The sequence below is a fragment of the Rhyacophila brunnea genome, unplaced genomic scaffold (assembly GCF_057557595.1).
Source record: "Rhyacophila brunnea isolate RB1 unplaced genomic scaffold, BYU_Rbru_1.0 scaffold_35, whole genome shotgun sequence".
In the NCBI taxonomy this organism is placed as follows: Eukaryota; Metazoa; Arthropoda; class Insecta; order Trichoptera; family Rhyacophilidae; genus Rhyacophila; species Rhyacophila brunnea.
The window spans coordinates 1,165,088-1,237,176 of record NW_028233017.1 but is presented as its reverse complement, the minus strand read 5'-3'; the positions used below and the strand labels follow the sequence as shown (position 1 = coordinate 1,237,176).

General features: G+C 24.7%; 2 protein-coding genes across 2 annotated transcripts; one reads left to right on the top strand and one right to left on the bottom strand.

Moving 5' to 3' along the window:
* The first annotated feature begins 12,085 nt into the window (after window positions 1–12,085).
* On the top strand, window positions 12,086–15,070 carry LOC147067653 (uncharacterized). Its single transcript, XM_085953468.1, has 3 exons — window positions 12,086–12,347; window positions 12,588–12,742; window positions 15,062–15,070. Exons 1-3 carry the CDS (start codon window positions 12,086–12,088, stop codon window positions 15,068–15,070), a joined length of 426 nt encoding a protein of 141 aa, XP_085809594.1.
* Window positions 15,071–27,668: 12,598 nt separating this feature from the next.
* On the bottom strand, window positions 27,669–47,627 carry LOC147067652 (uncharacterized). Its single transcript, XM_085953467.1, has 5 exons — window positions 47,622–47,627; window positions 45,240–45,342; window positions 43,238–43,423; window positions 42,554–42,811; window positions 27,669–27,685 (listed from the first exon to the last, which is right to left on the bottom strand). The coding sequence occupies exons 1-5, from the start codon at window positions 47,625–47,627 to the stop codon at window positions 27,669–27,671; spliced, it is 570 nt and encodes a 189-aa protein (XP_085809593.1).
* Window positions 47,628–72,089: the final 24,462 nt, after the last annotated feature.

Sequence of the window (72,089 nt, the reverse complement as noted above, 5' to 3'; positions counted from 1 at the left end):
ATTATACACATGAAAGTTTTGCCATGCTTATATTTTGTGGTTTTATTCCAGTTTGTAGCTTTTAATGATCAAAATTCTAAGTCTTATACTACGGTTATAAGTAAAATAACCAGATCGTATGGTTTAAACCCTTTAAAAGAGGATCACACGTCGTTAAATCATATATACCCCAAAATCATCGATGGCAGTTTATACGCGGTAAAAAAATTTCTGAGAGCTGTTATCATTCGTATTCCATATTTTATTAAATCTAATTGCGCATGGTGTCAAGAGGCTTTTTTAAACACAATATGTTTTTTGTATAGTAAAAGTATATGCAAATTCACAATATATCTGAAATATATTTGGTTCATAAGTGTATTCGATTTTATAGAGCTAAACAGGTTCTTCTACGATGTTTTATGAGATAGCTGTGTTGCCGCATTATTTTTTCTATCTTTATCTGGATCACATGATTATAGATACAGCTTCTTTAAAAACATAACTAGTCTCAGGAATTACTTACATTAAATATTTAGAACTTGTTAGCTTCTAAGATAATCTTGAATCCTTAGGTTAAAAAGAGATAATTTTACAATATTTCTTGAGGATTTTCGATATATGGTCTCTTGTGATTTTTTTTAAAACAAGTTAGCAGAGTTACCAACATATATGAGATAAAAACCAATCATGTGAAAAAACTGGTTTTTTTTAAAGAGAACTAAACGATTAAAAGATTAAAAAAATTATGCACGCATATTAAAGTTGTACGGATAAAAAAATGATCTGCGGTGAAAACCATCTTTTAAAAGCCCGATCAAACCATTTTTCTGTGAATCTATACTAAATTCAAGTATTTGAAAACAAATCTTAAAAAAAAGACATCAAGTATCTTTTTCCTGGCAGCGATTATAATGATACAATAAGGAATGATATAAAACATAATTTATTTATAAATCAAAAGCATTGAAGCTTTTTGAAGATTTTTTTAATAATATAAAGACGATTTTAGAGATATTTTTTGTTTTTTAATTTTATGAATATTATTTAGCCGGGTTTTATTTAAAAAAATGGACAACAATTTTTTAAGCTGAACAAGTAATATAAACGGGTAAAATAATAAGTCGAAACGAGTGTAAGATAAAATAAAATAATCTAAGTAAAATATTTAATGATCGAAATGATTTAATGTTAAAGGTATTTGCAGGATTTTACCGCAGATAATATTTCTAAAATAATATATATTTGAATCTTCATTAATTTACGAAAATTGATATGAATTAGTAAGAAAATAATAAACGTATTTATTCCGAAAAAAACCTTTATATTATAATTAATAATAAAAGAGATTTTATTTTTATGTTATTTTTAAAAATGTGGATATGGCATTGAAAAATATCCATGATTGACAAAGCAATTTTTATAAATATTATGGGTTTTCATTGATTTAAGAGATTTAAATTCCTAGATTTCATTACACATAGAATCCTGAATGATCGATTACTAATTAACTTGTATACTTTAAAAATACTACAATGAGTAAAATAAACTGAAATTTACAAAATTAAATTCTTAAAATATGCAAATATTATAATAAATCATTCCGATTCAGCCATTACCTTATTAATAAAATTATCAGATGCGTTCTTCACAGTCAAAGTACAAAGTAAAATCTCAAAGTAATTGAATAATAATTATGAATCATGCAATTATTAATTTTTTACCAATTAAAATAAGGTTAAGGATTCTTCCAAAGAATTTTCTTGGTCTTTCTTAAGTTCATTATTGATACGCAACCAATTATATTGAAACATACTTATTTAATAATACATAAATTTTCAAGATTGTAACTGATATTTTATGTAAATATATAAAAAGGTATTGCTGCAGTTCGTAATAAATTACTTATAGATTTTGGTTTTTAATTAGAAATAAAAAACAATAAAATTATTTAAGGCATTTAACACGATACGTCGCGTAAATTCAAAAAGCGTATATTTACAAAATAATTTCAAATCCTTATTAAAGTTAATAGTTGTAAACTCAAAGAATTAAAAAATTTTGATAAAGTATTAAAAGAGAAATTAAACGAGAACATGACCTCATGCAACAATAATGTTATATTATCATGGTTGTTACAATAAATCTTTTTAACAATTTTGACTCTTTTGGAAATAATATACTATATAATTTATAGAATGTAAAATATATAATAATATTAGATTTTAACCATATAATATTTGGATTTCAACCTACATGTAGTTTTTTAAATTCATGTTCTATCGGAAATCTTGATATATAAAATAATTATGAATTTCAATAATTTACTGGGCATTTTGTTAAATTAAGATAAAATAGAGTATTGTAATCAATACCTGGCAATCAGTATTGCCATCTATAAGGAATCTTTTCTTTTCAAAAGGCTATTTTAATATACCGATTCTAAAAAAGCTCAGCACAAAAAACAATGAAACATCATATAACATAAATACTTAAGTTTATCCCAATTTAAATTAGTTAAAATTGAAATATATAACTAAGTGGCATAAAAATAACATTGAAGTTAATATTTAAGAACAAGAATCTTATCTAAATGAAATAAATTTAATACAAGAAAAAAAAAATTTTAGAGTAAGAAATTAGGAAAGTTTTCTTAACCATACTTTATTGGACAAATCTTTTCTAGTTTTACTAGAAAATATTAAAAATTATAGTTAAAGCATATATTTTCGCAGCATAAGTTGGTTTTTCATATGGAGAACAGTTATTTTATTTTCGTTTTAAATTTATCTAAGTTAAAAAAAAATATATCCTTAATGTAATTTTCTGGTGAGAAAGACGACATTTTCTGGAATATTGCCAAAAATTTCATTAGTTTAAGGCTGTTTGAACATGTATATAAATGTTTTTTTGGTTCGTAAGAATAGTTCGAAAGTAAGATATCTAAAAAATTTATTAAATTATATATATAACAATAAAATCCTTTTCTTTTAAATAGATATGACAGAAACACTAATTACATTTTTTTAAAAATAGATAAGCTTCGTATTTCATCTTAAGATCAATAAACCCTGCATTTTTTTTAAATGACTGCCTGGAAATGCAATTTTCAAATAAAATCATCGTATAAAATAGAAAATCCCATGTTTAAACATATTTTTAATGGAATACCGTTTTATTATAGTACTTATTAATAAAGCCTATTTATGACATATATCATGTATATTTTTTGTTTTACCAAGTAAAAAGATATTCACACGTTTTTAGGCTACAAAAATCACATAAAAATGTAATATTAAAATGAAACTTTTATTCTGAAACTCGCATTGTTGATTCTGTTCTGCGTAAAATTCAATAAACTGTTATCGCGAGCATAAATCAATGATCAAAATCCTTTCAAAGAACGATAAGAAATCCTAAATTGATCAGAATATTTTACAAGTTACTTAGTTTTATATTTCAGTATTTTTTTTACAAAATTGACGATGCTTTAGGGCATTTCTACAAATTTTATTTTGAATTCATCTAACTTTTTGTAAATATCCTTTAAAATCGTAGTTTCGCCGCAAGCATTGTGGATATAATACAATCAAAGTAATTAAGATGGTAAGAATGTTTTAATTCTTTATCTTATTCCCATTCAACCCAACATATTTTTCGTCACATGCGGATTTTCTTCCTCACGCACAGTAACTGACATTAAAGGTTTATTCAAAATTTTCAAATTTATAATTGAAATCAGTTTATTCATCTTTTGCATTTCTTTTACCTTTAAGAGCCCTAAAGACGATAAACACCAGATAAATTTGAATTACTTTTGTAATAAACTGAATGAAATACAAAATTTGTGAAAATAAAATAACATAAATTAGTTCACCCACATGATTCGAATAAAGTGTTTTTTATCATATGAATTAGATGTAGCTGTTCTATAGAATACAAATCTATTCTCGCAGATTATCAGTTCTAGTTCTCCATGCAACAGGGAATCGCTTATTGAGTGGAATTCCATATAAAACCAAATGGTCATCCAATATTTCAGAACATATAGGTTTCTCTATATCCAGATGTAGTTATATTATTTGCTGGATACATAAATTTTTTGAAAATTGTATTTGACTATGCCTTCTCATGTTTATAATTTCTTGAAATATATATTTAATTTCTTCTTATAAATAAATTCTTGTTTTTATGTGTAGTATAATGCAGATATAACCAAAATCCTTTAATATTAATTAAGGTAGTATCAAAAAATAGAGAAAATGTTTTTTTTACTTGTTGGAAACACATGGTATTATAATTCACAGTTCTCTTAAAGTAATATATTTTACCCTTTAGCGATATCTTGGTTTTCCGTTACATTCTGTGTTATATCACAAAACGATTTACAGAAATAATTAAACTGTTTACAAAATCTAAACCATAAAGAGCATATATTAGCTTCAAAAAGTACTACTGAAGATTTTTAATATAAGAAATTTAGATTCAGGCTTAATAACAATCGAATTTAATTAACATAAAATAGTGAAAGCTCTTACTAGACGATATCACCCGTGTAAATAATTCTTCAAAGACAGATATTAGGACATTAATATACATTTCTATGTTAGACGTGTTAAAAACAAATGACAATAAATGGCTTAAATTACTCAGTTACCAGCGATTATTATTTAAATACACTACAAAGCCCAATTAATTTTTAATAATTACTTGTCACACACTGCAAGGTTTACATTCATAGATATTTAAACATATGAATAGAGCATCATATAAAAATAAATTAGTCACAAGGTCATTTTTCGCTAAATTTGCATTAAATTATACTTTAAAAAAAAATTATATTATTTTTTTGTTAAAAATATCGCCTTCATTTAATCTTAAGAAACGAAAAACTATATATAAAATAGTGAAATTCATTAAATAAAGAAGAAATACGAATATAAATAAGATTGTGCTGTTAATTTCGCCATATAAAACCGATAGGCCCTTCAGATCTCGTAGAATTGTCTTTCTACAAATATTAAAGTAGAGTTATAGGGCAAAAATTACTGATTAACACAAGCAATAAATTTTATACGTTTATAATATTTTTGACGATGTTCTACACTAATTATGGCCATAGATATTTAAAACCAAAGCAAATATTCTATAAAATACCCGATTATTTTTTTCATTTGAATTATTGATAATGACTAAGTTGAAGATGTTTGAGGGGTATAAACATTCAGATTAGAATCTTCGATATAGATGATTATAAGTTTTAACTTATCCCAATCAAGCGCCTTGATATATTATCACATTTGTAATTTATCCCACCTAGCTGCAAAGGTAACGCAAAAACGTTAAACCGAACTGAGTCGAAGTTTTATAAAAGCTTTTAACTTACACTTTATTGTGGCACGGGAAACAATTTGACTCAATTCCAGAATGCATATGCAAATAATCAAAACATGTAGTGATTATATGGAAATTTTATCTCATAAAGGTGACTGATTGTCATGGATAACATTTTTAATACGTTTTCCTTGCTTTATTTTCAAACTGTTTTACCAATAATTATCATATGAATTTTCTAGATTATAAATCTTATGCATATTTATTGATTAAATTCATAGGATTTTGAACTTCGTAATTACAAGATTCTGGTTATAAAATTGTTGTTGCAAGTGTGTTATTTCGATATTAACCAGTCAAAATAGTCCTGTTTCATACGAAGAATTTTAAAGTACATTTTCAGTCTTGTTGGATTTCTAATTTTAAGTCTACGGACATAATATAATTTCATACCTTTCTTTTTTAAGCCAAAAATTAAAAAAAACCCATAAATTTCCCTTTTTATTTACCTCAATTACCATAATTGACAAGAATGTATACTATGGGTCGTTTTTTACAGAATATATGGACATTTTATGTAATCTAACAAGTCTAAAAATCAACCTTAAGTTCAAGAATTATCATTTAAAGAAAAAACTTGCATACATCATATTTTTTATACGGAAAATATGGGCCATTTGTATATGGATTAGTGATTTAAGTGTAATGACATATATGCTTTTGTAACAAAAAATAATTTTTTCTTGTAGTAAATATTATATGGTGTAGATTATTAAACGTACAATGTAAAAATGCAACTTTCTTGTTAAATTTGAAGAATATTTTAAAGTTCTGAACATGATATCGCCCCTTTATTAAATAGATCTATTGAGAGATAGCCGCCAAAACATAATAATAAAATATTTGAATATATTTATTCTAAATTTACAATAATTATGAGCTAATCAATCCATTTCCGCTGAATTTTGGTTATCAAGGTACATTTAAAAACATTTTTTAGATAAAACAATGAGGGGAATATTGTGACCGTAAATTTTTATATATTGTAAGTTTCTTGATTATACTGCATAAAAATTTCGAAGATTTTATTACAAAGAACAGATAAAATACAACGGTTGGTGCAATTATTATAAAAAATTATTGTAATAAGGCCGATATTGGGCCATTTTCAGTATAATTAAGTATCCAAAGAATAAATATCTTATTTTTCAATAAATAACATTATATTTTATAGGTAAATTTCAGAATAACCATATTTGTTTTCACCCAATCTATAATTTATGGATCTAGAGTAAAAACTACCAAAATATCCAAGACAGAAGTAAATCTTTCAAATAATAGTGTTTTTATATTTAAAAATTTTAATTGATAAATTTTTTGTCTTTTCATATTTTTGACAAAAGTCGTATTTTAAAAGTACCTAGAACTCTTCTGTTTTTTATCTTATGTCATAAGAAAAGCCAACTTTTTTGACTTAGAAATGAACTTCTAACAAGTCTATATAAGTGGTCTCTTCGAATTATCTTTTTTTATTTATCGTAGATTCGACAAATTTAAATCAATATAAAAATAGCTATAAGCAACAAAAGAAGAACAGTAAACATTAGGCTAAGAATAAAAGAATGAGGAGAGAATCAGAAGATTTATATGCATAAGGTGTGGGAAGCATTGAATATATAATTTATTCTTGAAGATATTTTGATGGGCTAGCCAAATTGCGGTTGAAAATTTAAAAACCCCATATAATATCGATATAAAAAGTTAAAAAATAATGAGGATAGATTGTATCTTTATTCAGTCTACAGAATTATAAAATATGATTTAAAAATTTAACGAAACGTTTATATTATGAATAAACGACGAAGATATAATATATAATATCCATGAGGCGCATAAAAGTATAATAATTAATAAAGCACACGAAGATAGTAGGCATAATAAAAACCATACCAGTAAAGAATAAAAGCATGACAATAATCGATAAAGTGTGCCAATAATACAAAGTATTAATATTGATTTATCGTTATCTGTTCTTAACTTATACAGCACGATAACCAATAAAATATCTAAATAAGTATTGAATCATAGTAGTAATTTCAAAGCTTACTATATATATTAACGATCTAATCATGTAATAAATAATACCAATATATAGGAAACAAAATACATGATATTAAGGCATCGAAATAAGCAAATAATTAAAATTGTTATATAAAATAAAATTTATTTTGCGCTAAAACGATCATAAATTGCAAAAAAAAAAAATTAAAGTGAAGATTAGTTTAAAATTAAACGAAGAAATATAATTTATTGAAAGAAAAACCAGCAAATAGAAACACACATGTTAATTTATTTGTAATTACCAACATAATTTTTGTCTGTTGCTGATATTTTCAAGCACACTTACTTAATGCGGAGTATCCACTTAAATGACTCTTAACACATCTGGCAGTTTTCATTGTACAATTCATAGAGTTTTTCACATTAGATATATTAGATCATTTTATACCGACCTTAATGAAAATATATATCCAGTGAATGGTTTTTTTTTATTGATTCATGCTTAGAAAATTAATGTTATTTGGTTTACTTTTTATTATAAAGATCTATACTATCTTGAGATTTTACAATTTATTTGTAAAGACCATTTAATTGTATTGAAAAAAAATTTAGAATCAAATATGTGTAGTTCTATCTTCAATGGTTTTTGTATTTCATATGAAAAAACAAGCTTTTAATGTTGTTTGTGTAACAAAGTTGATCCAATATGAAAAATGATACTATCCCAACAGTAAAATTTGATTCTAAAAAGCAAGTGATCTTTTTCAAAATGAAATTGAGATACTCAGAATCAAATTTGAAATTAAAAAATTTAATTTTAAAAATTTTAAATAAAAAATTTATATCATGAATAACATACGTCATAAAATATAATAGTTTGGTCTATAAATATCATAATTCTAAGACTAAAGAGCTTGGAATGTCAAATAATGAAGAAGGATCTCACACAAAAAATAGGATTAAGGTGAAAAGTAGAATTTTTTTGTCTTTAAAAGAAAATACACATAATAAGATAGTAAAGATGGTGCGTTTGAAAGAAGTATTAAGAAATTTGATTCCATAGGGCAATCATAAGTTTTGCTTTAACAAATTGATGTAGATAAAAATCAAATTAATCAAATAATTAGAACGCAATTTTATTAAAAATAAGCAATGATAACTCTTCTTTGCATAATTTAGCATGACAAATTGATTAAAAAAATACGAAACCGTTTTTTGACGCCGTATTGGTAATTAAAAAAATGATTTTTTGTAGATTTTAAATTTTTAAAAGAAGTTACATATATTAGAAATTAAATTATTTTTTGGTCCTATATTCGCATTCATATCTTCTATGCAAAAAAAAATTATGATAGAAGCGGTATATAATCCAGTAAAAACCTTCACCTGCAAGAACGGCTCTATACAACTTAAAATTGGGGCAAATATTACAGTCTATACCCATTTTTATAATTTATATTAGCAAATTTGTATATGTATAACCTGGTACTTATCAAATTTTCTATCATTATGAACAGGTAGATATTTTGTTATTCTTAGGTTAGTTTAATTTTCAGCTTTTTAATCTTGTTCAGCAGAACTTCATAGCGCTCTTTAGAAAAATTTTGCTCATCCTTATCCAACCGCGTCATCTTTAAAACCTCTCCCAACACATCTTCTTATTTCCAGATAAGTTTAGTTAAAGTGTCTTATTCAATCCTATTTTTGTGCATTTTCTACGCTTTAGTTGAAATTTACAACACCTTGCTATACGACTTATGGTATCTTGTGATCATTTCATTTTATATTAGACGTATTTTTATACTCTTTTTCCGTCGTAGTAAATTATGAAAATAAAAATGTAAATGATTTAACCAATAAATGTGATATTTTGTGTTAGAAGCAATAATATATAGCATATCGTCTTATAAAAAAGTGCTAAAACAAGGAGAAGTCAAAATTGCTGAACGTAGAAGCGAACTGAAATATCTTCAATTTTAACTCATCTTAATATTAATTATTTTACTTGGTAATATACAAACAAAAATTTTAAAATTAAATAACTCTGAAATTTGGATAAGTAGAATAAGCACTAGGCATATTAAAAAAACATGAGTGACATTAAAGACCAAATTTTCAAGAAATAACATACGCTAATTAATCAATAAAAACAATAAAAGAATTTAGAAAATGTATATTGCTATATAAAAGAAAAGAAATCGAATATTACCTTTTCAAATAATGGCATATCCCGTATTTTTTAAATATTTAAATAAATACATGTCCATTTGTTATTTTAGAAAGAATTATTTTATATATGCAAAAAATTTCAAATAATGGCATATCCCGTATTTTTTAAATATTTAAATAAATACATGTCCATTTGTTATTTTAGAAAGAATAAATTTATGTATGCACAGTATTAAAATAATGGAATAGCCCGTATTTTTTAAATATTTCAATAAATACGTGTCCATTTTTTATTTTAGAAAGAATGATTTTTCATATATGGACAAAATTGAATTTATTAAAGCGATAATATTTGCGTTTACCCGAGAAATGTATGTTTTTTTTTGAATTTATAGTTTCCAATGAAATTAAACAAATAGGGGAAAATATTCATCTGTATTGATAATAAAAATCTTTGATATACGATCATTAATCATCACTTATTCAAAGCATCTATAATTTAAGTTAACAAAAAAAAAGATTATGATAAGGATTTACTAAAGAAAATCTATTATTTGATGAATTTTATAGAGAAGAAGGGATATGGATGAGAATATAGCAGAGTAAGGGATAGTAAAAAATATTGATGAAGTTTACCATAGGGATTAGATCGCACAACCTGTTTGAGAAAATATAAAAGTCAAATAAAAGATTAACCCATAAATAAAATAAAAATAGTTACTTCGATCGTTAGATGTTTAAATTTGTTTTATTAAAAGTTGGAATTGTTCAATAAACCAAATATGCTTTAAACTTCTTCCAACACCATCATCTTTCCAATTATCCACAATGTCGCTTCTCCTTCAAGAATTACCAATTAAGTGTTTTTATAAATCCTGTTGTTTACATACATGCTATCCTTTCTGTTTCTGTTCTTAACTCCTTAATGTAAGACTTATGGTATTTTGTGCCACATCATCTTAATTTATGACGTATGTACAATTAAAATAATTTTAAGCATTATTTAAATTAAAATTTATGCTTTGATAATGTTTGTTAATCATTTTCAAACAGACAAAAAAATTTTCAAAGTGATTAATAAAATTTAAAAACTTTCTGACAATTATCAAATTTATTTGACAGAATCTGATATAAAATACTGTAAGTTTAATTATTATGTTTTTTATTTGCAAAAACTTTGAGCTAGATGCTGGCATATTATTGGTATACAAGATATATTAATTTATTTTATATGGATACAATCTACCTAGTGTATTAGAATTTCTCCTATCCAAGATTTTCTCTTGATTAATAGCGCCTTTTTTATGACATATTAGCTGAAGAGTCTTTCTCAGTCTATAAAAGGGTTTGTATATCCCGATTTGTTTTACAACAGAGATTTTCAATGACTTATTTTAATTGCAAACATTTTAGCATCTTCTCAAATAGCTAGATCGGATCAAAAATTTATTAATCTCGAAAAAAATATGTTTATCGCCTATTTCGAGCTGGAAACATGTATAATCTTAGCAGAGTTAGCTTAAGAAGACTAAAAAATTATTAATCTCGATAAAAATATGTTAACTCGCATATTTCGAGCCAGAAAAATCTTAGCATCTTTGCAGAATTTGCTCAATCGGATCAAAAATTTATTAATCTCGAAAAAAATATGTTTACTCGCCTATTTCATGCTAGAAAAATCGTATAATCTTTGCAGAATTTTCTCAATTGGATCAAAAATATATTAATCTCGATAAAAATATGTTAACTCGCATATTTCGAGCTGGATCTTGTATAATCTTGGCAGAGTTAGCTTAAGAAGACTAAAAATTTACTAATCGCGAAAAAAAATGTTTACGCGCCTATTTCGATCTAGAAAATCTTAGCATCTTTGAGGAATTTGCTCAATCGGATCAAAAATTATAAACTTCACTAAAAAATATGTTTACCCGCTTATTTCGATCTAGAAAAATTGTAACGTCTTTATATAACTAAGTTCATTTGATAAAAGATTCTTTTTTTTTTATCGAAAATGCGAATATTTGAATTGTCAAAGAGGCAATTATAAATTCACTCTACATTTTCTTTTGGTTTGATAAATAGAAAATCGATTGAGAATTTTAAAGTAATGTATGAAAAAAATCTGCACTGCTAAAACAGTTTCAAAACATCAAACCAATCACAACTACGTCAGTGATATAATATATATTTTTCAATTATAGAATAAGTTGATAATTACATTTAATACACGATTACAATTTAATTTTTAATTTCAAAATCCCCGTTGATGATTCTAACAATATGCCAACCAATGTTGGATAAACGAGTAAAGTGCACCAAAAAGAAAATAACAGACAATGAGTTAGAAAGCAATGGGTACAGTGAAGTTTCCCATGACAATATTAAAATTTTGACAAGTATAAGAGGCTGTGAGCACTATCGTTTAGACACAGGAGGCTCATCATTAAATACAATGAGATTTTTATCGCAGAAAGATAGTAAAGAAAATTTTGTTTTTATTGGTGCAATAGGAAAAGATTTTGGTGGAGAGTATATTAGAAAAATGCTAGCTTCGGGCAATAAAAATACCAATTTTAAAGCCATATTAGAAGAGATTTCCGATTATGAAACTGCAGAATGTATTGTTCTTATAAACGATCGTGAAAGATCTTTAGTTACTAAAATTGGAGCAGCTAACAAACTTTCAAAGGATTTCCTGATTGAAAATAAGGATTGTATAAAAGAGGCAGAAGTTCTTTATTTTTGTGCTTTTTTTGTTTCAGCCATGCCAGAAAATTCGATATGGCTAATGGATAATATTGAAAGCCATCAAAAAATCGTTTTTAATCTTTCATATAAATCTTTATTTCAAGCAATCGATAAAATGATATTGCATAGAATCTTTGCAAGGTCTCTTGTTTTGATTGGAAATATCTCAGAATTCGAAGCTTTGGATATGGCATTATTTAAAAACAGAACCAAAAGCATCCAAGAGATGCTAACTAGAATGGGAAATGAAAAGAATAGTTCTTTATCTTCACCATCAAAAGTTTTGATTTGTACAGATGGCGAGAATCCAACTGCATATTATTTTAATGGTGTCTTTGGATTTGTTGACGTTGTTTCTATAAGTGATGACTTTATTGATACTTGTGGTGCTGGTGATTATTTTGCTGCAGGAATTCTTCATGGCATAAATGATATTTTGTCTGGAAATATAGTAAGTGTGATTTCAAAATCTCACGAATGGGCTCATGAATTGATATTTAAAAATTCTGAGTTTCTTAAGAAATAGTTCTAGATATAATTTGAATAAAAATGTAATATATTTTGTTCATTTGGCCTTATATGTTAAAATTAATATATTGAGTTGTTTGACTTCAATAAAAGAAAGTATCGGTAATTTTTTTTAAAAAGCTATATTAGCGTAAATTCCTTCTTTGACACAATTAAATACAGAAAAAGTATTTATATAAGGCTATTTACATTTTATCTTTCATGTATGAAAAATAAAAGTATAAATCCCAGTAATTTTATCTAAAACCCAATCCAAATAAAATTAATTTTTAGGCACAATTAAATATTAGAAAAAGTTTATATAAGACTATTTACATTTAAGTTTTCATGTATAAAAAGTAAAAGAACAAATCTTTGGTTATTTTATCCTAAAACCAGATTCAGGTAAAATTAATTTTTAGGCACAATTAAATATTAGAAAAAGTATTTATATAAGGCCATTTACATTTAGTCTTTCATGTATGAAAAATATAAATCACCGGTTATTTTATTCTAGCACCCAAACCGAGTAAAATTAATTTTTAGGTACAATTAAATAATAAGAAAAAGTTTATATAAGACTTTTTACATTTAAGTTTTCATGTATAAAAAGTAAAAGAACAAATCTTTGGTTATTTTATTCTAAAACCAGATCCAGGTAAAATTAATTTTTAGGCGCAATTAAATATTAGAAAAAGTATTTATAAGACTATTTACATTTGAGTTTTCATTTATGAAAAGTAAAAGTATAAATCCCAGTAATTTTATCTAAAACCCAATCCGAATAAAATTAATTTTTAGGCGCAATTTAATAATAATAAAAAGTATTTATAAAGTTATTTTAAATTTTAATTTCCATGTATTTAAAATAAAAGTATAAATCACGGGTAATTTTTTTTCTAAAATAGATTAGACTAAATTCTTTTCTAGCACAATTCAATTATAGAAAAGCAAATATAAAGTTATTTTTTTTCTAAAATAGATTAGACTAAATTCCTTTTTAGACACAATTCAATAACAGAAAAGGAAATATAAAGTTATTTTAGTCTTTACATTTCATAGGTATCTTATTTTTGTTAATTCTTCATAATATGACAAATTTTATTTTAAAGATAGCATAAAAATTTAATTATCTGTGACTTGATTTACAAAGACTAATTACAAATTTTACTTTGACTAAAATTTAATAATAAAAAAATACCCTTTTATAGTTTTTATAAACATAGCATAAAAAGTAATTGTTTGTTACGCTGATTTTTAAAGACCAAATAAAAGTAAATTATTTTGAACTACAATTTGTAATAAAGAAAAAATACTTAATAATCAGTTTCATATTTACTTTTTAACTTATTACAAAAAGATAATTTTTCAACCAGCAATTTTTTTGTGAAGAAAATATAAACAAACCTTTCTCCATAGTTATTTGAATGGCTTAAAAGCTTTAAATATATAAAGATAATATTTCAAAATTATGCATTGGAAGTAAATTCTTATCAACCATAATATTTTCATATGATAAAAATACAAAACATGCTATTAATTTTCGAAGCTATTCATGCATGTATTTATAAATTTAAATATAATACAGAAATTTATTGTTTTTTTAATATAACATTTTAATAGCAGTGGAAATAATATTTTAAACCATTACTAACAATAATATAGATTGAAGAAATAATTGTATACAAATACAAATTTTGTTTAAATAGTCGAACTAAGATCAAAATTAAAAAGATTCCTCCGTTTAAAAAATTGTGTAGAATTGTTGAGGCGTAAGATTAGAAAGAAGGTGATATAATGACAAAAATTATAATTGTGATGGAGGGTCGAAACACGGAATCCATTTTAATAAAATTCCAGGCTTAGTATATTTATTTACAATTGATTTAAACCATAAAATAATTAAGTTTTTTTTTCACATTAAAATGATCACAAATTTTTCTATTTATACTTTATCTGTGATTTATTTTGTATCTCAATCATTTCCATGACAATTGAAGTGATTTATGAATACACGTCATCGAATAAATAAATCAATTGATCATTAATATACAAAGCCAAACCTAGTCTTATCATTATGCGAGATATTTGATGTATTTAAGAAGTAGAATCCATTGATAAATATTAAAATTATACGATTGTCTTTTTCAATCTATTCTAATAAAAAATTTAGTGAAAATAATTGAATAATACAAAAAATAGTTTTATAAAAGCATAATAATTATTGATAATCAAATTATATTGTATTATTAATCTATTATAGGGCAAATAAACAAAGCGCGATGCCAGAAAATCGAGACAGTTATGGATTCTAAAAATAAAGAATGATTATGGGAGCATTGCACAAGATGTTATGACAGAACGTTTCTCAATTTTTAGAAACTGAAAATAAAAAAGTGTCTATTATTTTTAAGTTAGTTTATTGAGTAACTTCCTAATATAACAAAAGTCAATTTATAACATTTATATATGGATTTAAAAATAAAATATAGTAATGTGAATGTGTAAAGTTTGGTTTTCGAATAATGTACGCGACTGAATTTCAGCACTATTGAGCCCAGCTTAACTATTTTTAATCAGTATAATATCATAAAGTATTTTTTTAACTCGTGCTATATTTCACCACAAAGAATATGTAATTTATCAGCCGCTTTGTTCATTTTATCGACAGAAAGAATATATATCCTTGCAAATATACACTCTTCGAACACTGCTGTAATTTTAAAATAAATAAATTATATCCAAGAGATTTACCACATAATTTCATATTGAAATATAAATAAATTTATAGATAGATAAGAGATTCTTGAACATGCAACAGAAATTTACTCAGTGTGTGCGAATTAAAGGGTTTTTCTGCTAAAAATGGATATAAATGGTTTTTTAAGTGTGAAATAATCAGTTTAAATTTAAAATAAATGTTCATAAGCCATAAATTTAACCCGTTCTTCATTTATTCAAAAATTAAACGGCTAATTCAACACCGGTTAGCCCCTATTTTTGGTTGCTGATTTTAAACGCAAGCCTATAAAATTCGATTAAAATTAGGTCAAACCCCAGAAATTCATTTTTTTACAATTAGAGGAATCCTATAAATCTCTTATATACACAGAAGTATTCATTTTTTTACAATTAGAGGAATCCTATAAATCTCTTATATACACAGAAGTATATTTTTTTTTCGGAAATAAATTTTTGAGGTACAGGAAATAATATCAACATGATAAATAAATCCTAAAACATCCACACATTTTGATTTTATTAGACAAAATAATAATCAAAGATATGTAAATACTTGATCATTAAGCATATATGTTGTATTAAATAGTTAAAAAAAAATAGTCATAGAAAGAAAACACAGCAGAATGTCATAAATATATTAAAAAAAGGCAATAATTTGGTATCGATATCCTGCACACAATATTTTTGCTCTAAATCTTAATAAGTTGAAATTAAATGATAAATACTCTTAATAACAGGACAGACAATAGGGTGATGAGTTATCAGCATTTAAATTCAATATACACATAAAATATCAGTTAGTTCTGTGAAATGTTTTTTTCTGCAAAGATGTCTTATTTCATGATTTAATTACGTTTTATTTGATCATCTTTTAATGTCGATTTCATATTCGATTTTTATTCACCCCTTTCACATACAATTGTTTTGGATAAATTTCACTTTAAATATTTTATAAATTTTAAAATCACTATGAAAACGTTTCATTTGATCATATTTTAATGTCGATTTCATATTCGATTTTTATTCACCCCTTTCACATACAAATGTTTTGGATAAATTTCACTTTAAATATTTTGATAATTTTAAAATCACTATAAAGACGTTTCATTTGATCATGTTTTAATGTCGATTTCATATTTGATTTTTATTCACCCCTTTCACATACAATTGTTTTGGATAAATTTCACTTTAAATAGTTTGATAATTTTAAAATCACTATGAAAACGTTTCATTTGATCATATATTAATGTCGATTTCATATTTGATTTTTATTTACCCCTTTCCCATACAATTGTTTTGGATAAATTTCACTTTAAATATTTTATAAATTTTAAAATCACCATAAAGTATTTTTCACAAAAGTATTATTCTTACTCGAATTAAAGTTTAATCAATTTTATATGGCTATAAAAAAAGGCGCAAAGAAATTTGAAGGCAAATATTAGAAAAAAATATATACAGAAAAAAGATAAATATAATTATCAGTAAAAAAAGCAAAGATAATGATCAAAACACATAAAAAAAAACCATACCAAAATCCTTTTATTTATTGGATCGTACATGATGATTTTTCAAGTATAAAAAATCACTTGAAATTTCTAAGAATAGGCATATTTAAATCTTTACGTATTATGGAAGCTCAAGATAAAAATTATTTACCTTATTTGTTAAATATCTTCACATAAAATAATGGAAATTCTAATGTATATTTCGATAATTTTCATAATATTTTTTTTTTGAATAGTAATGCGCTAAAAAAAAAGACTCACATTTTTATACACCTATACTAAAAACATGGGTTTCTATATAGATAACCATGCAAATAAGTATTAAATATAGACATTTCAATATAAAAAACACGAAAAAAAAGACACAAAAGTTTCATGATTTTAAAAAGTCATTCCACACGCCACCAAAAAGTATACTAGGTCTTACAAGAAATTATATTAGCGGACATAATGCAAAAAATAAAAGCAATATAATTTTACATAAGCTGCCTCGCATTAAAATGGTGAATTTTTATTAATAGAAAACATATTTTTAGTAGACAAGCCTTGAATCATTTTCATAAAAACACATTTTTGAAATACGTTTACAATGCAAATACTGTTATAACAAAAAAAATACAGAAAAAAACGTTGAAATCGGTTTTATAAAATACCAAAATTATATAGACTATTATGATTTTTTAACAAATAAAATCCATAATTTGGGATCTTTATTAGCATTGGAATGTAAGATCCAGAAAAAAGAACGGAAATTGGTAATTAAAAAAATAAATTATCCGAAAATAGTTAATTAATATATAAAAAATCAAATCATTGGCAGTGTGGATAAACCGATGAATAAATTTTTATATGCGATATTTTTGTGATGCTGTAAAATTGACAATCACATAAAAAATTATCAACTGATTTTCTTATAAAGCTTAAATCTAACCATATAAATATCCAATAAAAACTTTGCAACTATCACATAAAAAAGATACAGATGTTTTAAGAAATTATATATATCTACACAGGTAAAAATATTGTAATCATTTTGTTATAACTATAACAGTATATCTATGTCATTGTTTTTATATGACTTTATATTTTTTATAAATATATTGGATCGCCCTTTTTTAAGGATCCACAAATATTTTTGAAAGATTTACTGTTAAGTCTGACTGTTAAATTTAGAAAAGTAAATTATTGTACATATTTTTTAATAATAAACATACGTTAAATGTATTAAATTAAAAAATCCCACGATGATCACGGAAGAATTTATATGAGTAAATTACACACCAAATTATTAATCTCTAAGAAATAGAACATATTTATAAACTCTAAACTCTAAATTTTTTATTTTTTTCATATTGAATGATATCTTCTATATCTGAGTATAAAAAAATAATCTCTTTTTTAGCCATCTTTAACAAATTATAGAGTGTTGTAAATTTCTAAATGTATGTTTTATTATTTTATAAATATTTCTTCATAAAAAAATCGTATCTTAATTGATATTTGTGCCTATAAATGGGATCAATAGGGTTCAATAATTATATTTTTTTAGTGTTAGCTTTACAATAAATCGCAACATTGTTAAACTTAACTTCTTTAGTAAGATTTTTCAATCATGCTATTTTTTAGATTTTTGACTTTTGGATGTATATCAATTTATTATGTAATTATGAGCATTATAAATATATGAAATTATTCGAAAATTTAACCAAAAGATGTATAATTTATTGCAGTTTCTATTTTTTTACTTTTAAAAAATAATTTTAGTTAAGTTATAGGCTAAATCAAGAGCTCTTTCGAAACTTTTTATAGTAAATTTAATCCAAATATTGGATATCTTAATGTACAAATTTTTTAGGCGTAAAAAAAACAGGATTGTATTATCAAATCCACCAAATAATTTTTGTGCTTTATGCAAGAAACTTGCTTAAAATTGTTCTTTCAAGAGGCAACATTATAATTTTTATATATCCACAATATTTTTTTTCAATTTAAATCGTTTAAAAAATTACAATTTACCAATTTAAGTTATGTATTCAAGACATTCTCTGAAAATAAAGTATATACAAATATTTAATCAATCTATATAAATTAATGCCTTTTTTCGAAAATATACAGCAAATAAGCATTATAGTTTGATACATAAAATAATAAATTAGCTCAAATAACTGTTGCAGTTTTATATGGAATATGGTTTGTAGTTAAGTGCATTTATATTTAAAAAAGTGCATAAACTATATATATCCCTTAAAAGTCAATACTAAGTGTAAGAAGACACTATTCTGTTTAATATTCATATTAATTTAGTTCAAAATGAAGGCAGTAAAATTTTCGAACTTTTTTGTTGGTCGATATGCTGAAAGGTGAAAGTGAACTGCATTCATTGCTTACTTAAAAAAAATATAAACTCTATATTATATCCTATATGATGGCATCTCGTATATCTCTGGACAGATGGTTAATACATCGGTTGGTAAATTTACCTCAAAGTTTCACATTAGTTTTGTAATAAAAAAATCACCGGCTTCCGAAAAGTTATACGCAAAAAAAAGATAGATATTATATATTCTTAAATTACATCGTATATATCTAAAAACATAAAACAACTTTTAAAACATAAATAATTTTTTTTAAGACTATCTTAAACAGATTCACACCTATTTTATGGAAAGTTATGAACACAAGCCTATATTTGATGGATGGCTCGATCTTATTTCACAGGCATTTTTTTTATGGATTTCGATATATTTTGAGTTCAAGGAAATTTGAATATAATTGAGCTATAAAATATTTAAGCACCATAAATTTACCTTAAACACGAACAAATAAGACATATCGTTGTATTTGAGTGTAGTTTTTATTTATTAGAGCAACATAGCCTTAAATTGTCTAAAACCACATAAATCTGCAAAACTTGCGAAGAAATATTCATAAATTTTGTTATCACTAGCTAGTAAAAAGTAATTTTTTACATGTGCCTTATAAGTAATTTATGTATAAAATTATACTTACTTATGCACTTTTATCTTTTCAAAGAGAAATTATATCCAAAGAAAGCTTTTGTAATAATATTGGGTCTTAAACAAGACCTCTTGTTTGTAACAAATTTTTATTTCTGACCTATATTGGTCTTTCAAAGCAACACTTTATTATGTTTCGATATTAAATGCAATTTCGAAATCTATTTATTCCCTTTGTTTACATAAAAGTTTCTGATAAATCTTTAACTACCAATATTCATCAATTCAAATTTCCTTTCGATTTTTTGATTATATATTATACCAGCTTCCGATAGCATATGGTAAATAAAATGACTTTATAACGAAAAAATAAGATATTTTCAAAATTTTTAGTTCAATATATAATCTTGTTTAACTCTATTGGCATAAAATCTAGCTCATAAACCTGCCAATCATACCATTTCAAAATATTTTATAGAAAAAAAGTACAAACGTTTTATATACTATTCGTTAAATCAATATAGCCCCCCCAATACAAATCAAACCTATTAATTATAGAATATGGGTCTAATGATAAAATACAAAGGTGCTGGATCTATAAATGCATGGATTGTAAAAAATCCGAAATTTCAAAACATCTAAATTTATAACTATACCATAAAAAAAATATTTTAAAGCATAAAAATAACATAAGACAAAGATTCAACCGGAGAATTTATTTCGATAAGTTTATGAAGATTGTAATAAAAAATTATAAAATTTTCTTTCAAAATAACACATTCGTTAAAAAGATAGCCTCGATTATAGTCAATTTAAATGCAAAACTTGTATTTAAAGGTTATACTTGACTTTCCACAGAAAATTCATCTATCTACAACAACATACAAAAACTTATATGCTAGTAAAATCAAGATGATAGGTTTCGGCTATGATTTTTCCTCTAAATAGATTGTTTATTTTTTAAGAAATAAAAGATTGATGCATATTCTATAATTTATAATCTGGATATTATGCCCAAATCGTTAGAGACGAAGAGGTCCATCGTAATATAAATATAAAACTAGATAGAATAGATGTATTTTTTTAAATAAATCTTTACAGAAACAAAAACTCATATTTAAAATACACATTAAAAGTAACCTATGGATTTTTGAGCATTATTCATATTAAATTTAATAAACAAATAAATATTTTTTTCATATTTTATGGCTTCATATTCCGAGATATTTATACAAAGTAGCTACTATATTATGAAAAATGTAATTGTTTCTTTTTTGAAAAACGTATAGCCCATTATACGTTTTTAAATAATTTAAAGATACTTTAATGTTTAAATTTCGCATTGAAGTTGAATAAAAGGTTGAAAATAAAACCAGATGTTTTGTTCTATTTATGCAGTGATAAGTCTTACTTTTACGGATTTCATCTCCTTGACATAAAATAAAATAGCTTATATACCATCGTTTACCCTCGAAATACGTATTTTCGTATGAAAATAAGACTATTTTGACCTTATATTTCACAAAGTTTCAATTGTTTTACTTTAGTACTATACCGATCGGCATAAAAAAGGAACTATGTTTGATTATTTTTTTAATTTTTAATGTTTTAATAAATTTTTATAAGCACATTTTCTTTCGGATCATTTGTAAATTCATAATTTCTGGAGATAAATTTTCAAGGCTTCATTTCCAGATGTTATGATTCTTCTAGGAATCACAAAAGCAAAGTAATATTCTTCCCAAAACGATTTCTTCTTTTAAATCCATCACTATGTTAATCAAAAATTCAATACTACGTATTCAATTACATATTTATGTAACAATAAAGATCCATAGATAGACAATTAAATTCATCATAAATTTTATGTGAGTATTCACAAAAGTTAATACATGTTTTTATAGACTTTGTAACTAAAAAATTGATGTATGCATCAAAATAGATCAAGCGGTAAAAGAAAAACAGATAAATATCGTAATTTAGTAGACAGGAACAGTTCAGGAAAAGAATGGTTTAACCTAAGATAAAAATTTTTAATATAGAATAATATGGTCGATTATTTTATCAAACATAAACTATATTTTCTTTTAAAGCGAAAACTATTATCTAAAGGAACTAAAAAATAGTAGATTAAAAAGACTTTTACTAAGAAAAGTCACTTTTAACTTTGCACATATTTTTTATGTTTTATGAAATAAAAATACTATATCCTTATAATATGACCACTGGTAGAATTGAAATGAAGTTAAAATAAATGCTTAAAGGCTTAAACTACTAACAACACAATAAACTTGTTTTTTAAAATGATTTTATCTTTATAAGAGCTTTTCATTGTGATGTTAGCTAAAAATTTACAAATGCTTATTATTTGATTATAAGTTTAATTAGATGATAGCATCATATTATTTTTTGCGGAATTTATTTGGTTCGAATCAATTAGCTTTTATTTATTTATAAATTAAGTTTATTTTTATTAGTTTTATCTATTTAGACGTAAGAAGCCCCTGGGAATATTGCCAAACTCCTTGATGTATCTTTTGGCACCTTCCCCTGATCTATCTTCATCAACTGCCTTTCTCCACTCAAATGAAATGAGCTCAAGTGTCTTGCGGAGTGTGAGAGCTTGCATGTATGCTTCCACTTCATTCGGGATTTTTAACTTCTTAAAACGGTTAGAATTTATTTATATATACGAAATTTTGTATTTTTCCGATAAAAAATAACACTAGGAAAATAACAAAATAATTTATAGATCGTATATAAAATAATTATAATCTTCATTATTTTTTTACTGGAATCAAGCAAATAAATTATAAATAAAAGCAAAAAAAATATGAATCGTGTATAGAATAACTATAATCTTCACTATTATTTTATTATTTTATTGGAATTATATAATATTGTCTCGTTTGCCCAACAGTGAGCTTTTAAAATGACATACTCGATACATTTTTCTTCAATTTCTTTAAAACCGTGAATAATACCAGCTGCAAAAAAATCCCCAGCACCACACGTATCGATAGACTTTGCTTTCAAAGGCTTAACATTAACATGCCCTGTAGAACCCTTATAATAATAGGTGGTAGGTTTTTCTGCATTAGTACAAATCAACACAATATCATCGTTATTTTGGGCGCAAAGATCTTCAGAAGCACTACTAGCCATTGCCTTATGCTCTTTTATTTTTGCAGAAATTTCACAAAGAATTTTTTCAGCATCGAGAGGTTTTGATCCTAGTAAAAATTTGTGAAGCGCTTCAAATTCTCTGTGGTTTCCAATAAGAATTGAAGATTTTCTGCATATATTCTCCATGCGTTCCCTTTCAATTGTATTAAATAAATACTGAGATGCAAGATTGAATATTAGCTTTTGACCTGGGTTTAGATTATTTAGAAAACAATCCACCCTATCTGCCATTGAAGACACAATATAACCACAAAAATATACGATAGTGAATTGAGCGAATTTATCCATATTTTGTTTAAGAAATTTTATAGAAAGCCTATCCGCTGCACCAATTCTTGTAGCCAATGATCGTTCCGCATTATTTAAGTAAACAATGCATGCACCCGTCTCAGAATCGGCTACATCTTCGAACAAAGCGGTAAAATTTGAATAAGAGCTAATATTTTGGCATTCTTTTCTTATAAAATTTCCTGCACTATCATTTGCAACGGCTCCAATACACACAAGCTCCCAGTTTGCTTCTTTTTGTGCTAATTTCTTCATTGTCGTCAATGCAGATCCACCTAGATTTTCACTTAAATATGTTTTTTCATTTTTATGGTCATGCCTTTTGTATTCTTCGGACGTAATCCCCTTGAATCCATTGTGTAGGAGACCCCTTTCTAGTATTTGTTGACTTGTAGCTTCTTTTCTTCTGTCAAGTATCGGCTGACATATGGCGAATACGATCGTAACAATTGACATTATAGAGTTCTCAAAATATTTACAATTTATAGTATTTTTTTAATTTTGGAATGTAAAATTGATTGAGATTATAATCTCTGATAAGAATTTATAGTATTTTTTGATGTAAGACGTGTATGAATGATCATGACCAAAAAAAAATTTGACTTTTTCAAATAACAGGTACGAAGGATTGTGCAAATAACTTAGAATTTAATGATAGTATGCAAAATATATTTCAATGTATATTTTTTTAAAAATTGCTTTCTAGGCCATCAACGTGATATCCAATGCAAGTTTATATTTTAAATCATAACATAGCAAATATTTCATAACTACATAAATTCGTGTATTAAGGAGTTGGGAACGCCAACTAAAGCAAGAGCACATATACAAAGAATATTAATCATGAAGACACTTGAATAATAAATAAATATTTTATGTAAAAGATTGGTAATAGTTAGGATTGAGAGAAGTATTAAGAAAGTCTGTATTTTCGAATAATTTAATCTTCTGCTTGAACAAATTTGCCTAAAAATTAAAACACATAGAAATTTTATCCAAGATTGTGTTTTTTTATTTTTTCGAGATTTATAGAATGAGATATGTATTTTAAGACAGTTACTAGATCCTTATAGATTAAACTTCTATTGAAATAATTTTTTCATCTAAAAATCAAAGAATTTGATTTATATGGTACTTTTGACTTATATTTTATGTTTTTCATTTTAGCTTAACTTGAATAATTTTAAGTATGAACAATATGTCTATAATAATGTCTACATCATCTTTTGTTAAATAATAATATTAAGATCTTTTTATAAGCATCAATTTTATACCATAAAATCAGATTTCTTTTTTTAGCATAATAAGATTAATTTCTCAGTACCACATCATATGTTTACCCCCTGGCTATACTTCTTCTCGTGAAATTTCTCCAACTTTTCTAAACTTTTTATGATCTTTTGGTTCAAAAATTTTCTTCGATTACAATGTATGAATATATCCCCAATTTAAACATAGTAATATATTTTTATCACTTCTTATGCATTCTCAGTAAGGACATCTTTGTTTTTTTTCAGATAATTTTTTTTAAGCACGAAACAGGGACAAATTTTAAGGTAATCATAGTGATCTTTATTTAATCTAGAAACGTTACCAAATTCATTTTTATTATATTTTAAAAACATATTTTGCATCTATTTGCTTTCATTAATGATAAATTCAGTTATTATAGAATTATATTTTAGATTTCATTTTTTGTATTTTTAATAAATAATGACCTAAATGCGTTGATAAATAAATGAGATTTTTCATGTTTGCAATGAAATTCCAACCAAAGCATAAGGAAAAACACATGAATGTGTAAGCCTTGAGCGTATAAGATGAATTAAGGAATACTACAAGGGTGATGTACTTCTAAAGAGTTCTAAGAAAACATCTCAAGAAGAGAAATCTAAAGTTAAGTGCAAAAAATTGTTTTTAAATGACAAATTAACCTTTAAATAAATATAAATTTGAAGTTATGCTTTCTACGAGCAATTACTATATTTTTCGATTTTAATGGTGTTATTCAGTGTTTTATATAGTTAAGTCGCCATTAAAATATTGTAAATCAATTAAAGTCTTTTTAAATAGTCTTATATTATCCAATTCATTATCAAAAGTTTCTAGACCAAGTTTCTAATTTTAATTTGCTTTCATCTCTAAATATAAATTTAAAAATATATTTTAAACCACTATCAGTAATTCTTGATTGAGAATATATCTTGATATTGATAGATGACGTCACGTGTTCATTTAAAAAAATATATGAGAATTTTTCAATTGGAATCCAATGAAATTTTTAGAATTGTAGCTTGTGGGTGATAATAGAACATGTAATCTGGCCAAGGGTACAATTATAAGTAAAAAAAATATTGGTATGATTTTATATAGAAATCCGCCAATTTATGATGCTATTTTTGCCTTTTTAGAAAATAATGGCTTACACTTAACATAATATTCACAGTGCTAAAATAAAAACTCGGAAATTTATGGTTAAAAATATATAAAAAGAACAAATGTACCAATTTTCTAATCAATATAAGCGAAAAAATCTTTCCAAATTATTTGAAATCGATTTATCATTATTGACCAATAATACATAAATTTTGTGGAAACAAAAAAAGAAAATGAAATAAATTATCGTGAGTTGATCACATGAGGGGGATTTGTACATACTTGATTTCACTAAGACGAAATTCATCACTAAATTATTAAATTAAGGTAGCAACCTTTGTTATAAATTTAATTAGGTAGATCCACATAAATATAGAATAATAAAGTTAAAAGGATCTATGCGCGTATAATTTGACATAATATATAGTTATCTATAATCAAAAATACACTTAAAAAGAAGCTTCATCCTATTTAATTGAATTAAAAATTAGAAAAAAAGGGTGACATAAATATTGGGGATATTATTTCATCGATTGCATGTTATAAAAAGGTTCAAATTATTATTTTATCGATATAATTTTCTGGTGACAGAAAAACAAAATCAATAAAGATGAGCGTAAACAATAGTATTTAAGATATGCTAATTGCAAAAAAATTAGTTTGTGCCGGATTTTCTTTATTTTATGATATTTTTCCTTTTTATACCCTTTAAGCAAGTTTTAATATTTTTAGTCAATGTTCGCTATTAATAACTTTAAACAAAAAGATATTAAACCATTAAAAAATTTGGATAAATGCGCTTATAAGTTGTAATCAAAATAAATTTACAGGACGTTGAGGTACGATGGATTTGATTATGATAATTATAAATAAAGCATGAAACAGTAAAGTTATCACATTTTACTATATTTCTAATATCTTTATTTGCTCATTTACGCTTATTTAATCATTAAGTTTTTGAGTATTCATTAACATTGTATAAATTAATCTATAGATAATATGATTCATTAACTCGTTTTCCGCTGGATAATGATATTTTGCCATAATTCTAATTAGTATTTCATACCTAAAATAAAATCTGCATATCTTTATTCAATTCGAGAAGCTTTATTAAATTTAAAAATTTGTAGAATTCAGATTTTATGCATCAGAAACGGTGGGTTAAATAGTACGGTTTAAATTTCATGATTTGTCTGTGTTTTATTAGCGAAATAGAAGCATCAACTGTACCTTCTATATATATTTATCAGTAACTTCTTTTTAATGTTTATTTAAACATATTTCAAACCTTAATCACAATTAAAAACCTTTTATTTAACGCTTTTTCCTATTTTTTCATATATATAAGTTCCAGAATTTTTGAGCCTAAATTTTATGTTTATATTTGTTTACTAATATATGTCTTTTTTTTTTTGGAAATTTGCATATTTGAATCCTCGCTAAGTGTTTCTTCATAATTCCTACAGCCAGTTCGATCTACGTCGATTGAATATGTTTTACAAGGGTGCAGATAACATGAGATGGGAATGTGATTTATATTCCTTTGCACGAAGTTTCACCATCTACCAATTACAACTTTGCCCATATCCTTTATGAACGCAGCAAGCTTCATTTCAATTCGGATTGTCAATTTTTCTTGGTTTTAATGAATCACTACCTTTCAGGTATTTATCGGTTTTGATAAGTGTAAATGATTTGAGGGTTTATTGTAGTTCTAACACATGCCATTAGTAATGCGCCTTCATTAACAACTGCTTCAACGTACTCTTTACATTTTACATAAAAATTAAGCATTAAAATATATAAGACATGCCTAAACCTTAATAAGTTCTTTGTGGAAAAAAATTTCGAATTTTACATCCATTTTTTAACAGCAAAAATATTTACATACATATTAATTTATGTGGATCTAGACATGTTTACAGTTTTTATTTTATATATTCTAAAATCTTCTTATTTGTAAATTCATTTGATTTTTCTATGCATTTGGTTGTGAAATTTTTCTTTATATATCCCAAAAAAATGTTTAGAGTTTTTTTTCTTATGTAAAACCCAGATAAAAATTATAGTTCGAATATGATATTTTTTATTTATAGACTCTCAAAATTCTCAAAAGAAGAAGGGCATATTCGAACGCGCAGAACAGAGCCTGGAAAAAGTAATAAATCCTTTAAATATATAATTACAAATAAAAGCCAAAAATACACCGATATGCTTATAACATACATTGCGTGGCTCATATAAAGCCAATAGAGCATAAAAAAAATATAAAAACACATATGTACCTTAAAAAATCGTTTTTATCAGCGTGGTATCATAATTTTAGCCTGTTTATTCTTTCTGAAAGAAATTTAATATTCTATTATTGCGATCTAAAATTAATCTTTTGAGATAATAGCAATAGGGAAGGTTTACAATTTTTTTTATTAATACTTCTTTCTCTTAATAAAAATATTTAACCTGGCAAAATTAAATGAATGTTTAGATAATTGCCCACTCCCATGTAAATGTTTTTAAAACTAGGCGGTATATCATCTAAATTTATGAATAATTGAAACAAACAAGCTTATTCATAAATCTTTTTATTATTTCTATCATATAACAGTCATAAGAACATATGAATTGAACATGTAAAGAAAGAAGAGATCAGAAAAAGCAAAACACTGCATAAAAATGAAATTATGGTGCAAACATTCTTATTATGAAATATTATAAAACTGCACTCTATTAAGATTATTTTATTCGTACATATACAAATCAATCCTTCTACGCGTTAAGCGTATGTCACGCCTTGGTTAGCAGAAAATAATGCGATAGTTTAGAGAAAATTTTAAATACACTTGTCCACACAATAAATATCTCTAGTAGAGGATAAAATACTAGCACACAAAAGTCAAAAAAATATCTGATCGAAAATTTCATTTGTGAACTTCTGCAAAAAGAAAAAATAAAAGCAGGGTTATTATAAACCACAACAAACATTTCGGGGAAGAGCAAAGTTATTCTACAGCAATCAATTAATCACATGCTCTATGAAGACATTAAAGTCCAAATTTAAAGTACGTGAAAAGTCAAAGAAAGCACCATTTCACAAGAGAAGTAAGCTAGTCTTATAATATTAAACAATTTTTTTTGAAAAGCACTAGCATAAACTAAGAATATGATGAGAATATCCAAATTTCCAAAAGAGTTCAATTGACATATGAAGAATTCACCACAAAAATAAAATTTAAGCAGAAAAATAACTATATAACCCAGAAAGATAATAAAATGTGCGTAATACGAAAGTAATTGCAAACTAGATAGTCTTAAATAACACAAGAATCAAGTGCAATAAAGAAAAAATCATGCAACAGTAACAAATATATAGCGGAATATCAAAATTTTAAACTAGAAAAAAAATATACTTGATTTAATACATGATAGTAAAGGGATAATATAAATAAAAGAAGAGCTGATCAAGCAATATTTAAAAAATGTATTTTTTAGCAGTTTAACAACCAGACTGAATAAAAGAGAAGAGATTTCAATCGCATACTATATAAAAAAATAAATTAAATAAAAGCCGATGTCTCTATCAAGATTTAGGAATAAATGGGATATAAAAAATTTATAACAAGACAATTTCAATATTATGATTAATATAATAATAGAAAAACGATTTATAGTATTGTTTTTTTGTTCCTAAAATTAGAAACAAGTACTAAGAACTGCCTGATTGCAAAGCTGTTGGGTCTGACGGGATCTATAACTTTATTCTAAAAAATTATACTTACAATAATGAGTCAACTAAAAATATAGCTGTGATATTCTTTGAGTAATCGAGAATTTATAATTTATAAATGAAAATATATTACTTTTTAGAAGAAAGTATTATAAATAGATGTAGATTTAGATATAGTAACAAGCCTCGATATTTTTAATAATAAATTAACCCCAAAGTAATGACAAAAATTCCGCAACAAGAAGTTAAATATTTCGCCGATCGCTCAAAAATCAGCAGTGCACCTTACGGCGGTATGAAGGCGCAAGTAAGAATAAACACGAAAATAATTCAGAATCGGAAACAAACAGATAAATACATGAATTAATGTAAAAAAGCTTATCCAATAAATCATGATTATTTGATTGTGATATTGCCAAAACTTACATTTTCAGGATGATTATATAGATTTTAGGTGTGATCATGGGTCAATGGAATATTACAGTGAGGTCTAGCATAATTTAAATAAAAAACATCTTAAGAATAAATATTGCAAGGTTTCTGCCCATTGCGTATTATATATTTTTTTATTTGGAAAAAGTAAGTAAGGTTTTCTATGAATAAAACATCTTTGTAATTATGCTTATAGACGCCTCTTCTTTTAGAACAAATATTTCTAAATAAAATATCTAAAGCTTTCGTTGGAGACACAGAAAACTCAGAAATGTTGACAGAATAATTTATTCATTTTTTAATTGCATAGAAGTGAAATGAAAAATCGAGTAGCCACCAATGAATTGATTTTAGTTAATAGTCAAGTATTTCAGTGAGGAAAGATTATCGAAAAAATTTCTTTATTTAAAAAGGCTGCAAGTCAACGATGGATTGTATAAAATGTAATAAAATTTATAATGAAGTTATATCAAGATTTTCGAAACTAATTTAAAATAACTTCGCCAATTATAACTTATACAGATAATTAAAAAGACCCTAATTAGAACAATAAAATACTACAGCGCCTTCTTTTGTACAAAATAAAGTATTTTATAAAAATAATGATCATATAATGTAGTTTCCGTCAAAAGAATCTATAAAATATTGCCAGCAGATAAAGATACGAAGAATTTACTCAAAAAAATACGCAAGAACAAATAAATAGTATCGGTAACTTTTTTTATATTTTAGAATTGCAGCAGAATTCGTTAAAATAAAATCTTCCTTTAAATGCATGTTTTAAAAATTCCCATGTAATTTAAATTTTATATCGTTTACAGAAAAAATAAGACTGATTTAACCACTATTTTTCTTTTTATCTTTTAAAAACCTCACATACATTCGAAATTTTATTTATTTATTTCATACCTTCTATACCCTATAGATTCGAATAGATATCTGTAAATAGTATTTTTTTCACCCATTTATCAGCTGAATATGTAGGATTTTATATTTCTTTCAAAAAATAATTTTCTAATCATAAGTTCATGATTGAATAATATATTATTATATATTTTAAGATTCTCTAATGTTTTACCTATAAACTAATTTATGTCTTTCTAAACATAAATTTTTATGTTTCTTAAATACGTATCTCTAGTAATCCACTAGATTTAAGTCTGAAATATAAAGAAAATAATTTGTAGATATTTTTAAAATGTATACATTTAATTGAAAAATATAATTAATATGTAGCTTTTGTTTTAATATTTAATATTTAGTATATATAGAGCTATTCAAAAATATTTTTTTGTTAATAATATATATTCTGACCTAAATTACAGAAAAGATAGTTTTCCTAAAAGTTAAAACTAAAATGCATATTTTAAACGCATACAAGAAATCAGCTATTATATTAGAATAATAAATTACGATATTATTGAATGTATCCTTCCTAAATATTTTTCTTCGACATTAACACAAAAATCACATTTGAAGGATATTCCACGTTAGATTATAACTGTAATATATACAAAACAATACCAATATGTTGCAAGTTCATGGATCTAGTCTATTTTATTCTATCTTAAGGCAAAAATATGCTTTTATTTATAGACCTCGAGAGGCAATTATGGTCAATATTATAGTGCTTTAACAAAAAATATTCGTCGTATTCAAATTGCTTATTTTTCAGATTCAATTTTTTTCTTGATGTATATTTATAGAGATTCTTAAAAACTTATTTATCTTGCAATATTTACGTTTCTTAGGTTTTATGTGATTTTAAGACTAAATTCTACAAACAATTGAGACTGAAATTGCTATTTATATGCAAAAGTAAATGATTTATACCCCAAAGAAATATTTGTACAATAATGGTTTTTTTTCTTAACATATTGGTGATTATAATTCAATTCTTATAATCAATTATTTAAATATAATGAAAAAAAGATTTTTTAAAAAAACATTTTTTATGCACACAAGAATGCTTTTATATTAGAAAAATATTTTAAATGCAGATTAAGATAGAAGTAAAAGATTACCATACTGAGAAACATTCGAAAACCAATCCTCTTAGATAAATTTAACCAAAAACTTGCCCGAAACTCATCCACGCACGTGCAACAATATCATGGATATTATTACTCTTAAAGCGATCTGCATGAAAAAACTGTCAATAAATATACCATTGGATTCAAGAGTCTATAACTCAATCCTAAAACAATTATAAAGATCGCAGAGACCATGTTGAATTGACTTTCTAAGAAACCGCAAAAAAATCTTAATCTGTAATATGAAGAATGCTCTAATACAAACCCGAATATCAAATATTTTATTAGAAAATTACAACAAAAGAACATAAGTTCGGGAGTTCAAAATTTAAGCCCCAAAATAAATGGACCTAGTACATTAACTCGCAAAAAATATTTTGATGCAAAAAAAAATTTATTATTTTTTCTGACTTAGAAACTAATAAAATCATATATTTTTAAAGAAAAAGAGAAGTAATCTATACTAAGGCTCAAAACGAACTCACAGATGATCTTAAACAAGAAAGCAATGCGAATATCACAACCACATTCCAAAAAAACAAATGCAAGATTGTAAATATTAGACATGCTGTTTGAAAAAGTGAAGCTTAATCAACATCGAAAACCAGCTCAAGATGAATTTGGCTATGTCATAATCAAGAAAAAAAGTAAACTGGAACAAAAAAAGATAGAATGCTATTATCTGAACATAAGAAAATCGTAAAATCTACAAAAGAATCCCAGGTATGCAAGAAAAGTCATGATACAAAACAACTAGATACTCGACAAAAAAAATGATGTTCTTGAAGGGATTAGTAAAATAACGAACGGCATTAAAATAGTAATTAAACAGAGAGAGCAATATGGCAAAATATAGGAATTTTAGAAAACAAATACCCAGTTCGAACACAAAAGAATGCAATTATTTATATTATTGACAGAAGATACGAAATACAGATATCAAAGCAGAAAAAAGAAATTTTACAAATTTCTGTAAAAAAATGACAACTAAAACCACGATAACTAGAACTAATTGCTAACTTGCACAAAAAGTTCAAAACACAAAGTTAGTGTTCTTTATTTAGAAAGATTATTCCTTCATATACCAAATTTAAGCTTAACTGGAAATCTGCTGGATTCAATTGTATCTACAACTACTAAATAATATAATCAGACGGTTGCAACAAGTAATAGGTAATGTTATCAAATCAGTAAGTGTAAAAAAAATAAGGTGAAAAATAAGCCTACTCTGATATTACATACTTGCACAACAAATATGAAGCCTAAAATGGATTAAATTTAGGTTACAACATTTATAACAAAATTATACGTATTAAATTAATTCGTAGACACAATAGAATTAGATAACGACGTCAAACATAAAAGGTCACTATCTATAAACCAACTTGGGTCGTTTAGAAGACAGAGGAATCTGAAGAACAGGTAATGATAAACTTTTCAATAAAATCAGAACACAAAAAAATATTTTGATCATCTTGGTTCGACATATAAAAAAGGATTTGATTCAATAATTCACGAGTATCTCTAAAACTGCTTATAAAATCACGATTACAATAATGAACCATTTTATTATTATCCAAATTAAATAAAAAGGAAACTTAAGTTTAAGATTGTAAAATACATAAATAAGAAAACCACCAGAAAAATTATCTCAAGAAACCATTTATAAAAACTGCTGTTTGTCCTATGTATCAAACCACCAAGCCGATGATTGAACAAAAAATTACCATTGATTCAAATAAACTGAAAAAATAATCCTTTTACAACCAATACTTCTTTTTAATTGACAATTTCAAGATTTTACAAAAGAAGATTATAAAATTAAACTAATGTCCAACGAAATAACGTAATTTTTCAAATGCATCGGGTTGGAAATATATATGGCTTAATTAACTACAAAATACTTTATTGCACAGTTATTGATATTTTCATGGATGAAAAAGAAATATGGAAATACCTAGGAATACTAGAAGACTCCAAATCAAACGCAGAACGAGAAAAAATGAAAAAATACAAATTAAAATATTGAAACGTGCAAGTCTCCTACGCAAAACAAAAAAGAATGGTAAAAACATGCAAAAGAGGCAAAATCACAAATAAACTACTATTTGGGTTATTTAAATTCAGAACCAGAGAACAATAGAAACCCAGAAGATGATATTAAGCGCATATCATTGTCAAATGTGCATCATTTGTAAACGTATAATAAAAGAAGACTATTTCATGAATTAAAAGGTCTAGAAAGCAGACTAAAGAACATTTTATTGAGCAAAATATAGGTAAATTTTTAACTACTTAAAATACAGAACGCAGAAAGAGAGAAGATATCATATAAAAACATTATTTGAAAAATTTGATTAAAAAATGGCAAATCCGACATTTTTCAAAAATTTCTTTTCGAGAAAATATCATCCGTAAACCTAGATCTTTCATAGCTCATATAAAAACAAAAAGAGAGTTTATTGTGAAAAATAAAATCTAAAATAAAGGATCAAATATTTTTCAACGTCATATGAATCAACACTTGAAATACCTGGATCTTCAAAGTGGCTACAAAATAATAATATTAGATCGTCGGAAGAAGCTAGGTCATGTTTTATTCACAGCAGAAATATTTAATTAGAAAAAAACCAATATACCAGCTCTGTAAAGATTTTTTAACCTCAAGCATGTTATAAGCACATGTTAAAAATGATTGGTCATGACTAAGCAAGACGAAACAACGTGATAGTAAAATTTTTGCACTGCATACTAGCAGGAAATACAATTGAAAAAACCAAGAAAATCTGTAAACACTCCGTACATAAAATAAAGGAAACTGATTTTGCGGAGATAAAAGTAGATAAAAGGATAAAAACAGAAATCAAATAATCGAATTAAAGACCCGATATTTTCGTATATGGTTAAAAAAAGATCTGTAAGACTCTTATCGAAATGCGAAGGATAAAATTGCCAATATACACAGGAAAAAGAACAAAAAATAGTAAAAGTATGATTTGCTGGTACCAGACCTGGCATTTATATATAAATACATGGTTTAATTGCCCATATGTACGACTTGGGGCGAATTGATAACACATATCATTATTGGTACCAGAAGGAACTCAAAGTTACAAAAAAGATTGAGGCATATATAAAAACCTTGGAATTGTGATTAAGCCTTGAATCATTAATTATCGAAAGAAGGTGAGATATTAAAGTGGATTTTAGAGAATAGAGATAGCAGAAAGTATCAATACGCTGTACACACGGCAAATTAGGCAAGTTGTCAAGAAAAAAAAAACTAAATTTATAAGGATATATGTAGCTTTATAAATACATCTAAAAAATAAAAATATCATGCAATACAAAGATATAATAGTCATATGCAAACTTCTTTCTATACACGAATTCTTGTATGAATTTAGTCGAAGTTATTAAATTTGGCATTTAAGCCAGAGTATATTGACGAAAAGGATTTTGTTTCATGCTAACTAAACTTCGACGTATATCATTTTGCATCCACCCAGCTGATTTACTTTTATTTTAATCGAAAATATAAATATATTTAAGAATTATTTAGAAGACTTATTGCTGAATGCAAGTTGTTTAAAATTGATTCTTATTATGAATTGACTATTTAGAAAATAATATGCCAAAATTAAGTTTATATTAATAATGAAGAAAGGCGTTTTGCAAACAATGTCTCGATAGGACATCGTATATAAAAATTATGCTAAGGGTAAACTTAAAATCAATGAATACTACTTTAGATTGATCTAAATTAAAAAATAGAGTAGATTGTCTAAATTGTGAGCGAATCAAATTCAAGCTAATATTTTTTTTTAATAAATAACACGGATAGTCAATTTAGCTAAAAAGATGCATTTTAAGTATATTTATTAATTATTGAAAATTTAGTTTGCAATTTTATACTTTTATAGCAGAAAATAAAAATTAAAAATATTACCGATAAAAACAATTTTTCTATGTTTGATACACATTTTAAATCTTTTATATTTTACCTTGCTATCAAAATATAAGTTATCGATATCTGCTAATTTATTCCGTCAACTATTTATATATACATAAAAATCATATAAAATATAATGATTCGTATGAAAACACCACTAAAATTTGTAATGATAAAATTTTTTTTCATTGTAGCGCTAGCAGATTCAAAGAAAGACAATAAAATGTACGTGTAAATTACTTTTAGGTATGACTGGGAAAACACCTACCTAAATTTATATCCGATTTATTTTGAGAAAATATTATGCTTGAATTTAATGAATAGACGCGATTAATATATATACACGAAAAAACCATATAATATGGTAATTAAACGATAGTGTAATAAAATTAATAGTTTAGTGATGTAATAATCAGTTTTAAGAATTTGGATAAAGCTAAAACATTTAAGAAAGAATAATAAGATTTAGAATTATTTATTGAGATTGAAATAAGATATAGAAAAATTATTTTTCATGATACAATAAATAAATATTGGCATATAACCGATTAAATTTAAGTTTTTAACATAAAAAAAACTATATATAATAAAAGTTACTATAAAATCACCAACACAAATAAATTAATTTAATTATCAAAAGAAACGGTAGGTATATAATAAATATAACCGCTGGTATCTTCATAATACATGCAAATAAATATTTTTAAATCAGAATATTAATCATTATTGTTGCTAAAACCAAAATATAGTGTTCTTTTAAATTAATCTATAAATTTAGAAATTTTTTATACTATTGCGTGTTTTAAACATGATTTACATTACCAAAATAGGTTATTGTAGTTCTAAACGCATCTTTTCCCCATATATAATAGATGATATACCATTTAGAAATCCTATAAGTTCCTTTTCATGTTGTACAACGAAAATAGAGAAGAAAGATCGAAAATTATTTTTTGTGATAACGTAAGATTTTTGAGCACCCAATTGTATTGGCAGGTATTGATATAACAATACCATTGCAAAAACATATGCTAGTAAATTCTATCAATGTATTTTTATTTTCTAATAGAGATTCTAAAGAAAGTTTATTAGATACCCGAAACTTTGCAAAAATTGATGTTTTATTTCAATGATATTAAAAAATGGATTCTACTGACACTGATAGTAGAATATCTTCAAAAAAAATAATGAAATTTGCTTCTGAAGCAAAAATTTATCAAAATTTTTTAATGCGAGTTCGGGATCAAACACATGATCTCTTCCAATATCTATAATTTCGGGGCTATTATCCCTTTGAGAAAATTTCTCGTAGCAATTAAACATGAAAAACCCAAATTTATACTAATATATCTTCCGGAATTTTCAGCATCATACTGCTTAAAGTATTCTTGTGATGAAATTTCAGCAACCTTATTTTCGATAGTCCCTTGATATATGTTTTAAATGGATGTTTAAAATCAGTTTGAAAACGCTGGTTGACTTATCGCTAATATTTTAGATATTGCTAGCTTTAACATTAAATATTTTTTTAAGTATTTATAGATATACAAATGCAAGACAAAAATTATCCCATATGTTATAACATGAGACGGTGTAGTGACACGATATCATAGAAGGTACCTGAAGGAACTAGATGACACGAACCAGGTTGAGGCATATATTCAAACCTTGGGATTGAGAAAAACCCTTGAATTAATAAGTCTCGAAAGAAGGAGGGGTATTGCAGAAGACTTTGGAGAGGAGAAGATAGCCGAAAGTATAAATACGCTGAGCGCACAGAGAATCAAGCAAGCTGTACCTGAGAACAAAAACTAAAATTACGACTATAAATATGGCCCAAAAATATCATCCGAAATAAAGTATTTATAGTGCTATTTTGATTTTTTACCATAATTGACAACATCGATAAAGATTAAAGTCAAAAATAAAATTACAGAAATAATTAAATTTCGGATGATATTTTTGGGAATATTCGACTTTATTTAAATAGAATCGGAGTTATTGAATATTGTATATTTAATTAGTGTCTAATGAATTAATTTATATATTGTTGTATCATATATTTATATATATTTTTAACCAAGTTAACCAAAATGTTCGTTTTTTAATTTTAATGCTGTAAATTTCATGATATATCATCTACAGCATACAATTTAGTTTTTTTGTGAATTTGTGTATCTAAATTTGAATTTCACAGCAAACGATGAAAATGTTTCCTTCTTATTTGCTTGCTTTCTTTGATATGCTTTTTTACAATTAAATTAATTAATAACTTGAAGTACGATGAAAAATGATCATCAATCAATAATTTGTCCAGAGTAAAACTAAAAAACGAAATTAATTCGAAATGAAGGCTTCAGCGTTTTATAATAAATTGCAAACAGATAGATGGCATCGAATGGAAAAGAAATCAAAACAAATACAATGTTTAACAATATAAAAATTTAATCTCAATTATGAAAGTTTTTGAAGTGACGTCACGACAAAGAATTGACGGAAAATCATTTTCAAAAAAGACATGATTAATAAATGTAAAAGATAAGGAAGAAGAGAATTTTTTAAAAATATTTACACAAAAATTTTCTGAAATAAAATACATGATTTATGTGAAAAATTCTTTTTGATAATCATAATAAAATCAGCAGTTCTAATAGGAATGTAGCTATGAGCCTATATACTTATTTAAAATCTAGTCTTTTAAATAATATAAGCAGTCCACTTCTAAAAAAATATCCGCATAAAATAAATGCCTAGTGTATGCTTCAAAAATAATTTTTGCGCAACAAATCTTTATTTCGAATAAATATCTAGCCCAAATTTATTCTATGTTTAATGCATAGGTTATTAATTTTACAAAAAAATTGTATTTAACCAATACAAATGAAGTGAATGTCCATCTTAAATGACGTTTATTTACATATTAAATAAATTCTTAAACACTTATTTTCAATGACTCAAATACGCGAACAATTTACTCCTCTTATGTAACAATTTCGCGCTAGATTTTATGAAATGGTCGCTGAACGCCTTTACTTTTTTATTTAGATAATATTAGGCTTAGCCACCTTCAAAATAAGCTAAGTAACTCAGAAAATATTTAGAAAGACCGACGTTTTCTTTTGTTGTGTGACATTTTATAAACCACAAATACCGACCGAAGAAATATTGGCGTTTACAAAAATAAATTTATATATTTTCATATCATCAAATTAATAACATAATAAAAGTATCATGAAGCATTATTTATCTTCTGTGACATAATCTTAAAACCAAATTAATAAAAAAATCATAACGGCTTGGTCAAAAAGATTTAGAAGAAAAAAACGTTGCTGAAATAGACGAATCTATATTTCGGAGACGCAAGCATCACAGAGGACTCGTGCGGAGATGATACTGCTATACGATAAGTCTGAAAGTACCGAATCTTTCGATTTTAATACTTTATGATCTAAAATAGTACTTCTAAAATACTTAAAAGTCTTAATCAAACTTATGATTTGCCTGGAACTGACATATTTTCAGATGATGGGGGGGGGGTTATTCTCTTAGTGAATCAAGTTAATGCATTCTTTAATAAACCACAGTTGGCCCGTTTTTGATATGGTAACTGTGAGACTTCGATTTCGATTATAGATAATTAGTATGGATGCATAGATGATGTTATAAAGGAGTAAAACTATTAAAGAAACGGATGTAACTTTTTCTAGTTATCAACATAGCCAGAAAATATCATAATTTCGAATATCTAAATTTTAATTAAAATATAAGTTGAACAAATAAAAACACGCTATATATATAGATTTAATATAAATTTTTTTCAGTTACAGAGTTTTTTTGAATAAATTTGCGTTTTATTAATTAAATATATTTATTTTTTGACCAATATGTTAAATAGTTGAAAATCCCGGACGAACTAGAAGCATAAATGCAAGCTCTCACACTTCGCAAGACACTTGAACTCATCTCATTTGGGAGAAGAAGAGTAGTTGATGAAGATAGATCAGGGGAAGGTGTCAAAAGATGCATAAAGAAGTTATGCAATATTCCCAATGGGTTGACACTTCTAAAAAATAATAATTAATGAAAAGAAATTTACCCTATAAAAAAAAATATTTTTTGATCAAAATAATCAAGGGTTCGAAAAGAGGTGTTTAATTGAAGTTGCATCATTTTAAACAAAGTGGCTTCATATAAATAAATATTGGAAGGTAAATTATTTGTAAGACTAAAAGTACAAAATTAAGACATGAATTTTTGGCTTCAGGATGTTTATTATCCGAGATCAAAAACTTCGATTTAAGGGAACTTTTTTTATAAAACAAAAATAATAGAAAATAGAATAATTGCCAAATACCAATTAAAATATATAAAATTAAATATTAAACACATGATATTTACGCATAATAACTGGAAAGTTTTTTGTATGAAAATCTAGCAAAATTATGAAATTTGAAAGAAAAAAGAATAATAGTGCATAAAAAACATTCCATAATTTTTCCTATATCTAGTTAATCTATAGATAGATACTAAGCTATAAAAACCACCATCTTAAGACTTTCCTTTATCTAGTACTTGGTTGGCAATTTTTCTATCAAAAACTTACTGTTTCATGTACTAAGCATCTTTAAGTCTACAAAACCGGTTCAAAAACGCCAAAATATTAAAAAAAAACATTTAAAATCTAGGGTATTGATAAACTGTTTGAAAGCCATATATTATGATTCCGAATTTACATTAAAAATAATATATACTAAATATTATAATTTAAACTATACAGTAACAACAATGATCAAAAATTTATTAGCCAGTTAAAATAAAAGATTTCTTAATATTTTTTTTTTACAATTTATGATAAAATTTCCAGCTTTGCTTGATAAAACCAAATGGGGACGTAATACGAGGAAATACTTATCTAAAAACATAGAAAAATTTGAGGGAATCTCATGGCATATTTTGTTTCATCAACACAGAATTTATTGCTTCTAATCTAATTATTTCGAAGCCTGGTAATATTATCCAATAAAACTTTGAATCATTTGATTTTTTTTGGTTCAAATATTTTGATGCAAATGCTATTTCTGAAACCCATGCACCTTTTTTATTGATAAGACAATGCACGAAATTCGAAAACATGACATGAACACTTACATCATGTATATATTTATCTTTTTGTTGATATTTTTTATTAATACAAATGATAAAATTTACTAGCCAATATCACATCATTTTATTGAAAAATTTTACCACACATATTAAAGCCAATAACCTTCTCTTTTTAAAAACCTTTTGAGTCGGTAATGGTATTATTGCTTCATTGTACTTAAATCTTTTGTTCTTATAGAATTTAGATCACCGATGACATAAGCATTAAAATATGTTTATTTGAAAAGTTTTTTTTTGCACAAAAAGTTTAGATAAGAGTATTCAGTGTACTTAGACGTTGAAAAGTTTTTTTTTGCACAAAAAGTTTAGATAAGAGTATTCAGTGTACTTAGACTTTGAAAAGTAGTTATATAGATAGCTTTGTCCAGGATTCCTTTATATACTTCGTTTTTTTTATGTATAAACATTAAGTTATCTATAAATAAATAGAAAACGATTTATAATTTGCGATTCTGTACCCTTATATAAACCATAATTTTAGAATTTTATCAACGTGGTATGAAGCATCACATTTTAAATAAAAATAATTAAATTTATTCATAAATAGCATTGTTTGTTATTAAGAGGGATATTATATTAAAAAAAAACATTAGTATGTCAAATAAAAACGGTTCATTTAATAAAAATTTAGATATATTCTTTATCAACTTGTGTGACATTTTTCATATATGTTTTTTTTCCCGAAACGAGATAATCAAAAACAACATAATCACCATCAGTACAGACACATTCTTTTGAAAAAAACACTTCGCTGCCTGCATAATAGTAATTATTAGCCATTTTTACGGCAAGATTATCACAGAATCCATAATAAATAATTCTCCTCAATTTACCTTCTTTTTCTTCGTTCAACTGATCAACGAAATAATCTTCCGATTCAGTTAATTTAGAAAGGTAAAAATACATCTTGATAATTTCGATTGCAGAAGTTTTATTTATTTCCATTTTTCTGGAAAATTTATTTTGACATGCGCTGTTAAAAAAATCAATTATTATTCGCATTTTGCTCAAAATATCACTTTTAGAGTTAATAAAATAATCCGAATTATGTGAATTCTTCTTAATTTCAAAATCTATAGATAATATAGATGTTAAAAGAATGATCTCTTTTTTAAACTGGGATTGTATACACAATAATCTGGCCAACCTCGGGTTTACAGGATAATCTGACATTTTTAAGCCCATATCGGTAATATTATTCAATTCATCTAATGCACCAAAATTTTTCAATTTTTCATAAGCTCTGTCAATTTGGAGTTTTTCAGGACATGTGATAAAGGGAAATTCTGCGATATTTTCAATGCCAAGTGACTTTAGATCCAGAACTAGCGATTCCAAACTCGAATGAATTATTTCTGGTTCCTTTGTTTCGTCAAACTCATCATACATTTTACCAGAATAAAGTCTATAAGTTACACCATCACAAGTTCTTCCTGCTCTTCCAGACCTTTGAATGGCACTTGATTTACTTATAAAATCGATTTCGTATGTTATTGCAGTATTGTTGAGTTTCTTAAATTTTGCACGACCGGAGTCAATGACAAAAACTACATCCGGTATCGTGATGCTTGATTCAGCGATATTAGTTGATAGAACGACTTTCCTGTTTTCGGTAAATTCGAAAACCAGTTTTTGTTCCTCAAATGATAGGCCTGAATGCAACGGAATCGGGGTAACATTCATTGTTTCATCACACAGGATCATTTTATACAATCTGTAGATATCATCTTTTGCTGGAAGGAAAACAATAATAGTGCTAGTATTATCGTTCTTTATTCCCTTTGGAAGTGTTTCGTAACCATCGTTTCTTTCTTTTTCATTTTCATATCTAGCACATCTAATTATCTTTGCATTCATACCTGCATCATCCTTATGAGTTTCCATCTTAAGTATCTTTTTTATTTTTTCAAATGCAAGATTCAAATAATGGATAGCAGTTTTCTCTTCGTAGAAAATCGAAATATTATGCTTTTTAGGCTCAACTGTAAAATTACCTATGTTTAACCCCTTAGAGAAAACCTGATCTAAATTTTTACTGTCCATTGTTGCGCTCATCAAGATTAATTTCAATGGGTTACCTTTGTTTTTTCTTGTTTCAACAACTTTAGCCAAAAAAGAAATCAATACGTCGACATTTACATTTCTTTCATGAATTTCATCAAGAATGATGATAGAGTATTTTTTCAACATAAAATCCCTTTTAAGCTCTTTCAAAAGAACACCATCAGTCATCACTTTAATTTTCGTTTTACTACTTGTAGTGTCTTCATATTTTATTTTATATGACACCAAGTTCATACCAAGCTCCTCATTTATTCTTTTAGAAATTGATATTGCTGAAATTCTTCTCGGTTGAGTAAGTCCAAGAATTTTATTTTCCCCTAGAAAACCATTTTCTAATAAAAACTGGGGAATCTGGGTTGTTTTTCCAGATCCCGTCTCACCTCGAATAAAAATAACATCGTTTTGTCGTATTATTGATATTATGTTCATTTCTTCAAAGTATATTGGAAGTCGTTTACGTTGTTTATCTATGTCCTCGCTTCTTTTAAAAAATAAAACTTCACTGTTAAATAGACCCAACTTATTTTTGTTTATATTTTCAAAAGTGCATATATTTGTGATATTTCTTTCCCTTTCTTTAATATTGGTTTGCATGGTATTTATATCAGTTTCATTTTCATTATTTATTCTCTTTTCTTCAATATCAGCTTGTAAAATATTCATGTCAGTTTCATTTTCATTATTTATTCTATTTTCTTCAATATTAGTTTGCATGGTATTTATATCAGTTTCATTTTTAATATTTATTCTCTTTTCTTCAATATAAGCTTGTAAAATATTCATATCAGTTTCATTTTTAATATTTATTCTCTTTTCTTCAATATAAGCTTGTAAAATATTCATATCAGTTTCATTTTCATTATTTATTCTCTTTTCTTTAATATCAGCTTGTAAAATATTCATGTCAGTTTCATTTTCATTATTTATTCTCTTTCCTTCAATATCCGATTGTACAGTATTTATATCATTTTTGACGATTAAAGATTCTTCCTTGATAGACGAATCAAATATTTTTATTTCTTTCTCTTTGGTTTTAAAATCTATTCCATTTATATTTTCTGGAATTGATACCCTGCCGCTTTTATCAGAACTTAATTTAGAATCAAGAATGGGATCAGGCATAGTTAATTCTTTAGTATTATTGATGCTTACACTTTTAGAAACTTTAGACTCTAAATCAAATTTCAAATTATTTTTGGAATTTTTTGATTTACAATACTCTCGTTCAATCTCCTTTTTTACACTAGTTTCACCAATACCATTTATCAATGCCACATTTTTTGTTTTATTATCTTTATATGATGTGGTATTTCTCACACAAACACCATCAAGTTTTTGACTTTTATCAATAGTAGAAGGAAAGCCATTGGGTTGTTTATTCTTTGATGAATTCGATTTTATATCAGAAAAGGAAGATAATTTTCTCTTCTTATCAATTTCATTTATCTCATTGAAAAGATTTCTTCTAATTCTCATCTGATCTTTCTTATTTAAATACTTTGCTAATAATTTGCTTTTCTTTGTCATTGACTGCTAAATATGCTTTTTAATTTTGGGATCTTGAAATTAATTTAATATTCAAAAACTGTCGAAATTCAAATTTTAAAAATTAATTAATCCTCGTTAAGAAAGGAAAGCTAAAAATGAAATTTAATTTCTATAAATTAAGCTCTAATACAAAAATATAAATTTTTTAACAAAATTCTTTAAATCTAAACTAAAACGTAGTATTTTCAATTTTGAATATCCAAAAACTATAGTTGTCTTTCAAGTATACATATTCAATGCATTTTAATAACATAATTTTGTTTTGAGTATTTGGCTCTTTTAAATTACTTTTATTGTAAAACTGGTTATATACACTTTCACTGCCACCTACGGCTTATATTTTAAAAACAATCACAGCGTTCTAGTATTATTGAAATTTATTATGGTTTAATCTATTTTTAAATAAATACATTTGCGGAGAAAAACTTTGAATGGCTTTAAGAACGGAATCACTTAACAGTTATTTGAATCCATCATCTTTATAATCATCTCTAACGCGTCTTATTCTTTCAAGACTATCATTTATGTTTTTTTTAATATTTTGATTTATTAGCACACTTAAGCTGTTCAACTAACTCCATTACATAAGCATTATATAATTTAGTGACCACAAGATACCGCATTACGACAATTGATTGAAAATACCACTTAAAAATTACATAAATGTATCGTTTTGTATAAACCCATACAAAGAGATATGAGAATCGAATTAAATAAAATTGATCAATGTCATGAACTCTAAAATTTACGGAGAAATGAAAGAAATACGCAATGAGAATACGCTTATAACTCAATGAAACATAAAATGAATATTTAGACTAGAACTAGACACAAAAATGAATATAAATATGCGGAAAATATGTTTTAAAAATCATTTTCTAGTTTAAAAGCCTTAAAAAAAGTAATTACTGTAATAAACAATATGTATGAGTGAATATAAAATATATTTTATTAATTAGTATGATTTATTTTAAAAGAAACATATTATAGAGCGCTATATTTATCGAGCCACTATGAATCCCTTCTTAACAAAAAACAGAGCTTTTATAAGCTCTAAAAAAAATAAGACCGGAATTACATTTATAATTAATATATATTTATTTAGAAAAAAAATAGGTTATTTAAATGTCATTATCATTTTAAACTTTGCAAAAGGTATTTTGGGGTCATTTTAAGGATATATATACTTTATATATTATCTTACATGCAAAAGCAAAAATATGCTTTGTAATTTAAAAGAAATTTAATCGCGTAAAAAAATAAGAATTTGGTTTTTTTAGAATTACAATAAACCATGGTAATTGGGTTAGGCAAATTATAAGAAAAAAGATCGAATCTTCTGAGTATAAAACAAAAATATCCATTTAATCTTTTTTTGTGTTTTTATATCCAGTTTGAAATAATTTAGACTCTATTTGAAGGATAACAATCTTATATATTTGAATATTTTGACATTCTTCTATATTTTATTATTAATTAAGATTCTTCACCTTTTAACGTATAAGTTTTAACAAAAATAAATTATGATATTTTTATATACAATATTATTTATTTTAAAAGCTGACATATATAAGACCATCTTTTTGTAAAAAAATATCCTATTTTTAGAACATACATAGAAGAGAGAAAATAAATTTATAGGATAGGAGATATCGCATTAAAAAAATTTTTTTTATATCGGATATATGATTTTATATCCAATTTCGATATATGGTGTATGGTTTATATATATTCATATGCCTTATTTTCGTAAATGAATATATCTAGTTAATGATAAATATTAAAAGTTTGTAAAGAAAGTGTATCACCAACATTCTGCTATATAGTATATGCATGTATTTCCAATTCGTTCCTCATATATAAAATATCCCGATTTCGGGGCAATTATGCAACTATATTAAAAGCAAGCTTTCATCTGTGACTTACTTTCTTATTTAAATTCATATAGATGGCATTTTGCAATATTTTAAACAATAAAAATATGAAATCTTAATAAATATGGCACAATATTATATCATAGATACTCTTCGGCATTGCTGAAAGAATACGTAGTAAAGACTACAAGCGAATGTATTTATTTCAAAATTTTTATTTGTAAAAGTAAGTTGAATTCTTCCCTTGCTGATAAAACAGAGATTAACATCGACTCTATTATCATTTCTTTCGTATCGGGATTTTTTTCGTTTTGTAATATTTTAAAAATCACAAAACCTTTTGCCAAGAAAATTTCTTCTGATTTTAATTCCGCAAACAGCTCGAAGTTTACTATTTTTAAGTGCACTAAGTAAATATCTTTAAAATGATTTTTATTTTTTCTATGTGCAATATCATAATAGAAATCAATGAACGGCTTAAAACGACCTTGGAAATCATTAATTTTGTTGTAACTAGAGTAAAACACCAGAATATATGATATGTAGATACCAGAGATCTAGAAATTATAATTATCTATGCCGATAATTTATAAACGACGACGAAAAACACACTCAGCTCTATACATTATATTCAAACCAAAAAAAGTGCTAATAAGATAATTTTTTCTATTTATTTAGTAGTTTTCTATTAATATTTTCCTGCAAATTATTTTTAATATACCTCACGTCCTTTACACAATGTTATATATGGTTTTTTCATCTAAGCAAAATTTTCTAAGTTCGCTGTATTCAAGAAATATGACAGTAAATAATATATAAATTTTTTCGCCCTTCAAGTAGCTAATGATTTTGTTTTTTTCTTTTCACACCATAAATCTATATATTTTATTAAATTTTGACACATTAATTTTAAAAGGATAATAATGTACCAATAAACAAATGATCCGATTCAAAATACAATTCAAAAAATTTTTACTTCCATTTCTGCTATTTTTTTTGCATAGTAAAATTTAAAACTTGTTGCTAACTGATGCATTTTGACCAGGATTTTTTTTTTCTTATTGGAAATTAATTACTTCATTTATTTTTTCGCTGGGATTTCCCGACAAACATTGATCAGTAAAGATGCAATGTATTTTGTAAAAGAAATACGTATTAATTTTATCATATAGAAGTTTAAACTTTTTAATTAAATTTTGATATTTTTTTTTCGTCTTCCATTTCTTTATAATATGAAAATCTTGATATTTCAGTTGTACCTAAACTTTTAGAATCAGAAATTACCAGGGAATCTTCAGATTCTTCAGTTTAATATATTTCGACTCAGGAACACTACTCTCTGATTTACCAGATTTTGGCTAGGGAATAATAGATTGTCTGTGATGAATCCAATTACTTGTATATATTCTTAAATTCAAACCGATTTCATATAAATTCGTTCTTCTCATAATAAAGTATAGAAGTTTTAGATTATAATATGCAAGTAAATAATTATAGCAAAAAAAAACCAAAAATATATATTTGCTAGCCAATCAATTCTTTTTATAGAATTTGAAGAGTAATGTATATAAAATGAATAATTTGAAATATAAATTCCATAAATTAGTTGCCATTTAAATTATTGTATACAAAATTGTAAGTTACACCAAAAACCAATAGAAATTAAGCATATAAAGATAAATATAAATAAATCCCATCTAACCAATCAAAAAGATGAAATATTTACATCATTTCTATATAAAAAAATATAAATCTATTGATGGATTAATTTTCTTTTTATCTATTTTATCTATTTAGACGTAGTCAGCATATTGGGAATATTACACAACTCCTTGATGTATCTTTTGACGCCTTTCCATGATTTATCTTCGTCAACTACTCTTCTTCTCTCAAATGAGATGAGTTCAAGTGTCTTGCGTTGTGGAAAGCTTGCATGCATGCTTCTAATTCGTCTAGGATTTTTAACTCCTTAACATTTTTTTTATGTAATTTTGTAACCACCTCATCTCAAGTCATCACATTTCTATCTACAATGATTATTTTTAAGTAAGTTTAGATAAAATCAAAAAGTTTGATTAACTAAAAAAATTCTTTCGCTAAAAGCGAGAAAATTTTTGCAATTTCAAAAGCATTACAACTTTAAAAGTTATATTTAGACTTGAATCAGTTATAATAAACATAGATAGCACATTTTCCTTTTCAAAAAAGTGAAAAAAATACTAGTAAGCAATTAGATCTCATTTAGGGGAATACATCGTATTTCTCTATGTTATTAAAATTTTTAATATTTAATTCATTGGATTTTTTGTTTTTTTGGAGCATATATGAAAAGGCAAAATCTCTTAGAATCAATAGCTTTTTAACATGCAAAAAAATATACGCGGTTTACATAAAAGTCGATAATTTTTAAAAATGATGAATAAATTTCTTATACTCGATATCTGAAATATTCATAAAAAAACAATTTCAAAGTTTCATAACCATTTTGTAATGTGAATGAATTTTAGTGTTGGCAAAAATAAAACTTTTAATATTTTACGGACATTGTTTCTCACATGCTTTTTATATAAATATATATTCATAAATAGTCGATCCCAAAAAAATATCAAATTATAGAAAATCATATGAAATACATCTTCAATTTTAACCTAAATTGATTTGTTGGATTTTTAAAGAATCGCGAAATAAATTTAGACAATAAAGAAGTATGAATGTTTCGATTTTATTTTTCCAAATTTATATTGTGTAAATTGATTATGCGCATAAAAATTTGCATCAAACCTATATTTTTCTTATAAACATAACATATTTAATATTTTTTACATTTTTAAGCGTTTAATTTGCACCTAAGGATTAATTAGAAAACCTTGTAAATCTACCATTTCATAGAAATCGATTTATAACACTATAGTTTCAGTTTTATTATAAAGTTTTTGTCAGGGATTTTATCTGCGTCAACAATAATTATCCATAATAAAAGCTAAGAATTGAAGCAATCGGGAAATAGAAAGTTGTTATTTTAATTATTAAGACAATTATGAACAAATGATTAAAGATTTCATTAACACAAAATGTATCTATGGAATAAATCATGATACTTACAGTAAATTTAATGCAAAAAAATTTGACAAAATTTATTCAAATTATTTTATATCAGTTCATGAAGAATATGTTTGTTTGCATTCTAAAGTTACATAAAATATTTAAAATAATGCAAAGTGGCATTTTAAGTCGCGCGTGCGCTTAATTTAATTTATAAAGCGCATGATATTAAAAAAATATATCTTACGAGTCTTTATTTTCCTAGTTTTTACATTTTTATGTCATTAAAGGCCAAAAAGCCCTTTTTTATTTTATTAAGTATGGAAATTAATGAGAACATTTTTATTCACATACATTCGGTTTTTTTGTTATAATAATTTAACAAAATGGGAAAGGATTTAAAAAACCATTTCAAAATTTAAATAATTTTATGTGCCAGATTGTATATTTCTTTAAATATTAAGCCGATATTTTTTTTTATTAAATTTTTTATTGCCTTTTTTCGATATAAAGCTGTTATAAAGCCCACGCAAATCTATATTATTTGTTCAATATTTTTTTTTGTCGTGTAGTTTTTTATTTTTATTTTCAATTATAACGACTTATCAAATTAATTTACCGATTTTTTTACAGAAGTCATGTATTCTTTTATTTTATATCATAAATAATGCTAAGTATAATATTAATACGCAAGTATGATAAAAAAAATTATTAAGGTGTTTTAAAATGTTAGAAATAAACCCTAAAACACATTTAAATGTGAAACATGCAATGAGGCCGTATAGAGCGATAAAATAAAATGATACCGTTCGCCTTTAACTGTGAATATATACCGAGTAATTTTTTTTTCATAACGTTATATATATTTGATTTTAATTATAATAAAAAATTTACATTTACCCCCCAAAATAAGAGACGCATTAAAATAATACACTTATAAAAAAGATTCATCAATAAATTTAAATCAAATATACTTTTTAAACAAATTAAATAGTTTTTTCGTTGAGAATAATTTTTTAAAGAAGAATTCTTGATTGTAAAAAAAGCAAGAAAACTTTGAGACATGTAGTTTATATTCATTTAACAAGAAGAATTTTTTATTTTAAATGTTTAAAATCAAATTTAACAAGCATTTTTTCATACGAATTGTGAAAAGATGATAAAAAACATAGAAACAATAAAATAAGTTAGCGAATGAGAATCTTGCATAACTTTATCAAAAAAAACATTTTTTCACATTATGGATTCAGAAAATACAACCTTTTAGGTCTTGCTTTTACATAATAAAAATGCTTTATTTGCCCGTCTTTTAGTAACATATTTATTTATTGTTATGTGCTTCTAGTTATGATAATTAAAAAATTATGGCAAAAAAACTAAAAATCATGCTTAAAACAAAATAAATTAAATTGATTTTAACATAAAAAAGCATAATATTAAAAAAAAACCAAATAATATTTTTTTTTGTTTTATAACAAAAAAAATATCCCGCATACTGGCATAAATTTTAGGTTTTTGCACACCAAAAAAAGCATTTTTTTAATATATTTTAGCTTTTACAATAGAAAATAGATTCATGTAGAAATTCAAAGCTACTTTTCATTCTTTTTAGAGGAAATATATTTTTTTTTGTATCAGACTTTCCCCACTTTGGATATATTTTCATAATCTTAAATCGCATAATAAAATAGTTTTTGTATTTGGAAGGTATATTTAACACATATTTTGTAGATTTTATTTCAAATACATTGATTTATTAAGCATTTGTGAGCTTATGCTTGCATAAAATGAACCTTTACAATTTCTTAGGTTTATAATTTTGTGTTCTAGTGCATGCAATTTTTTTTGGGTTAATAGATATTTTGTGCATCGTTTAATTAAACTGGCAAGATATAATAATTTTATAATCGCAAAATTTTTTATATTATAATATTTTTCGTTAGTTAAAACGTAAAATTTTTCAATTTAAATCAAAAATAGCTTTACACTAATATAAACTATTGTTGATTTTTGTTGTTAGCTTTGATTTATTTCGCCTCATATCTTTAGTACCAACTAAAAAAACGAAAAAAAATTAAGAAAAGATATAATAACTATAATTTATTACAAAACTATTGCAATAATTTTTATTCGGCTAACTCGTGCAAAACCATAAATGTCTTCCCCTAACCCACATAAATACTCAACATGCAAAAAATTCAGAAAATTCACTTTTGTTATGTCATTAAGATATGATTTAATAATGTTTAAAGAAAATAACATTTTTTTTTGTAGAGAAAATATCAAGCTTGCATGGAAAAAACAGAAATGCTTTGTGAATTTAAATGAATTGAATACCCATTAGCAGAAAATACCAGCCTTTTTAATCGAAAAACCTCTATATTAAATGTATAATAAGCAAAGAAACTGCTTTCAGAAGTCATATTTATATGATTTATAAGAAACTATAAAATAAAACTACCATGAATGTTTTGATTACTTTATTTAAGATTCATATGTGAATAGAAAATAGTGTTTTTATAAGTACACCAGAAAAACTTTCCAAATTTTCAAATTTCTAAAAATTGCTTCTTATGATTAGAATATGATTTTGAAGAACGCAAATTATATTCCTATATTAAAAGATTCTATTTAGATGCCTTTAGCTGTTTCAAAACTTTACAAAAAAAATTTATAAAATTTAGATGCCCCATAAATTGTATATTTATGCCATAATGCATCATAAAAATCCATTTAAACTGTTTTAAATGAATAAATGCAGAAATAGTTGGTAGTAAGCTTCACATGGTGAGAGCAGATAAAAAATTTAGAGAGCAAAATATAATTCTTAATGAAAGAATCTCTACACAGAAGTCACCAATAAATATCAGAAGAAGTATGCTTCGTAGGGTTAAAATAATTCTAGAGGTTTTAAATACAAATTTGAAAGGTATGTGTTGCCAAAGCTTAAAATGAATTAATGAAAATGATCATATAAAATAGTTAGACTTTGCATTCGTTGGTATAAACTTAAGAGATAAAGTTCTGATAGAAATAAAATTAGAATTGAAATAGAAGCAGAGTATTTTCAGAATAATGTTTTAAAAGTTAAAGAGTTGATATAGAATGAAATAAAAAACCAATTTGTGAAACACTGTAGGAAAACCGATGTTATTTAACCGTAAAATTCTGGTATATAATTTATAATTTTAGGGTGCTTGTTTAAAAAGAAAATTTAATTATTTACAAAATTTATTATTAAAAGACAGATAAGTCAAATAAGTGAATAAAGTAATATAAATTAGAAATAGAAACAAAAATATAAAATATAAGTAATTTTTTCTAAATTTAATCTTACAGTTTTACTGGCTTAATAAATTTAATAAACAAAGAGAAGAGTTATCGCAAAAAAATAAGCATAGGAAATTCTACTTGCACTCAGAGAAAAGACTTATGCATATATTTTAAAATCCAAAGACGAGGAATAACATAAAAAAGTAATAAATTTAAATAATAATATATCGTAAATTAATATAAGGCATAAAGAATTTAAATTGTGAGCAATTTGATTGCACTTATTATCATATCAAAAGGGTTCATTTAGATAAAATCCCTATAAATTTTTAAAAAAACAAAGGATCTTAACTATTATACTATTTAGATCATTTAGTAGCATTTATACGTATAGAAATAGGTAAAAATATAAGCAAAAAATGATTTATTATATTACGCCAGAGTATATGAAAAGAAGATTTTTATGTGGTTAAAAACTATCTCATATTTACAAAGAGTAATTAAAAAACCTCTCGATACTTTTCTAGACTATATTGATATACTATAAGATAAGATATATATTTTTTGTTTTAAGGACACTAAACGAGCATATAATTTTATAATCAATATTTTAGAATTACCAAAAAAAAATACAGTCAAACACGAAAAAGGTATAATTAGACGTAAAATAAATTAATCTCTCTGACTTGAAATAATTCAACAGAAAACTGTAAGTAACAATAAAAAGTTAGAAAATAATACCAATTCGCTATATTTAAGAGCAGAAAAGAACAAAACTGTTTCTTTAACCGTTAATCGGTATAATACATATTAAAGAATTAGTGAAAAATCAATGTATATGCCAGAAATACGGAAGAAGGGTAAAATTGATATAAGTAGATAGAGGAAACTTACAATAAGCCTTTAAAAAATAAATTGCAAATATAGATATATAAGAGTTTTATTTTACAGATTTCACTATATATTTTTTGATTGAGCATGAGATACCAGACTTGATGCAGACACCGTACAATTCACTGAATAAATACCGATTAATTGCTAAAGATAGAGAAATTAAATCTGAATGAACAAAGAAGCTCGCCGTTTTTCAACTATAAAAATAGGTTATACATGAATTATGAAAATAATATTGAGTATCTAAGATCCATAAACCCCTGAAGCATATATGAGCAACCGATTTATATATAAAAAGTATATACAGGTAATTAAAAAGATGCAAATATTTTATTTTACCATAAGATATAAAAAGCTGAATAAATATTCAAGAGACAAATATATTGAATATAATTTACTAAAAAGATTATAAGGATAGTAATATTTAAAACATTAAACAAATTTTCAGAATAAAAGCTAAAAAGAAAATCAAAAAGGATCATTTTCAATCGTATCTATGATGAAATCCAGCGAATAAAAAAATGGATTTAAAAATATTCTGAATATATAATTTATTTATAAAATATTTGCTTTGCTGCACACTGGATAGATTTAATAGCTTCTATAAACTTGGAGCGTGATTATAAACATATGTAAATAAAATAGCAATAGAAAACGCCAAAAAACAAGCGAAATATATAGTAGTGTATATATAAAAAGATGAAAAACTACATAGTATGTCAAAAATATAGTAATTATATGTTTGAGGCATATTTTTTTAGCTATAAATAAAACGGAAAACCTATAAATAATACAAAATGATCATTTCGAAATATCTGAATAGCCAGAAATATAGAAAAATAAAATTGAATGCAATATTTTGTAAATATTACGATTTTTATTCAATAGATGAAATCTACATGCTGAAATATGATCATATGTAAGAGTTTTACAACTATTTTTGACGATGTTTTGCTGATCTAAGCAGGATGAATATCATCGCACTGGGCAAATACCAATTAAATAAATGGAAGGCGGAAAAACTCACAATAAAACTAGAATTATCTGTATGTTAAACTTAAGTTCAGAATCTAGATAGAAAGTTAGTAGTATGTGATCAGTAGATCTAAATATATCATAATATACCAATAAGATTTACGGAATGGGGGGATAGAATAAATAAGTTGACAATGATTTAACATAGGATAATAGCAAATAAAGTAAGAAAGATTATCAAAAAAAATCAGAGAAAATAATGAAATCGGTCAAAATGTTAGAATAAGCAAATAAAAAAATAAAAAATATAATGGTAAATATATAGAGAAAAGTGACTTAAAAAGAATAGTTTCGCAAAATATCATAGTGTATAACGATAGAAAGGAATACCATAAAATAATATACATTGTATTAAAGAGGTTTACGGCATAGTATGTTTTTTATGAACCATATATTCTGAAATATGTGGTAATAAAGCATCTCGACATCATTTATTTAATTATTTTATATTTAAAGTGGCCTTTGTAAAAAAAATAAGACAAAATTTTATGAATAGAGCTCCCAGTGACGAAGCTTTAAATTTTGACCAAATTTGATACAAACAGCAAGTTTTTTTATCTAATAATTTTATTTGTCGCTTAAAAAAATTTCTGAATTATATGTTACCGTGAGTTTATATAGAAATGTTCAAAGTTTCATAAATCAAAACATACATCACATAATAAACATTTTTTATTATAAAATATTATTTCTTCTTGAATATCTTGTAATGCATAAACATCGGTTTGTTAGCATAATTCATGTACTTGTGATATATACAAGTTGTATCTATATTAGGAAATTAAATTTAGGCATACTTTTATTTAATATTGCTAATAAAAACATTAAAGTATATAATGGTATAAAATCAAAAACAAACTTATGTGTTCTCATCATTAGTTGCCTATTTTTAATATTAGAATAGAATTTTACTTTTCCTGTACAATAAATTCAGGCCGGTATTAGAAAATTTATAATAAAAGAAAATCATAAATTCAATTAAACATAATTTTCTAGGTAATTCACGTGTAAAAGAAGTATTTTTAAATATAATGTTAATAACTTCTCTTGGCACCTTTGTAAAAATATACCGAATAATATATAAAATTTAAAACGGTAACTTTTTATAGCATTCGTTGAATCTTACACTAGGATTATTCGTTAAAACGAACTGAAGGAAAACAAATATGTATTAAATACTTTAATCATTTTTCTTTTTTTACTGCATAAATGAATAGAAATTTTGAAAAATTACAGAGCTCTATTTCCATATTTAGGATATTTTATTTTTTATGATGAAAGAACACGTACTTCGCGTTATTTCACAGTGTTAGAAACATTGTCTCAAACATGCATAAACATCAGTTTTTCCAAGTAATCATATTTATTTATCTAACCTGGATTGGTTTTATACTAAATAATGGTCCATAAACAATCTCAGCAATTATTTTTACATAAATCCATTTTTAATGACTTCTCTTGTGGTTAAATATATCTTAATTCATTAAAATATGGCAATTTTATTTTTTTAGAATTGGTATTTAGACCATTTATGTTATTTTTGAATTTATAAAATGCTCTTTTTATGAACAACGTTTCTTTATTTATATCTGTGGTGCATATAAAATTTAAGAATAGAAATCGTCTTCAGAGAAAAAAAAATGGCCGAAATTATCAATACGCTTTGCACACGAGAGATCCAGCAATTTGTGCTTGAAAACAAAAACTAAAATTATTGCAAATAATTTATCCCTAAAATAAATATCATAAGTTATACTTAGAGCAATGAGAATGCCAACGAAGGCATATACACAAACAATAGCATTTTTATAAAAACCTAAATACCAGGTTTATGCGTACAAGATAGGATGACAAAGACTTTAAGGATGATATGCCTATAAAAAGCATACAGTAAATTTGTAATATAGAATAATCACAAGTTTTGCGCTAGCAAACATGAAAATTTTAAAGAAAAATTTTCATTTACAAAAAAAATGAAAATATAATTTATTTTTTTGTGGTATAAGAATATAAATAGAATCTATGATAATTGTTGACATAAAAAATATAAAAGTCTAATTGAAAAAATTCAATTACTACAGCGCATTAGTATTAATATTAACAAGCCTTAATAAGATTCTATTATTAAAAGCTAATTTGTTTCACTTTCGAATTGATTAATGATTCAACTTGAATAAAATATGGCTATAGTTTTGTGCATGTACATTAAATATTAACGATAATATAAAAAATTAGCTTTATTTTAAATATTGCAGGCTGCTATTTAGATTTGCTTATTCAATTTCGATCCAAATCTATTGAGTATAAATCACAACCATATGTACCTGTAGCATAGTCGTTTTGGTCACCTTTGATTTCGAATAGTGTATCAAAACCAAATGTTGATAAATCAGGTAAATCGGTGTTAGACATATTTACTTTATCTGGACTACACTGAATATTGCTTTCCATTGTTGGGACGCAACAATTATCTATTTTCGGATTTTTTAAAATATATTGGTTTATTTTTTTATCAAGATCTATATCATTATCTAACAAGTCACATGTAAACTCATTAGAATGTGATAAGGTAGGGTTTTGCAACAGTGGATCGATCCCAGAATCTTTTTTTTTTATTATTTTTTTCATATTAGAGTCAGTCAGTGTATTTCCGTTTTCAATATTACCATGATTACAAATTTCCATTACTATTTCATCATTATCGTAATGGAAGTCACTGTCTATTGAATAATGAGCCAAACCTTCAATATCATAATGATAAACAGGATTACAAGAATCGATTATGTTAATATCATTCATATTAGTCAGATTTTCTACACTATTACTGTCTTTCTTCTCATTCGAGTCATCTGGTATCCATAGAATTATTTTTTTATCTAGATCAAACAAGGTTTTCATTGTTTTCGAGCTATTGTCAAGCACGGAAGACGATATTTCTTCTGAATTTGCATATTGGCATATATTAACCTGGTCAATCATATCATGGGTAGCAGTGGGTTCCATTATTTGCAAATCTAAATGTTCCATAAACTTGGCATTTTCAATATTTTGCATTGTACTTGTATCGATCAAATACGATTCATCATGTATGAAATTTTTTTTTGTCCCCAGATGGATAATTTTGGTTGTATTTTCTTGCACTATTGACCCATTTATGCCCAGTAATTTCGCATCTCTATCCACATCTCGTCTGTTCTTGGTGTATAAATTTATATTATCATTTGTAGCATTCTTGACTGTTGATGCAAAATATGTAAATGTAAATATAAATCGAAAATAAAACATGTTTAATGTAAAAATCTTTTTATTATTTAAATTGATTTAATTTTTTATCTTAGAATACTATGAAAATTTATTTTAATCTTAGATCAAATCATTGATGCTTTGATTAGATTATAATTAAATGCATAACAATATACAGTCAAAAATATTAACATCTATTATTATTTAAATGTAGTACATAGATGTTTTTCATTTTCTTTCTTTTTTGTTCAAAAGTAATAAGAGGCGGGATTATATTTATTTTGTTTTTGAAATTTTGATTTGTAATGATAACTATGCAATTTATCAATCTACAATAAAAAATTGTATGTTTGTATATTCAAATTATTAATCGCGGATTAAAATGTATTTTTAATCATATTATTTTCATGCGAAAAAAATCTAGATATAACATCGCAAGTTCGTAAAAATACATAAATATGCTAACGATAACAACTTTTGAAATCTAAAATCTGCATAAAAATACATCCTGGATACATGATATTCCCCACATACAAGAAAATGTATGTTTCAATTTATGTTGATTAAAACAACACCTATCAATCTAATTGAATATATATTGGTTTTTCATGTAGAATGTGCATAAATGATCAAGTTAATTTACATTTAATTATTATTTACACTTCGTTTCCCGTTTGAGTGTTTTTAACTACTAGAACATATAAAAAATTGCGTAGAGAGAACATTCACAAGTTATAACCATCTTTTTTTTTAAATGGATCTATTTTGAATAAGATAAATAATAATAAAATTTCTAAAAAAAAATTGAAATAAAACAATAAATTGCAAGGAATTTATCTATTTTAATTTTTGAGACAAGTATAAATTCGCAAATCTAAAACCTTTAATTTGTTATTTAGAACGCATTTGATCATGCAGTTTCAAATATAGCCGCATAAAAACATTATTTAATTATTATTCCGTTTGCAAATTCAAATATAAAATAATGCTACGCGGGTGTTTCTGCATTAATCTTAAACCACGTGTATATAACTTGATTTGCAGCTAATCACACATCACATTTGATTAAATATGAACCCAAATCTGATCAGAATTTTATATAATTTTTTGCTTTTATTTCTAATCAATACTCTTTCAATTTTTTCTTCTAAAAGTAAGATTATCTTCTCAAGAGATTCAATCTTTATATTAAAAATAAAATACACATTTTATAATCTGAAAATAGCGCATAGCCCGAGCTTAATTTTGAATCCATAATTTTTTTAGCCATTCAATTTTCTTTTCTAGTTTTTTATTTATTAAATGGCAACTATTTGTCACTTTATTTGTGATAATCTATGCAGAATTTTCTTATAAGCACAGTGTGAATGTAGAAAACCACTTAGTGAAGTATCGTATGCATTTATTATAAAGAATTCTTTACTATTAACTTAATAGGAGACGTACATTTTCATAAGTCTTATAAATGACTTGAAATGTTGACTTCACTCAAAATATATTACCTGCATGCAATATCAAATCTTTTTGTTATATTTTGGCAACAAGTTGCCAATATTAAACCTCTTTTTACGTGCTAGAATTATTTATACTTATGCTCACATCAACGCTAAAATTGTTTTAGATGCAAAATTTATCGTATTTTTAAGATTAAAATTCATTTTTTTTTGTATGCACAAGTATTTTATAGTTCTTAAATTCATAACGCTGGCTCATGTGCAAGCAATAAGATCCGTTTTTTTATTCTAGTTTAAATAAAGCATTACTTTTTGTACTATATATTTGTTTAAGAGTTAATGTTTCTTTAACTTTATATTTTGCTAAATAATATAATAAGATAGTCTATATTGCATATTTGTTGTGTAATCTTTTCAAGTGCATCATAGTTAAAGTTTTCCTGAATATATCTTATAAGCTCAAGACCTATACATTCAAGTGTTTTTCTTAATATACTGTTTTTACATATGCCTCCGCCCCGTTAGAATCAACAATTTATGAATATATGACTTATGGTACTTTGTAAAAACGCTTTCTAATTAAATGACATTTGGTGATATACTTTGATATATGGGAACACTAATATTTAATTTTTTTTTTATATGGCTCTGATATTTGTTATAATTTTGGTTTTTGTTCTCAAGCACAACTTGCTTGATCTCTCGTGTGTACAATTTGATAACACAAACGGGTATTTTCACCCTTCTAAAGTCTTCTTTAATACCTCTCATCTGTTCAAGACTTATAGATTCAAGGGTTTTTCTCAATCCAAAGGTTTGTATATGTGCCTCAATCTGGTTATTTAGTTTGAGTTCTTTCAGATACCTTCTATAGTATTGTATTAACACACCGTCCCAAGAGATAACATATATAATAATTTTTGTCGAGTATGGGAAGACAATATCTTTGTTTTTGTATAAACAATTTCATGAAATTTAATCAGCACTTTATATAAATTTTATAAATTCATAAAATCGTTTTTCTCTGCCAAATCATGTAGAACGAATTGAGTTGAAGATTAATATATGCAAAGATGAATTAAAATAGCAAATTCTGACAGAGTACTTGATGCTGGAGCAATTTTTTAAATTTAATAATATATATAATTCTTTAAAAAACTAAAATTTCAATCCTTCATATCTAGGTTATTAATATATTCAAGGCACTTTAGAATCATAATTTATCATTAAGGATATATAAACAAAAATTTAGCATATAAAAGGGCAAAGAAAGATATAGAATAAATATAAATTTGCCATAGAAATTGGTGATCAAAAAGAAATAATAATAATATAAACATTTTATATGCAAATTTATTTATTCTCATTCAATGTATTAATTGTTTTTTTTTACATTAATTATAGTATAAAAAGTACAAACACAAACATTTGTAAATATAATAAAAAAATAAGCATTTAACATCTAAATCAATCCAAAATAAATTATCATCGTGTTTAAACTGGCTTTTTATTACCAGATCTTGCAAGGATATAATATAAAAGAAAAAGAAAAAAAATTAAATTTATTTGATTATAGCTTCCTAGCAAAAGAGTGAAATCAATATAATTTTTGTTTCAAAGAAAAAATGCAAAATGATTTCTCATTATAATCTTATAAAATTTGTAATTCTTACGTAAAAGATGGGGTTTTTTTCTTGAGTCAAAAAACATACACATTCGTATCAAATATTTAAAAATACATATGTGGACTTTTTTATAAAATCGAATACTAGCAAGTTAAAAATCATCAGATACGTTACAACTGCTATAAAATGGTTTTTTATAAATATATGTGCGGGTTTTCTCTAATAACTCTAATATTTTTGAACAATTCATCATTATAATTTATTCTTAAACATTGTTTTTATGGCATGATTCTAAATGATATTTATATTAAATTTTTTTAATACATCTAAAAATTCAGGATAAATTGTTAAATCAAAGTGTAAATAGATTTATATATATTTGATATAATTTTAAATATATTACAGAATAGCAGATAGTATTAATACGCTGTGCACGTAGGGAAAAAAGCAGGTTGTGCTCGAGAACAAAAACTAAAATTACAACTATAAATTAAGCCTATAAAAAAACATTATTAATAAATTTAAAGCTCTATATCTAATTTTTATAAAGTTTATTCGATGGTTTTGTATTAAATAATATTTATGCAATATTATTTTAGTATGATTTTCGTGTAAATATATATTTTAATTTATGATTTAATTATATTTTTAAGCTTTTTATATTGTTCATCAAAAATATAGATTGCTCTAACGAAGAAATTTTGCTGATATATTTCCTGCCTCATCATATTTACAATCTTCTCGATGCTTATTCTTCTCACAAGACTTATTAATTGAATTTTACCTCAATCCTTTTGTTTGTGCATATGCTTACGCTTCAGTTGGTATTCACAACTCCTTAATATAAGACTTATAGTATTTTGCAACCCACCATTTGTGTAAATACATTCTGATCTAACAAATAATAGTTGCAGGTGTAGTGAAAACATTATTTTTACAAATTATGTGATATAATAAAAATATTCACAAAAAAAGAAATATATATGAATTCAGGTTTGAAACATCTATGTACAGTTTAACTTTATATTTTATCACTATAACCGCTCTTTTGTAAAAACATTTGATTATTTTAAAGGCTTTAATGCTATGTAAATGGCAAAAACGAACAAATATAAACATTGGTATATTTTACTCTTTACACAATTTTTATGCGTGAATTTAAATTTTATTTCTAATATAAAGTAGTATTTATTGTTAATTTTTCAGCTAAAAATCCCCTATAATTGATTTGCCTGATTATTTAAAATTTGTTTTGGCTCTTATATTTATTTTAAATTCTCAATTAACAAGTAAATTTTAGTTTCAAATATCATTTTTATCTGTAATTGTAATCATATATTAATAAAAGATATGTATACATAATATGACAATAATAAGATATAAAAGACGCATTCAAACATTTTTTTTTGATCTTTCTGTTACATTCAAGATAATATTTATCAGTCGGTAAGATCTTTGATAAAAGAATAAACCGAAACTTCGTGAAGATAAAAAATTTGTATAAAATAAAAAAAATACATTTTAAGGATGATCGCTTATTGAGCATAAATGTAAAATTTCCATAGATTATTGATTCTGGTGATTTAAATTGTGATATTTATATTGCGCTTGATATAAATTAGGGTTTTTTTGTATAATTCCAACAAAATATAATTTCTTTGGTCTTACCAAGTTTCCTGTTGAGACATAAAAATATAGATATCACGATCAAATATAGACAATTATATAGATAAATGAACACTCGATTTTCATATTGATAGAAATATCGCAGAAGAATCATTTACTCAACGACCAAAAATTATTTCCACCCTAGCGGAACGAAAAATTGTATAAACCGATGTTTCTGATGAAAGCACAAATAACTTTATGTCTGTTTTCATCAAAAAGATATATCATGGTAATGTATTATTTGATACAGATGTCTATATAAAATTTGTTCTAATATTTCTAGACAGTAATTTAATTATAATTATAATATTATTAATATATTTTTATGTAGTCCCAAATAAAGCGCAAGCAATTATCAAAATAATGATAGATTATAATATTCTAAAATACAAATTATTTAAACAAATTTTTCATATGTGCAAAAAAGACTTTATGCATCAGAAACACAATATTATTATATTGAATTATCTTTGATTAATAAAACGAAAAACTACAACTTCATAAGATACACTATTAATCTACAAATGGAATCATCAATGATAATCAAAAATAAAATTCATAATTCTATGGATTTTATAAGATCAAAATTTATATTTTTACTACATCATTATGAATATTTTTTATTAAAATTTCTATTTAATTCTAAAATTGGTATTCAATTTATGACATCAAGTTTTTTTATATATTTATTATAGCTTTTATTTTGATTATCTCGAGAAAATAGATTACAAATTTTAATGAAATAGCCCCGAAATCTAGTATATTCATAATTTAAGCCATTTAAGATATTTATACAATATTTTAATAAACTAAAAAGTAATAATATCTTAAAAAAATACATAGTATAATCATACTTTACATATAGACTAGTAAAGTTAAAAAGGACATACCTCGATAAGAAATCTTTATAATATATTTTTTGACACATTGTATCTATCAATTTTTTGAATATTACATTAAATATATTTTTTTTATAGAATATTTCGACATTATATTGGTAAAAGTTATTTTCTAGTAAACGGGCGTTTTTTTCAATAAAAGTATATATTCTATTTATACCAAATAAAGGTTTAACGATATATTTAGAAAATTATATTTACTAACATATTCTGGTTGTTTTTCTATGGCTAGTTTGATATGGAAATACAAATTTATATTCGAGTATTTAATATATTAACTTTATCTATATTAAATATTTTGAAATATGACAAGTTATGCAAAATGTAGTCACTGCCATTATAAAATGTAAGAGCAAAATCAATATACAAGATATTGTACACGCAATGAAATAAAAATCTTGTTAAATTATACAAAAAAGATAGATCACAATACATTAAAATTTAAAGTATATTAAAACAAAAATCCAACTTACTTGAGTCGCGTAACAAATATATTTATCTCTTTTTATCATATTTATTCTTTATATCTATATTAGTCAATATTTGACACAATGATGTACTTTAAACATATAAAAATTATAATATTATATGAGATTTCTTTTTCATTCAAAAAGGAACATGTACTTCTTTTTATGTACTTTATAGCCTAAAGACACAGAACTAAATATAATTGTATCGAAGAATCACTGATAAATGATAGTATATACATTTTTATACGATGCAGGCTTAATACATATTACCCTTATATATCTTATAGTTTTTTGTCGATTCTTTGATGCTATTTTTCTATGTAAAGGCATCATAACTTAAACTTAAAAATTGGTTGGAAAAATCACATATTATGTTTTACAAGAATGTTTGTGTTTACAGCCATTGAGTAACAAAATTAACAAAATTAGTCTATAACATATATTACACACATGAAAATAAATATATATTATTAAGAACCGAAATTTACTTAATGGTGTTTTTATTTTTCATTCATGTAATTCGTTTTTTAAAATCTTGTTCGCCGATAAAATTTTACAAAACAATATAGTTTATATGAAAATTTAACATAAATTGTAAAATTTTGTGACCGCCTTATGATAGATGATTTATTGCTCGCTGTTTTACTTTTTTCTAAATATTAAACTGACAATATGATACATAAATTTTTTTTTTTAAATATATGCCTAAAATTTTTTTTTCGTGTTCACCCCTCTTTAAAATAAAAACCAATGCTTTTCGTCTTATTTCAGAACTTATGTGTCTTACTTCGAAAAAATTTTAAATATAACGATAAAGTCCCACTATATTTTGCACATAATTTCTCTTGAAATATTTTTAATTTAATTTTATAATTTCTTATTAAAGAACAAAACTTTATGCCTTTTCGTTTTGAAATAAGAGTAAATATTATAGGACCATAATATAATTTACTTAAAAAAAATCATGACAAAATACATCTTGCGGCCTATATACATCAGGATATAACTTCTATATTAACACAAATGTACTCTTAAAAATCACAAAAGAATTGTTAATTTATATAATAGGGATTTATAGATTGAATAAAAAAAACTTGCTCACATCCGAAACCAGACCAGTTTACCGAAAACATATATAACCTCAAGCTTCATATAAAAATACGATTTATAATATAAACCAGAAGTTGTGAATGAAAAATATAGAAAGTATGACATCTTGGCGAATGAATTGGTTTAATTTACGAATGTATAATAAGAATAGTACCACATGTGATGACTTGGGATGGGGTGGTCAAAAAATATCATAAAAAATATGTTAAGGAGTTAAAAATGCCGGACACAGTAGAAGCATACATGCAAGTCTCACACTCCGCAAGACACTAGAACATATCTCATTTGAGAGAAGAAGAGCAGTTGATGAAGATAGATCAGGGGAAGGTGTCAAAAGATGCATCAAGGATTTGTGCAATATTCCCAATGGGATGACTACGTCTAAATAGATAAAATCGATAAAAAGAAAATCTACCCATAAATAAATATCTCATAATATAAACCATAAGTTTTTATGATAAACTACAAAATATTTATAAATGTGATTGAAATACGCGTTTATGTATATAGCTTCGAAATTTAAAAACAAAACACTATTTGCAACAATACAATACAAAAACAATACTTATGATCAAAATAAACGCTGGCTAAAATTGGAATCTAAAATTAAAATGAAAAAATAATCTAAATACATTAGAAATTTCTTAAAATTGTATTATGCACGGAACAATATATATAAGCCGCAAAAAAATAGTGAACTTATTCTATTTATTTCAGTATATTATAGGTATCTTTGTAATTTATTTCCAAACAAATACATGCAATGGACTATATAATTTATTTAGTAAATATAAAGCATGTATACAAATTTCAATTATATTTCTTATTGTAAAAAAAATAGCATGGCCCTTTATAAATTTTTATATATATAGACATTAACTAATAGACAACACATACTTTCTTTAAAATTTATCCTAAAACGAATTTCGAAAATAAATCTTGAATTAAAAGCATACAGTATGCTTTAATATATTATAATTTGTAGAGTTATTTGTCAGAACTAACTTGCAATTTTTTTTTATATGAAAGCCACCAATCACAGTAATTTTGTATTTGCAAATATTCCAGTTTGATGACATAAAAATATGCAGCAGATTTTTTAATAAAATAAAGAGCAGCTAAAACATAGTATTTATCATGCTTTTATACAAAGAATAAATAAATATTTTTTCGTGTTCTTAATAATAAAATTTTTTAAAAAATATATAAAATATATGTATCGGATAAAATAAAAGAGTAAAACTAAAATTCTGAAATGCATCTAAACTATCTTAAAATGTCGATTTTATGTTTTTTATGCATAGATCCCCATTATAATACAAAACCTAAATAAAAAAGTAAATATATACAAAACTTCATAATTTTTTTACTCAAATTATTTTATAGATCCTATTAAAAATAGTAACTTTTCATAAATATTATGCCTTCTTGTTGAGCGTATATGTATTATTTTAATATGAACGCCTGCGATTTTTCAATTTATCAGAGAAGAATCAATATATTCGAAATGTGTTGTCTATAACATATATATAACATACCTTTTATATACTATTTTATACTAAAATATTGCTATAATATATAAAAAAAAATTTTTAAACAAATTCTGAGCTTATCAACGCTACTAACAATACACAGTTGCGCCTTTTAATCCCCAAAGCATTTTTAATTTTTATAAGAAGATCAAGCAGGCTAAAATACATAATTTTTATGCGTAAACTAATATCAGTAGAAAGGTTTATTATTTTAAAATTACATAATTGAATTCCATTATCGTGTAAATTATATCTAAGGGGTTAGAAAAATAAAATCTAACATAATTTGTAATTTATTTTTCAAAATACTCCATATTATTCTCGACGGAAAGAATAAATATCTAAGCCCATAATATTTAGACGAAAATAATTTTAATATGCTTGTATTTAGAATCTTCAAACACAGCGCTTAATCATATTGTATTCTGCGATTTGCCTAATATAACATAAAAATAAACAAAGATTCAACAAGGCTTATTTTTATAATAAAATGTGTATTATAAAGTGGAAAACTTGACTTGAATAAATATGTTTGGAAATTGTAAAAGCAGTAAGACAGATGAATGAAAGACTTATCAGTGTATTTATTTATGTTTGAACATGGACTAAAACGATAAAGAAAACCCCTGTTCTCATTAAAGGATAAAGAAAAATAGCGTTTAAAAGTAAAAATATTTGAAAAATTTAAACTATGAAATTATGATAATATGCGATAAAAACCCACCTTATAAACCCTTCTCTGTGCTGTTAGTCGTTAATTTATCATTATAAAGAAGCAACGAGGGAATTTAAATGTGCTCATATCATTTATTACCTATAAAAATCAATAATTTTTTTAAGCAATATAATGTGTCAATTTGTTTATAGGTTCAATAATATGCTTCATAGATATAAATAATGGCAATTGAATTCATCGGTTTATGGATAAAACTTATGTATAGGTCTTTCATATTCATAATTAAAATTCTTAACAGAAAAAAAGAGACTTGATTGCTTATTTTTCCTTATTTATTATTATTAATGGATTCCAAATTTAAAAATGTAAATATATAAAATATTAGACCCGGCACAGCTACAAAGGTATATAAATAATAAACCGATGGTTTTTTGCGTCAGTTTAACCAAGAAAAAGGAATATCCGCTAGTTATATTATAAAACAATACTAATTATCAGAAACTTCTTCAAAATCTAAGATAAAATTTTTATTTATTGTAATTTCACATACAAAGCCTTTTATTTAGTACATAAGTTTTAAAGTCGACTATTAAATATGTATATTTTATAGAAACCACATTTATTTTAATATTTCGGTTTTAGAATCTGTTTTTCGATATCCTAGATTTATAATACATAATTTGTCTCTAAAAACAAAAAAGTTTTAGATATGTTTTTTATAATTATATATTTTAATTGCGCTTCTATTCATTTTATTTTTAGTCTTGTTTCACAAATTTTATGCATGTATACTAGATGAATAGAAATGCATCTTATTGTATTTCCTACATAGTAATGGATTCTATAGGACTATATATGTAATCTTAGCGCGCTGTTATAATATGAAAATAGCTCAAATACACAATAGTTTTCGTTTTATATAAGTCAAAAATGTATATAATTGTATTTTGTTCTATATCGGAAAAAATAATAAACGTATACAAATATAGATGCAGTTTTATTTTATAAGTTAGAACTATAATATATTATAATAAATTTCACCTAATTTATTTAAAAAATTAATTATAGGACAAAAAATTAGAAATTGAATTCTAATAACAGAATGTGAAACCAAATAAAATTATTTTTTTAGATTATATTGCGTCAAGTATATTTTTTAAATTAAATAAAGAATATTAAACAAACCAAGACTAATATCTACAGTAAGAAACCATTCTGTTTATTAATTGAGCAATCAACCACACAGATAAATAACTATGGGCGTTCTTGAACATTACAACAAATTTGCTATAAATGATGGTCGCATGAAAGAAGGAATTGGCAGTATATTCAATACACAATATACCGAAATAAAAAAATTATATTAATAAAGAAAATATATTTAAAGGGTCCATCCAATATCTAGTTTATATGCAAAAATCATGCTACTTTCACATAAAAAGATACTGATAACTTATACTGGAATTTCGAAAAGGCAAGTAGCAATATATTTAAAAGTTCAATTAAATAATTCGATCTTACAAAAAAATCATTATCTGGCTATGATCAATAGAACCTGACTATAAAAGGTCGATATTATCATACCGACAAGATATAAATTTAGTGTAAAAAAAACGAAGATATCTTAAACCAATAAAATTTCTCAGTGAATCGCTAATTGATATATTTTTATCTTAAGAGTGCTAAAAAATAATAACATAAAGCCAAAAGAATGACATCAAAACATTTAATGTTGGATAGAAATATGTTCTTTTAGAGTAAGGTAATAATGCAACAACTCTATACAAGCTTACAAAACATCACATCTTCTACATATTTGACAGGATTGAATGCTTCTTTAGTCTTTTTGCATGCTAATTTTCAATTTTTATTGGCTATATAAACTTACGCTAGTTAAAATTTTTTTTAAAATGGGTGGTTTTTAAACAAATACATATGTCTACAAAAAATAAATAAAAAATTGATTTCAATTATAAAAAAGCATAAAGGAACACTAAAAAAAGCGTAAAAAATTACACATTTAATGCCTTTTGTTACAAAATACCTCTTTTGCAATAAATTATCGACACATAAACAATATAGATTATATAATGTGATGATTCAATGACAAAAAAACTAATGGTAGTATATTTAGGGTTGTTTATGACAAAAGGAACAGGAAAAAACGCAATTAAACATAGAATAAAATATTACAAATCTCAAAAATCTGCAAGAAATAAAGCATTGAAAAATTTTAAAGATAATATTGTAGGACGAATACTAGTTAAATATATTTTCAAGGGCCTTCATCTTCTCTGCTTGAACCAGATAAATGAGAAATAAATGCTTGGTTTTAGAATTTTAAGTAATATAATTTTTGCTTTCATGGAAAAAAAGTTATTAAAATTCTCGGTGAGTTTAAATGTTATAGACGAGATGAAAAAAAATACAAGCTTTGTTGTAGAAGTTGTAATGTATATAAAGCTTAAAAGGAACAAATAAAATATAAAGTTGCTTTAAACTATCATCCAAAACATACTTTCAGTAAAACGAAAAGATCTATTTGCAAAAGCATCATTACGATGCTTGAAAAAAATATTTGATAATGGTATATTTTCTATAAAAATTTGATTGACTAGAAATAGCCTATGTTTTGCTTTTCAAATAACATATAAATGTAAAAAAGATTTTATAAAACTTTATATAATGTAAAATGGATTTTCACGTTAGAAAATGCTTTAAACAGAAGGAACGTAACATTTTGAAAAATATTTTTATCATATTATTGCAATAATTTTTTTTTCATATCTGATGTATTTGCGTCGTCAAATTTTACCATTTCATGATGTACCAATTTTATTTTTTTTCAGCATATATTATGCTATAAAACAAAAGTTGATTTCTAAACATTTATAATCGTAAGTTTAAATACATATACTATCTTGCACCGTTTAGAAACATATAAATGCTAAAAAATGTCGTATAAAAAGGCATACATACATAGTTCTATCAATATGAAGTATTTTTTATATGTAGAAATTTATGTGAAATATAGTTAGAATTAGCTGCTTGCACAAGTTAATACGGTTTAAAAAATGAATGTGAATTTAAAGTATTAGAAGAAAGCTTGCTCGCAATAAATAAAATCAAATCAAAGATATATTTATTTGTATTTTTCTATTATAACGCACATTATAAAAAATAATCTTCTTTTAAAGGAATGAAATATAAAAATTATTGATTCTTATATTTATCCTTAAGTTTCTAATTAATAAATATATTTAAAATTTATATCACATTTTTATAATATAACAAGTTCTAGTTCAAACCACGATCTATCATAAAACATAAACTAATTTTTATTGCATGATATATAAAAATATTGGCATTCTAGACTATATTTAATGTTGCTAATATTGTTTTTAATCACTAAAATGATCGATTAAATATACCTTTTTATTTTTAAAAAAACACATTGGAATTTTCAATTCTTAATTTAGCTTGCTTGATTGTGTTTTGTCCTTTTGCAAAAATTATGAATCAATTTTTCACATTTTTTTCATGTATGATATATTAATTTGTTTTCCTTTTAGCCTTAAAATTTTTAAAATAGTGTTTTATCGCTATAAATAAGTAAAACAAATGGTCATTCAAATACAAAAATCCATCGAATTGAATTTTTTTATGCTCATATTATAAAATTATTCAGAAGTAAGCTATTAAAACATTTAATTTCACAAATTAAGTATAAATTGTTTTTCTCAAATAATATAGGACCAAAATGTTTTTTCTATTCACATTGTTCTGATAAAAAATCCATTATTTGCAGTTTATCTATATATTATGAGATAATGTGTAATCATAATAAATTATTTGTTTACATTTGCAGACATAGATCACTCTGTTTAATAAGCCACATAGCAGTCTTATATTCAGAATATCCTAAAATTATTTATATATTGTTTATTTATACAGAACAGATGTTCTATTGCTTGTTTTTATTGAGTGTTTATTGATCAGAAAATATTATATTTATTCAAATCACTTCAAAGTAATAATATTAAATTATAAAGTATTGATATAAATACGAGCGATATATGCATGATTTCAATTTAATATATAAAATCAACGCTTCTTTTTTATTTTTAAAAGAATGCAGAAAAGTATTGTATTTTTATTCTAAGATTAAAAAAAATGTAATTTTCACATCTAACTTATGAATTCCGTTGTTTTTGTATTATAGTCGATATATTTTTTGATACGAAAAAATAAATCTCGTAGTTTAGTGATAAAATATTATATATCTGTTACGTATCATTTTCTATGTTAGCTCCTTATGATTTTGTATTTGTAGATGTAAATTTATACTTTATATGTGTTAGTCTATCGCGAAATATTATCTCATAACGCAAACATTTCTGTAAGTACATACTTCTCTTTTCTATTTTATGAAAAAAATTAAACTTGGAAATACTTATAATAGAGAATCATATATATTTTGTATTTTTTTTGCATTCCTGTAATATGCCTATTAATTCTACAAT

What these genes read in the sequence shown, in the direction of transcription:
- LOC147067653 (XM_085953468.1), top strand. Translation starts at nt 12,086, where the DNA reads ATGCTAGCTTCGGGCAATAAAAATACCAATTTTAAAGCCATATTAGAA. An exon ending in GCTAATGGATAATATTGAAA is followed by an intron (nt 12,348 to 12,587) that starts GCCATCAAAAAA and finishes TGATTTGTACAG; the next exon opens with ATGGCGAGAATCCAACTGCA.
- LOC147067652 (XM_085953467.1), bottom strand. An exon ending in TGATTATAAAGATGATGGAT is followed by an intron (nt 43,424 to 45,239) that starts TCAAATAACTGT and finishes TAAAATATGAAG; the next exon opens with ACACTACAAGTAGTAAAACG. An exon ending in TGAAACAAGAAAAAACAAAG is followed by an intron (nt 42,812 to 43,237) that starts GTAACCCATTGA and finishes CGTTGCATTCAG; the next exon opens with GCCTATCATTTGAGGAACAA.